The sequence below is a fragment of the Hevea brasiliensis genome, chromosome 2 (genome assembly GCF_030052815.1).
Source record: "Hevea brasiliensis isolate MT/VB/25A 57/8 chromosome 2, ASM3005281v1, whole genome shotgun sequence".
Taxonomy (NCBI): Eukaryota; Viridiplantae; Streptophyta; class Magnoliopsida; order Malpighiales; family Euphorbiaceae; genus Hevea; species Hevea brasiliensis.
Window position 1 is genome coordinate 114,474,704 of NC_079494.1, and position 60,948 is coordinate 114,535,651.

The 60,948-nt window shown below is 33.3% G+C and overlaps 7 protein-coding genes across 18 annotated transcripts; 2 read left to right on the forward strand and 5 right to left on the reverse strand.

Annotated features, from left to right (window-relative positions):
* The first annotated feature begins 12,215 nt into the window (after window positions 1–12,215).
* LOC110647305 (pentatricopeptide repeat-containing protein At4g01400, mitochondrial-like) lies at window positions 12,216–13,462 on the forward strand. Its single transcript, XM_058140096.1, has one exon. It carries the CDS (start codon window positions 12,403–12,405, stop codon window positions 13,372–13,374), a length of 972 nt encoding a protein of 323 aa, XP_057996079.1. The 5' UTR covers window positions 12,216–12,402; the 3' UTR covers window positions 13,375–13,462.
* Window positions 13,463–14,284: 822 nt separating this feature from the next.
* On the reverse strand, window positions 14,285–15,605 carry LOC110647302 (2-hydroxyisoflavanone dehydratase). Its single transcript, XM_021801066.2, has one exon. The coding sequence runs from the start codon at window positions 15,253–15,255 to the stop codon at window positions 14,347–14,349; it is 909 nt and encodes a 302-aa protein (XP_021656758.2). The 5' UTR covers window positions 15,256–15,605; the 3' UTR covers window positions 14,285–14,346.
* A 514-nt stretch (window positions 15,606–16,119) lies between these two features.
* On the reverse strand, window positions 16,120–19,310 carry LOC110647308 (WAT1-related protein At5g40240). Its single transcript, XM_058143174.1, has 9 exons — window positions 19,198–19,310; window positions 19,045–19,107; window positions 18,793–18,906; window positions 18,243–18,381; window positions 18,138–18,200; window positions 17,874–18,032; window positions 17,439–17,590; window positions 16,683–16,824; window positions 16,120–16,218 (listed from the first exon to the last, which is right to left on the reverse strand). The coding sequence occupies exons 1-9, from the start codon at window positions 19,308–19,310 to the stop codon at window positions 16,120–16,122; spliced, it is 1,044 nt and encodes a 347-aa protein (XP_057999157.1).
* LOC110647310 (WAT1-related protein At3g28050) lies at window positions 16,374–23,482 on the reverse strand. Of its 11 annotated transcripts, none has more exons than XM_058140140.1 (14): window positions 23,209–23,481; window positions 23,075–23,140; window positions 22,879–22,992; window positions 22,743–22,778; window positions 22,184–22,421; window positions 21,916–22,074; window positions 21,665–21,816; window positions 20,329–21,564; window positions 20,078–20,230; window positions 19,198–19,992; window positions 19,045–19,107; window positions 18,793–18,906; window positions 18,138–18,372; window positions 16,374–18,032 (listed from the first exon to the last, which is right to left on the reverse strand). In XM_058140140.1, the coding sequence occupies exons 1-8, from the start codon at window positions 23,379–23,381 to the stop codon at window positions 21,411–21,413; spliced, it is 1,092 nt and encodes a 363-aa protein (XP_057996123.1). In that variant the 5' UTR covers window positions 23,382–23,481; the 3' UTR covers window positions 16,374–18,032; window positions 18,138–18,372; window positions 18,793–18,906; window positions 19,045–19,107; window positions 19,198–19,992; window positions 20,078–20,230; window positions 20,329–21,410. The 11 variants fall into 11 exon arrangements, with proteins under 11 accessions (XP_057996123.1, XP_057996112.1, XP_057996102.1 ...); XM_058140129.1 differs by having other exon boundaries at window positions 18,138–18,436; XM_058140119.1 differs by having other exon boundaries at window positions 16,374–16,824; window positions 17,874–18,032; window positions 18,138–18,906.
* Window positions 23,483–24,081: 599 nt separating this feature from the next.
* LOC110647312 (WAT1-related protein At3g28050) lies at window positions 24,082–27,939 on the reverse strand. Of its 2 annotated transcripts, none has more exons than XM_021801077.2 (7): window positions 27,795–27,939; window positions 27,539–27,624; window positions 27,338–27,451; window positions 25,004–25,238; window positions 24,753–24,911; window positions 24,499–24,650; window positions 24,082–24,365 (listed from the first exon to the last, which is right to left on the reverse strand). In XM_021801077.2, exons 1-7 carry the CDS (start codon window positions 27,843–27,845, stop codon window positions 24,209–24,211), a joined length of 954 nt encoding a protein of 317 aa, XP_021656769.2. In that variant the 5' UTR covers window positions 27,846–27,939; the 3' UTR covers window positions 24,082–24,208. The 2 variants fall into 2 exon arrangements, with proteins under 2 accessions (XP_021656769.2, XP_021656768.2); XM_021801076.2 differs by having other exon boundaries at window positions 27,534–27,599; window positions 27,673–27,910.
* A 10,969-nt stretch (window positions 27,940–38,908) lies between these two features.
* LOC110647304 (protein RICE SALT SENSITIVE 3) lies at window positions 38,909–41,410 on the forward strand. Its single transcript, XM_021801070.2, has 7 exons — window positions 38,909–39,598; window positions 39,709–39,759; window positions 39,870–40,043; window positions 40,174–40,279; window positions 40,377–40,418; window positions 40,518–40,574; window positions 40,658–41,410. The coding sequence occupies exons 1-7, from the start codon at window positions 39,462–39,464 to the stop codon at window positions 41,183–41,185; spliced, it is 1,095 nt and encodes a 364-aa protein (XP_021656762.1). The 5' UTR covers window positions 38,909–39,461; the 3' UTR covers window positions 41,186–41,410.
* A 3,542-nt stretch (window positions 41,411–44,952) lies between these two features.
* Window positions 44,953–57,900, reverse strand: LOC110647307 (threonine--tRNA ligase, mitochondrial 1). The gene is made up of 20 exons (XM_021801073.2): window positions 57,647–57,900; window positions 57,326–57,563; window positions 56,920–56,979; window positions 55,945–56,034; window positions 55,278–55,352; window positions 55,019–55,147; window positions 54,840–54,929; window positions 53,940–54,028; window positions 53,755–53,851; window positions 53,591–53,677; window positions 53,137–53,221; window positions 51,817–51,911; window positions 49,616–49,648; window positions 49,440–49,526; window positions 48,973–49,065; window positions 48,545–48,637; window positions 48,240–48,461; window positions 47,101–47,172; window positions 46,197–46,268; window positions 44,953–45,321 (listed from the first exon to the last, which is right to left on the reverse strand). Exons 1-20 carry the CDS (start codon window positions 57,871–57,873, stop codon window positions 45,226–45,228), a joined length of 2,130 nt encoding a protein of 709 aa, XP_021656765.2. The 5' UTR covers window positions 57,874–57,900; the 3' UTR covers window positions 44,953–45,225.
* Between the last annotated feature and the right edge of the window lie 3,048 nt (window positions 57,901–60,948).

Consider the following 60,948-nt stretch of genomic DNA (forward strand, 5'->3'; position numbering starts at 1 on the left):
TTAATTGATGAGAAATTAATTAATAGAGATTAATTAATTAATTTATATTTGATATAAATTAATTAGAAGAAGAAAATAATTATTTTGGGTTAAGAACTCAAAATTAAGACACAGGGGCATTTTGGTCATTTCACAGTGTGACACGTGGCACCATGAGATGGTGACACATGGGATTACACATAAGCTTGCCAAATGTTTTTTAATCATGTAAGATGATTAAAATCAAGATTAAATATAGGTTTGACACTTGGCACAATGTGATTGGGTCACTTAAACCTAGAGCTAATCAAAAGGTGACATGTGGCTAGGGTTTAATGTGTTAACCTAGCTATTTAAGTGTGGTTATGAAAAGAAAAATAACCAGCAGTCTCTCCTCTCATTTGTCACGCCACTTTGAGCCTCTCCAGCTATTTCTCTTCATCTCTCATCAATTCAAAGAGATTAGCCATCAATCTCTTGAATTAAGAACACTAGAAATTGTTTCTAGTGTCCTGTTTACATCTCTAATCTCTTAAAAGGCAGAACTTGAATTTCTAATTAATAGAAAAAGCTTTAGAGGCTGTTCAAGGGCTGCCATAGGTGTTCTTGGTGTGGACAAGCTAGAGGGACAACATCTGGTGTCCTGAAGACGAATCTCAAAGGCGCACATTGCGGCGCATCAAGAGGTTTTTGTATTCGTTCTTGATTTAATCTAGGGTTCTAAAATTAATCTGATTAATTTTAAAATCTTAAATGGCAAATACAGATCCAAAAACATATTAAAAGAGTTTTAATATGTTGTTAATCATTGAAATCAAATACACAAAAATAAATCTTGCATGGTGCATGTGACCCTAGGTGAAAATTTTTGAATTCAATGGTATAATCTTGTGTTTTTCACGCTTCCGTTCCTTCAACCCAGATCGAAGATCAATCTTGGAAAAACACTTTACACCTTGAAGTTGGTCAAACAGGTCATCTATGGTGGAAGAGGATACTTATTATGCATAGTCACCTTATTCAATTGCCTATAATCAATGCACATTCTCAAAGACCCATCCTTCTTCCGCACAAATAACATAGGAGCACCCCATGGAGAAACACTAGGGCGAATAAACCCCTTATCTAGTAGGTCCTCTAACTACTCCTTCAACTCCTTAAGTTCTACAGGTGCCATACGATAAGGTGGCATAGATATGGGCTCAGTTCCAAGAACTAAGTTTATACTAAACTCTACCTCTCGCTCTAGGGATAAACCTGATAAATCTTCTGGAAACACATCAGAGAACCCCTTAACCATTGTAACATTCTCCAAACCTGCACCTTCTGCCTGAACGTCTCTAACATAAGCTAGATACCCCTTACACCTCTTTTGTAATAATCGGCTAGCACTCACTGTTGAGATAAGATTACTAGAGGCTATAATGCGATCTCCCTGAAATTGAAATTCTGCCTCCCCAGGAATTTTAAAGAATACAACTTTATTATAGCAATCCAATGAAACGTGATAAGTGGCTAACCAGTCCATGCCTAAAATCACATCAAACTCAAACATATCCAAAGAAACAAGATCTGCAGCTAATTCCCTATCTCCAATGTGAACTATACATCCCCTATACACCATCCTAGCACTACTGCAATCCATTGTGTCATAGCACCTCTCCATGTCATCTAGAAAATCTAAGGGATCAGCTAATGCATCCTCTCTAGTGAACTCCTTTGATTTTAGCTTGAGAAAGTCTATGGAGTCAAGAAATCGAGCCCTATCTTGAGCTGGTGCTGAAATGGGGCCAACCACTGGTTGCTATTGTTGAGTTATAAGGTACTCAGTTATAGTATTAATAGCACGATTCACTGTATGCAATCCAGCTGCTAGATCTACCACAGTAACCTGACTAGCTCTAGGTGCTTGAGCTGCAGTAGCTAATTTGAATAGTTGTGCCCCAGTCTTAGCCATAGGCATCTGTTCAGATATCTGATTAATAGTTTGAGGTAGTACCTCCCTTATTGGATCAAGGTTTGTACCATTAAGACCCTTGGCCCTAGTTCTCTTCTTACGTTTAATAGATCCAGACACTTATTTTAATAAATAAGCATTAAATCTGAAAATGTGAGCCAAATTAAGATAGATGAAAAAGTATGAAGGACGCAGATATCTAAAGCAATGATAAACGACGAATGATGATGGGGTTCCACTATCAGCGAAGGACTTCCTAGGTGTGTTGGGCCTTTGTAGAATGTCACGACCCAAAATTTTGTTTCACAACCAGCGCATAATTTAAGTATTCTTAAATTATGCAAGCCTTATCAGAATATTTTGAAAAAAATATATTATCACTTACTAACCCCAAAAATAGATAAAATCCAAATAAACAAAGCACTGAATAAACAACATAAATATCCCATAAGTAAACTGCGGAGTCTCTACAGATTTCAAATAAAAATTTAAATTGTTTAATAAACTAAACTAATTATTAGCCCTAGGAAACATGAATTCGGGCATACCATGAGAACAAATCAAAGATTGTCCCTCTCCAGAAAATGGACTGAATATTTGAATCAGCTGCAGAATTTTACTAATCTGAAACAGATAACAGACAGAGAAAATGTGGTTTGAACTAATACTCAGTGAATGATAATTATAGCACACAATAGAATAGGAACAGATAGACGCTTGATTAATTTCACAATAAATTTTCTATTCAATAAAATCATGCTCATGCTATCAAAATCATTAATATAATAATTTCATAAAACATATATATATATATATATATAAAGGAAATTCATTCAATAAAATTTTATGGTACAGTACACCAGAGTGATAATACCCCATATCACCAAAAGTCAGATGGTAAACGCACTACCATATATTAGATATCTTTCTCCTCCTTTACAGATATCAATGCATATGATACTAATGCAAACCATAAATTGCAATTATGCATGACTCAACAATGCAACCTAATATCGTGATAATTCACACGGTGAGGCCAGATAACAGATACAGATACTGGGCACAAGTACTAATTTAAAACAGAAAATCAATTTGTACAAATCAATCAAAATCAACAAAAAAATTTCAAATAGAAAATAATAACTGATAATGCAATTTCAACAGTTTATTTCAATAATTTCAAAGAGTCAATAAGATCAAATCAATCTCAAATTAATTCAGTGTAACACATCGATAAAATTTATAGTCAAATATCAATCAATATAAAGACATTAAAGGCTTGTTCCTGAAATCCTAATGGCTCTAATGCAGAGATAATTGATAAAATCAATTATTTAATCAAAATCAGAATAAAATTCAATAATAAAATAAAACTCTAGAAAATCACATATAAAATAATTATTAAAATATTGATTTAAATTTTTATTTAATAACAAATTTAATGCTAAGAAATTTTAAAAGGGACTAAAAAGGTGTTATGTGCTATAATTACCACTCACTTGAAACTTCCAAAATAATAGCTAGATTCAATAAAAGAGAGACAATTTAAACTGATAGATTGAATATTCGAATCTCATACACACCCAAAATATAAAAGAAAAATATTAAATAATAATAAAATAAAATAACTTTAGTGTGTGTGTGTGTGTGTATATTGGTGGACGAACAGGGACGCATGGAATGACTGATGGTGGGACGCATGGCATGTACTGATAGTCTGTGGGACAACGAAGCCAACTCTTTTATATATATATATATATATATATATATTAAATGTGATATAAAAATAAGCTATTGTCCAACAGTAATCATGATCAACCCAATTCATATCAATGGTCAAAGAAAAGAAAAAAAATAAATTTCTATAGTATAGTTGTAACAATTCAAGGAAGGAAAATAAAATCAAATTCACCCATTATTGAATAAAAAAAGGAAATTTTTATCTTGAAAATAGAATCCAAGGTGATGAATAGAAAAGTAAGAATTTATGCATTCTCTGCGCACATCAGATTATAAATCGTAAATTTTTATATATTTATATATATATATACACATATAACAATAAATAAAAGATGATAAAAATACATGTTGAGAGTATTTGGTAGAAAAAGGAGGTGATAAACAGGCTTTAAGAGCAAAGTTTAGCAGAAAGAGATGATTAGGGTATATATATTTCAAGAGTTCTATTAGGTATAGAATGGGATAAGAGTTATTATTGAACTGGGTTGTTCAGATTACAGATATATATTTAATTTCAAAAATAATATATATATATAAATAAGCAGGCCATCCAATAAAATATTCATTTTTTTAGATAAATATATTAAATTATTGTTAGCTAATTAAAATAAATAAATAAAATATTGGATTTTCACATACTTTCCCTCTCAAAAGAAATTCGATTCCCGAATTTAAACAGATAAAATTTTTACCTGAAGAATCAAATAAGTGAGGATATTTGGCTCGCATTTCAGATTCTGCCTCCCATGTGGCCTCACTATTTGAGTGATTATGCCACAAGACTTTGATCAAAGCCACTTCCTTAGACTGGAGTTTCCTAATTTGTCGATCTAAAATCTTTACTGGTTGCTCCTCATATGACATATCATCCCTAAATTGTATGGTCTAAGATTGCAAAACATGAGATGGATCTGGTACATACTTCCTAAGAATAGAAATATGAAAAACTGGATGTATATGTATAAAACTAGGTGGAAGGGCTAAACGGTAAGCAATTGCTCCAATTCTCTTCAAAATTTTAAATGGACTAACAAAACGAGGACTAAGCTTCCTTTTTTTTCCCAAACCTCGTGATTCCTTTCATAGGTGAAACTCTCAGAAATACATGATCACTAACCATAAACTCTACATCTTTATGCTTAGGGTCAGCATAACTTCTCTGTCAACTTTGAGCAGTTAAAAGTCTATCACAAATTAGCCGAACCTTCTCTGAAGTTAATTGTATCAACTATGGTCTAGTAAGCCTTCTTTCTCCAACTTTATCCCAACAAATCGGTGACTTACACTTTCGACCATATAATGCCTCATATGGAGCCATCTCTATATTTGCCTGATAACTGTTATTATAAGCAAACTCCACTAAAGGCAGATGATGATCCCAACACCCACCAAAATCCATAATACATGCATGAAGCATGTCTTCTAACGTCTGTATGGTCCTTTCTGACTATCCATCTGTCTGAGGGTGAAAAGCAGTACTAAAGTCTACTAGTGTTCCCAAAGTTTCTTGGAATTTCTTCCAAAATCGAGAAGTAAACTGAGTTCCATGATCAGAGACAATGGAAACTGGAACAACATGAAGACTAACAATCTTATCTATATATAACTGTGCAAGTTTAGCATAGTCATATGTAGTCTTCATAGGAAGGAAATGAGCAGATTTTGTCAATCTATCCACTATCACCCAGATTACATTGTAACCACCTCCTGTACTAGGTAAACCCACAACAAAGTCCATGGCAATGTGCTCCCACTTCCACTCGGGAATAGGCAATAGCTGAAGTAACCCAGATGGTCTCTAATGTTTTGCTTTAACCTGTTGACAAGTTAAACACTTAGCAACAAAGTCTGCAACATCCCTCCTCATGCCACCCCACCAATAATGTTCTCTTAAATCATGGTACATCTTGGTTAAACCTGGGTGTACTGTGTAAGTAGAATGGTGTGCCTCTACCATGATTTCTCTTCTCAACTCATCAACACTGGGGACACAAAGTCTAGTGTCATAACGAAGAACTCCATCATCATCTAACATGAACCCTTGAGCTAGGCCTTGATGAATACTATCTATAATCTTACACAACTGAGAATCCCTCTTCTGAGTAGCCTTAGTTCGATCAATCAAGATAGACCTAACTCGAAAATGTGCTAAGAATGATCCAGATACAATTTCAAACTCTACTCCCTGATCTAGTAACTCATGTAATTCACCAATTAGTGGCCTCTTATTGGTAGTTATATGGGCTAAACTACCAAAAGACTTCCTGCTTAGGGCATTAGCTACCACATTAGCTTTTCCAGGGTGGTACTGTATGGTGCAATCATAATCCTTCAGCAATTCTACCCATCTCTTTTGCCTAAGATTAAGATCACGTTGATCAAAGATGTATTTGAGGTTTTTGTGGTAAGTGAAGATCTCACAAGTCTCACCATAGAGATAGTGCCTCCAGATTTTCAAAGCAAAAATTACTGCAGCCATTTTCAAATCATGAGTTGGATAATTCTACTCGCGTCTTTTCAACTGACGAGAAGCATATGCAATAACCTGCCCATGCTGCATCAAAACACATCCTAAACCAATCCTAGAAGCATCACAATACATTGCATAACCCCCTAATCCAGACGGAAGAGCTAACACTGGTGTTGTAGTCAAAGGAGTCTTAAGCTCTTGAAAACTTTTTTCACAAGCCTCAGACCATTGAAATTTTACATTCTTCTGTGTCAACTTAGTTAAAGGTGCTGCAATACGAGAGAAGTCTTGAACAAACCATCTATAATACCCTACTAAATCCAAGAAACTACGAATCTCTAACACAGTTGTTGGTCTAGGCCAATAAAGCAATGCCTCAATTTTCTTCTTATCAACACACACCCCATCCTTAAACACTGTATGGCCTAGGAAAGCCACACTATCTAACTAGAACTCACATTTTGAGAACTTGGCATATAGCTTGTGTTCCTGTAAGGTCTGAAGGACAATTCTCAAATGCTGCTCATACTCCTCTTTACTCGTTGAGTACACTAGAATGTCATTGATGAATACTATAACAAATTGATCTAAGAAAGGCTTGAAAACTCTATTCATGAGATCCATAAAAGCAGCTGGAGCATTGGTAAGATCAAAAGGCATTACAAGAAATTCATTGTGTCCATACCTAGTCCTAAAAGCAGTCTTGAGAATGTCTTTTTTCTTGACCCTCAATTGATGATACCCAGATCGAAGATCAATCTTGGAAAAACACTTTGCACCTTGAAGTTGATCAAATAGGTCATCTATGGTGGAAGAGGATACTTATTACGCATAGTCACCTTATTCAATTACCTATAATCAATGCACATTCTCAAAGACCCATCCTTCTTCCGCACAAATAACATAGGAGCACCCCATGGAGAAACACTAGGGTGAATAAACCCCTTATCTAGTAGGTCCTCTAACTACTCCTTCAACTCCTTAAGTTCTACAAGTGCCATACGATAAGGTGGCATAGATATGGGCTCAGTTCCAGGAACTAAGTCTATACTAAACTCTACCTCTCGCTTTGGGAGCAAACCTGATAAATCTTCTGGAAACACATCAGGGAACTCCTTAACCACTGTAACATTCTCCAAACCTGCACCTTCTGCCTGAACGTCTCTAATATAAGCTAGATACCCCTTACACCTCTTTCGCAATAATCAGCTAACACTCACTATTGAGATAAGATTACTAGAGGCTATACTGCGATCTCCCTGAAATTGAAATTCTGCCTCCCTAGGAATTTTAAAGAATACAACTTTATTATGGCAATCCAATGAAACATGATAAGTGGCTAACCAGTCCATGCCTAAAATCACATCAAACTCAAACATATCCAAAGAAACAAGATCTGCAGCTAATTCCCTATCTCCAATGTGAACTATACATCCCCTATACACCATCCTAGCACTACTGCAACCCATAGTGTCATAACACCTCTCCATGTCATCTAGAAAATCTAAGGGATCAGCTAATGCATCCTCTCTAGTGAACTCCTTTGATTTTAGCTTGAGAAAGTCTATGGAGTCAAGAAATCGAGCCCTATCTTGAGTTGGTGCTGAAATGGGGCCAACCACTGGTTGCTGTTGTTGAGTTGTAAGGTACTCAGTTATAGTATTAACAACACGATTCACTGCATGCAATCCAGCTGCCAGATCTACCACAGTAACCTGACTAGCTCTAGGTGCTTGAGCTGCAGTAGCTAATTTGAATAGTTGTGCCCCAGTCTTAGCCATAGGCATCTGTTCAGATGTCTGATTAATAGTTTGAGGTGGTAACTCCCCTATTGGATCAAGGTTTGCACCATTAAGACCCTTAACCCTAGTTCTCTTCTTACGTTTAATAGACCCAGACACCTATTTATTTTAATAAATAAGCATTAAATCTGAAAATGTGAGCCAAATTAAGATAGATGAAAAAGTACGAAAGACGCAGATATCTAAAGCAATGATAAACTGAAAAGACGTTAAGGATCCAATGCTCCGCAAGTTTACTAGACCTAAACCGGGCTCTGATACCAACTTTGTCACAACTCAAAATTTTGTTTCGCGATCAGCGTATAATTTAAGTATTCTTAAATCATGCAAGCCTTATCAGAGTATCTTGAAAAAAATATATTGTCACTTACTAACCCCAAAAATAGATAAAATCCAAATAAACAAAGCACTGAATAAATAACATAAATATCCCATAAGTAAATTGCGGAGTCTCTACAGATTTCAAATAAAAACTTAAACTGTTCAATAAACTAAACTAATTATTAATCCGAGGAAACATGAATTCGGGCATACCATGAGAACAAATCAAAGATTGTCCCTCTCCAGAAAATGGACTGAATATTTGAATTAGCTCTGCAATTCTCACGATGCATAGCAGATGTAATGCAGAGAAAACGTGGTTTGAGCTAATACTCAATGAATGATAATTATAGCACACAACGGAATAGGAACAGACAGACGCTTAATTAATTTCATAATAAATTTTCTATTCAATAAAATCATGCTCATGCTATCAAAATCATTAATAAAATAATTTCATAATATATATATATATATATATATATATATATATATATATATATATATAATTTATTCAATAAAATTTTATGGTACAGTACACCAGGGTGATGATACCCCACATCACCAAAGGTCAGATGGTAAGCGCGCTACAAGATATTAGATACCTTTCTCCTCCTTTACCAGATATCAATACATATGATACTAATGCAAACCACAAATTGCAATGATGCATGACTCAACAATGCAACCTAATACCGTGATAGCTCACAGGGTGGGGTCAGATAACAGATACAGATACTAGGCACAGGTACCAATTCAAAACAGAAAATTAATTTGTACAAATCAATCAAAATCAATAAAAAAATTTCAGATAACAAATAATAAATGATAGTGCAATTCCAACAGTTTATTTCAATAATTTTAGAGAGTCAATAAGATCAAATCAATCTCAAATCAATTCAGTGTAATACATCGGTAAAATTTATAGTCAGATATCAATCAATATAAAGACATTAAAGGCCTGTTCCCGGAATCCTAATGGCTCTAATGCAGAGATAATTGACAAAATCAATTATTTAATCAAAATCGAAATAAAATTCAATAATAAAATAAAATTTTAGAAAATCACATGTAAAATAATTGTTAAAATATTGATTTAAAATTTCATTTAATAACAAATTTAATGCTAAGAAATTTTAAAAGGGAATAAAACGGTACTATGTACTATAATTACCACTCACTTAAAACCTCCAAAACAATAGCTAGATTCAATAAAAGAAAGACAATTTCAATTGACAGATTGAATATTCGAATCTTCTACATACCCAAAATATAAAAGAAAAATATCAAATAATAATAAAATAAAATAACTTTTGTGTCTATATATATATATATATATATATATATATATATATATATATATATATATATATATATTAAAAGTGATATAAAAATAAGTTATTATCCAATAGTAATAATGATCAACCCAATTCATACCAATGTTCAAAGAAAAGAAAAAAAAAGAATTTCTATAATATAGTTGTAACAATTCAAGGAAGGAAAATAAAATCAAATTCACTCATTATTAAATAAAGAAAGAGAATTTTTACCTTGAAAATAAAATTCAAGGTGATGAATAGAGAAGTAAGAATTTATGAATTCTTTGCACACATCAGATTATAAGTCATAAATTTATATATATATAGATGAAAAATGAGGTGATAAACAGGTTTTAAGAGCAAAACTTAGCAGAAAGAGATGATTAGGGTATATATATTTCAAGAGTTCTAGCAGGTATAGAATGAGATAAGAGTTATTATTAAACTAGGTTATTCAGATTATAGATATATATTTAATTTCAAAAATAATGTATATATATAAATAAATAAATAGGTCATTCAATAAAATATTTTTTTTTAAATAAATATATTAAATTATTATTAGCTAATTAAAATAAATAAAATATTGGGTATCCGCATAGAATGTCACTACGAATGCCCCAGCAATTGATACTATGGCTCCTAAGGATTTAGTAATGCCACTTCTGCTTCTGAGATCCGGTTTTTCCAACCTAAACCCATTTCAAATGATGCAGGTTCTCAACAAAGTAAAATTATATTTATTCTAGTTGGCAATAAACTCATAATTTACTGCCAGCTGATAAACAGATTAATTCTTGGCTATGGTTTTAAGTGTGACAAGCTAGCATCCAATGCCATGTGCTCCTTCACAATCTTGAAAGTGATTGAATTATGGAGAATTTTCATATATATATATATTAATTATTATTAATAATAAAAATAACAAAAATGTTAAGTATCAGGAAACTATTAAGTCATATTAAATAATAGTAATAATAAAATAAGGATAAAATTGATAAATAAAAAAATAATAAAGTGCCAGCTTATCACTTTGAGATAAACATATTTTGAAAACCAACTTTATTATATTTTTATAGATAGATACATTCAATTAAAATAATTTTTATTTAAGCAGCAAACTCCAACAAGTTCTTCTCTCTTTAATGATTTGAAGAAATAACTTACTCTTACTTAGTTCTCAATTAAGGTTTTCTTCAAAAAAGCCGAAGTCGTCTTCGGTGGGTTTCCTTGCCCTTCAGGGTAGAGGGAAGCCTTCTTTGGTAGCCGTATAGGCTCGTCTGTCTCTGTATTCTCTTTATTCTCTAATTTGATTGTAGAGATCTTTTTAATTCGGGTGGTTTTGCAGATCATGTGCTTATTTGAGAGGGATTATGTTTCTTTGATTTGTGTTTGTTGTGATGTGATAGCTTTGGTGAAGGTTCTCAACTTTAGGGCAAATTCAAGAAAGACAACATTGAGGATTAAGAGCTAGTGTCCCGAAAAACTGCTCGCTAATGCTTCATGACTTGATGAGATTGAAAGGTCATGACCTCTGTTTTCTTCTCCCCCCAAGTTAAAGGTGAGAGAATTTCAGTGGCTCCTTCCAGAGATGAAGGTTATTGTTGGGTTTTTTAGGGTTTCTCCTCAGCCTGCTTGGTTTTCAAGCCTTGCATGGGTTGGCAACAACACCTTTTTTATAGTCTTCGATGGGTGGCTCTGGTTCTGTTGGGATCTTAATAAAGCAGCATTGAGCATGTTTCTTGACTTACTACTTGAGTGTAGAACTACTTTTATTGCTAGACCTGCACTTTGGTTTGAGTATTCTTATGTAAAACTATGCTTTGTGTTTTATATTTATACTGTGCCAATGGACTTTTATGCAATGACAAATACATTAAAAAAATAATAATAATAATTTTTATTTTAATTAATTAAATAAGCTAAAAGTTGAGTTTGACAGTGCTCCATAGCCAAATAATAGACAGGATTAAACTTAATCACATCTTCACATGGTTTAAAAGTAAATTAAATTAAAAGTCCTTTTCAATGTAGGTTGTTACACCATTCTATAAAAAATTAAAAATTTAAATCTTAATTATAAATTAATAATAAAATAAAATAAAATAAATCAGCAAATATATCAAGCAAATTGTAATGCAATTGAATATAACATGTGTAGGATGTACTCTTTATATGTATAGGTGGGCTTTAGTTTATGTATACATATTTAAAGGGATTCATAGCTCTGTTTTTTATAGCTGGCAAATCACATTAGCGTAAGGAATCAGTGTCCTTGTTTTATTATTTCGATTTCTCCCGCATGTTTCATATTAGGTATCTGCCGAGCCATTTGTTTATTTTAATTTTCAAAATCTGTTTAAAATGTTGAATTTTATAAAATTTTGATTTAATTAATTTTTTTATTTGAAACGAAAGAATTTAATTTTATTTAATTTAAAAAATTTTCAATTAAAAAAAATAAACATATTTTTTTGGAATTTAATTGAATTTTTTATTATAAATAATTTATTAAAAAACCATTAAAAATTTTAAAAAAATTCCCAAAATTGGGATTTGTGCCCTCATTAATTAATTATATAAAATTATCTAAGCTTGTTTGGTGGGTGGTATGGTAGAGAGCTAAGTCTTGCTTCAAATGAGTAGGCAATAAGGAGACTTGGTCTTCTAAGCCTCTTTTTGCATCAGCCTCTGCATCAACTCCTTTGGATAGTCAACGATACTATATGGATGGTTTGAGAGGTTTCCGCTGACTGTGTATCAAGGGTGACAGCGATTTTGCTAAGACAGTATCACTGTGAACGGTTTTGTTGTATGCGGTTTTGGAAGGTAGAGGGCAGGTTTTTGTGGGTTGCTTTCCTAGTTTTAGCCTTTGGTCCTTACGCTACTTCGGAGCAGGTAGCCCGTTGGCTGTTACCGTCGCCTGTAGAGGCAAGAATGCATCAGTCATTTCTCCGTTCTTCCAAAACTGCAATAACTGTCACTCGCTTCGCTATCTCGCAAGAAGCACAATCACTCTTCTTCCACTCTTCTTCAGCCCATCACCGCCAGCAACAGCAGCAAGAACAAAAAGGTGAAAAACAAAAGCAACAGAAACTAAAACAAGAATCTTCTAATTCCATTGACATCTCCAAATCCCCAATTGGGTCGCCATCTCGAGTCCAGAAACTCATAGCTTCCCAATCAGATCCTTTCCTCGCCAAAGAAATCTTCGATTTCGCTTCTCGCCAACCTAATTTTCAACATTCTTACTCTTCGTATCTCGTCCTTATTCTCAAACTTGGCCGTTCCAAATACTTCTCTTTCATAGATGACCTTCTAGTTGACTTAAAATCCAAACATTATCCAGTTACTTCAACTCTTTTCTCTTACATAATCAAAATCTATGGCGAGGCCAACCTGCCAGATAAGGTTCTCAAAACTTTCTATAAAATGCTTGAATTTAACTTCAAGCCTTTGCCCAAACATCTCAATCGCATTCTTGAATTTCTTGTTTCTCACCGGAACTATATAAAAACTGCTTTGGATCTTTTCAATAATGCTCATAGATATGGTGTTTCGCCCAACACTAAATCATATAACATTTTGATGCGAGCTTTTTGTTTAAGTGGGGAACTTAGTATTGCATACAAGATGTTCAATCAAATGTTCAAAAGAGATGTTTTACCGGATGTTGAATCTTACCGAATTTTGATGCAGGGATTGTGTAGGAAAAGTCAGGTTAATGGAGCTGTTGATTTGTTGGAGGACATGTTGAATAAAGGGTTTGTGCCGGATACTTTATAAAGGGGTTGAGATGGGTCTCTTGTATGTTGCAACACTATGTATCTCTTGCCCAATAGGCTTGGCAATGCAAATATTGCATTTTAAAATATATATATATTATGACTTTATTCATTTTGTTTTTTTTTATCCAAGAACAACCACCTAAATAAGCAAGCTCAACAACTATTAGTTACCAATCTCCAAGCATGGAGAGGGGGAGTGAGGGTGGGAGGGAACAACTACCTAATTAAGCAGGCTCAACAACTTTTAGTTATCAATCTCCAAGCATGCATAGACCCTCCAAAAGACAATGGCCATGGACATCAATCGGTGGTTCTGCTCCAATAAATCTACAAATACTGCACAAACATAAGAAAAGCGCTCTCTTTCTCATGGACTCTAGATCTACAACAACACAATAAAAAGAAGCATATTTACTCCCAAACTCAGCGATGGAGAGCGCACACACATTAGGATGAGATAGAAAACGATGACTTCCCCTGTCCATAGTTTGGGGAAGCAACCAAAACCCAATGAGAAGTTCGTTTGGACCGAGATTAACATACCAAAAAGGAGAGAAAAAGTCTATCTTTATAACTTAGAAAAAAAGTCATTTCTCGAGTGCACTAATTTTAAGTGTAAGTAAATCTAACCATGAAAATAGCCATTTGCATATCGTAACGTGCTTTATCTATTTAAAACCAATAAATTTTTTATGCAATTTTTCATTTTCAAAAAATTAAAATCAATTACTTAAATTAGAAAAAAAATTATTTAAATTTAAATTTATAAATTTCAAAGTTAATTGCTATTTAAAATATATTATAACTTTTCATAGACCCGGTCCAATTCAGTCCTGATAATTGCAGATTATGAAAAGATTAGTTATGCAACTATTAGTAATCTACATTACGAACGGAAGCTCAATCAATTAATCATAAATCAAGCCTTGTTTTATTCAATGGAAGTTCATACATTACAAATGGAACCAAATTACTCTTGTTTAAGAAAGGAAACAAACTTTCTCATCAACTCCGATGCCTTGTCATGGTTGGGATAACGAATATGGAAGCAGTGTTCTTCCTTTTCGTTTTCAACAAGTTCAAAGCTTCCTTTCCATCCACTTTTCTTCAGCTTCTCATGGTAGTTTTTGCCCACAGGGTTCAAATGGTCTTTCTCAGCTACAAAAATCAACACTCTCTCACACCCAAGCCTCCCAATATCCTCCACAGGCGGGTTCATCCTTGGATCATCCAAACCTCTATTATCTGGACACATGTACAGCCACATTTCATCATCTTCAGTGCCACCAAAATATGGGTGCACCAAAATCAGCCCAACCACCTTTACTCCGGCGGGTAACCCGATTGTCCCGACCCGAAACGCCGAAGTATGCGATATGTTACCCCCTGCACTATCCCCACCAATAAAAACTTGCGCAAAATTAGCATGATCATTCAACCACTGCTCGGGTCCATTCCGATTCACATGAGACGCCACCCATTGAAGCGCTGCCCACGAATCTTCATAGCATGCGGGTATGGGTCGGGTTGGGAAGAGACCGTACTCTACGGAGACAACGAGGACGTTAGCCTCAGCAGCTAGAGCAGCACAGTAACTGTGGTAGGCTGGGGAAAAGGCAGACATCATGGAGAAACCACCTCCATGAATGTAAAATAAGAGAGGGAGTTTCTGATTAGGGTTTTGGAGTTTTGGTAAGAAAATACGGACAGATACAGAGGGTTGGGTTGAGATGGTCACATCTTTGGATTGGACTCCGCTGGCCGGGTCATCAAATGGTGGGATTGTTTCACAGGTTGGCATGAACATGTGGATGCGACCATCTTTGTACACCCTGAAGAATCTGAACTCGTGGGCAACTTCATTATCAGCTGATTCCATTGAAAAAATAAAGAAAAGGAAGGGTTATCAGAGGCAAGAACCGGAAATATAAGTTTGGGGAAGATAGATAGAGTTTTGGAATTGTTACGCGCTCTTGTTAGAGGCAAATGGAGGGTTTTATCGTAATTAAAAGCGATCTGGAAAGGAAAGGATCTTCTAGCTACCGTTCTCGAGTTGACTCATTGTTACTTAACGGTTAATACCACACTTAACGGTCCAGACGACTGAGAAAGACAAGTAGTTTTCGGACATAGAAACAAACAGAGGACCAGCCTTCCCCAGGCATCACTTGCATAAGCTGGATTGAAACACAATTGCAACAAACGCCGACAAGTTGTAAAATGAATATTTTTCCAGCCAGAGTTATATATAAATAAGGGAAGACAAAAACAATTCTCATTTTTCATTAGAAGCTTGAGGTTATATCTGCCTGATTTAACAGAGTATAAAATAGCAACTAACCCCACATCAGGCCGTGACAGTAATTGAGGAGGTCTTGAATAGTGATGGGCCCTTGTAACATGTCAGAACAAATGCTCCTGTGATTGATACTATGGTTCCCAAGGATTTTGTTAGGCTGATTGTGCTTCTCTAATCTAGTTTTTCCATCCTTAATCACGCATTCAAAAATATGTGAGCTCACACACTGGGAATATGGAGGATGTTAAAATTTCTAGCGATATTAATTGTTCTTTATCTGTTAATATTGCAGTACAGCAACCACCTGTTTCAAACTTTCTATTAACTTATGGTTTGGTTCAAATTTTTATTATTTTGTAAATTAGTATTTATATATTTTTATTTTTCTTTAAATTAAAAAATATATTTAATAAATATATAATCTTTTTTTAATAATTTTAATCATTATTCATTAACACCATCGTACTTATCAACAACCATTCCTTCATTACCACAACTAACATAATCATTTGGTGATGGTGGTGGTGGTGGTGGGCTGCCACCCTATACACCACCGTCACCGCTTAATATAAATAAAATATTAATAAAGCTATTACAAGTAAAAAAATCATATATTTATCAAATATGCTATTAAATAACTATTTTTAGTTTGAAGATATATAAAGATTTTTAAGATACAAAAATCAAAAACTAAAAAGTTGAACCGAACCGCACCTTATTGAATGGTAAAAACTGATTACAGTAACATTTAGCTTTTCTCTTATATCTCAGCTACTTTCAAGCTTTTCTTTACATTTCTCAAACTACCAACTAATTTTTAACTAACTACAGTAACTGATAACGGCAAAAGCATTTACTTAACTACCATCAGTCCTCAGAGAAACACGTTATATCATTGTGGCTTACAGGAAATAAGCAAAAGGGAGATTTATAGTTGTATTTATGTTTTTGTTTATCTTATGTACTGTACATATGAAATTCTCTACAAGCGACTATATTTCTTCAACTCTGGCTTGCAACAGTGGGACTTTTTCCTTGGATGATCTGAAACTCCCCACACCTGTCTCACTATTCATGTAGTCATCTTCTTTGGCCTTTCCCCACATCACAGCATAAAATCCAGTTACAGTAATGCTTGCTCCAATAAAACTGCAAGCAGTTTAACCATAAGATTATCAATTTTCTTTTTCTTTTTCAAGAAATAAAATTGAGAATTCAAAGAATAAGAAATGCCAGAACTCAATAAGATTAGTTGGTCTTGGCATGACTTTAATTGCAACTATTGCCTGTATTTGGATTGCTTTTCTCTACTTATGGTCTACTCTATGGGTATAAAAGCTGTACCAAGTTCAAGCACCCTGAATTCGATACATCCGAAGTCCATCATCACCACTTTCAATTCTTGATAGGTGACTGCCACTCCTGTGATCAATTTGATTCTCTGTGACTGTGCTTGCTTACTGGATCTTCCTAAGTAGTTTGTCCTGGTCTTATACCATCATCATCTTGTTAAATGTTTTTGGGTGACGTTGGACTTGCAGCAAACATAAATCAATTCAGGAATGCTGCCTAATTCAGTATCTAAAGAACTACAAGGGATTAGGAATGGAATTTGTTCTCCCAGTATGAGTTTCCCACTGTAAAAGACGTCCAAGAAGAGGGGAATACCATACCAGTTTGCACTACTTTAAAACTGATTGAATAAAAAAGAATGTTATTGAATTAATATAAGAAAGAGGTGAAAAATGGATTTGATCAGTTACATTCCGAGACGAAGCACTTCTCCTAAAAAGATGACATCCATTATTAAAGCAAAGATAATCCCCAAGGACTTGAACACAGAAACATAGACAGGTCCCGTTTTCGACAGACACCATGCACACAAACTGCTACGAAATACAATTGAAACAACTGCCTACATGTTCAAATGATAATAAAGTCACATAGAGGTAAATTGGGGAAAAAAATTCTTATTTTTCATTTGAAGCTAGAAGTTATATTTGCCCAATTTAACCTCTTTTTCCAAGGACTAGTTCTTGCCATAGTGCACGTACATGATTATTCTGTAGGCATTTCTGGAATAATTTATCAGCAGTTAGAGGTAATACATGAACTTCATTATCTTAAAATTTCCATTTTAATTGGTTTATATTTCAGTCTTGAAATTAGAAGAGAATTTAGGTTTGCTATATGCTTACTGAGTATGATGTAGAAAACAACCCCATATCAAGCTTTAATTGCCATGCACCGGAATCTTCAACTACTATCAGTGAGTACAAGGCAGACAGCATGGTACCAAAGAAGCAGAGGTAAAACATTATGGTAAGCACTGCTGTGAACTTCTTAAGGATTAATGCCTGTCAAAACTCCACAAGATATAAAATCAGCATAATAACTGAATTACCTTTTTTCTCCCTCCCCTTTTTAATTAAGTTTTTTTCTAACGAAGTGGGGAATCAAACCTGCAATATATACCATGCTGAACTCAAAAGTGCTTCAGCTGCAAATAGAAGTCCACCGAGAATCTAGATTGATTTTGATGCAAGAAATTGTTGCGGGGGTAAAACAGTAACTGAAGACGTCTTCATGATTGGTGGGCCTTTGTAAAATGTCATGATAAATGCTCCAGTGAGTGAAACAATCGCCCCCAAGGATTTAGCTAGGCTTGTTGTGCTTCTCCAATCTAGCTTTTCCATCCTAAAGCACCTCCCATTCAGCAAAACAACGCAGGCTTGCAATATAGCAGCATAATGAATATGCTCTGAAAATCACAACCATTTTATCATGTATAATTTGACCATATTATCAGTATCCAACTGAAATCAAGTTGAAAGAATATGGTCAACTTATACTTGTTTTGGGTTCTGTCCAAAGCTTTATTGCAGCGAAAAAAGCCTGATGGAAGGCGACCAATTTATGTATCAAAGCTTAATTATTATTCCCATTTAACAAGTGGCTTCTAACGCCAAAAATTTCATGCTTAGATGGGTGGAAAAACTGTTTTGCCCATAATTGGTTTGAAACAGAGATGGTGTAGATATTTTCACCAGTGACCTTATTTATCCGTAACAGCACAGAATTCTGATACTAAATAACCAGAATCGAGGAGAAAACGACCTGAAAATTATGGCAAGTATAAAAGTAAAAGCTGGAATAAGGTTGAGCATGGCTGAGCCAAGCATAGGAGATCCGCACTCTAAACCAGCATATGTACAAGTCAGTGAAACGAATCTGCATGTATAAGAAGAAAATGAAAATCAAACAACACCCCTAACTTGAATAAATCCAGAGGAAAAAAGTAATTCTATAGAATCAATTTGATCTTCTAGGACGCAGGAAGTAAATAATTAAGGACAAATAGATACAAACCCAAACAGGGCAAGTAAGAAGATTTTACTGAGCGTGGAGAAGGTGAATGAATCCCTGTTTGATCTACCAAGAAAAAGTAGTTTCAATTGCAACTTCTTGAGTAACTATTTAAGGAGAAACATGGAGCTAATTTGGAGTGAAAAATATCCAAACCTGTCCAATATTAAGGCACAAGGAAGGAGCAGAAGGGTGGAAAGGGCAAAGGAGTAGAAAACAAGGACATTCTTGTTCATCCCTCTGGAGATGGCTACTTTGGCTACTACCATGTTTGTAATATGAGCCAGAATCACACTTACCATTCCTATGAAAGGCAGCAAGGTCCTCTTATTACAAAGCCCTACACCCATCTCTCTGTTGCAGCAACAGAATTTTCTTTGTGGGTCATGCCAAATAATTGCAAGACTTTCAGCAATTTGCAGTGGAAAATGGCGAGAAATTATTCAGATACTTCCAGTAGCAGAATTGTAGCATGAAATGATGTTTTTATTGATATTTTTGCTGATGCAACCAAATGTAATGTGATCGGTTACAAAGTAATGGCTGTCCATGTATTAAGCTGCAAATCCAAGAAGTTTGTCTTGCACTACTAGTTTGTCTTCAACCGTTTGACTGGGAAGCCTAATCCACCCTGAAATCATCTAATTAACTTAACAAATTCTTATATTAGAAGATCAGGAGGTAAGTCCTGTTGTGGAAATTCTTGCGAGCCATCAATGAAGTGCTTTTTAGATTTGTTGTTCTCTTTATCGAGTATTAGGCTGTAGAAAGAGGCCTAATAACAGTATCAACGCATACATATATATACAAATATATATGTTTCTCTATCTAGTATCATACGTGCTGAATCTTGTATTGCAACAGAGGAACCTTATGTGCTGAATCTTGGATCCATTGCCCTTATTTCCCGCTTGCCCTTTGGTTTTTCCCCACATAACAGCATAAAACCAGCTGCAATAGCATGAAAAATTGCAGCTATTGATCAAAAAAGAAGAAGAGGAGGAACCCTTGCAGGGAAAATAAAAAGAGTGTTTACCATCCAATATAAAGAGCATCTGCCAGAAAGATGATACCCATGAGTGCAGCAGCAATTATCCCTAAAGGCTTGAACGTAGAAACAAAGAAAGGTCCACTCGTTCTCACACATAATTTAGTCATGTCAGCCGAATTGTACAGTCCCAACTTCTGCCTACATGTTTGAAACCCAAAATCTTTTTAACCGAGACTACAACAACTGATATGTAGAGGGAAAAATCTAAGCACGAGCATAATATATATCATAATCACCTGGGAAACTTTCGCATCCTCATATCAATCCATTTTGTCCTGCAGCTGGCTCTATAAATCACCGTGGCCACTTTATTCTTGATCACTTTATGGCGATTTTTTTTTCTAATCAAACGCAAAACATTCATTGATGAAAACAAAAGATTACAACCTATCTTCAGATGGCAATTCACATAACTTATCCGGAGGATTTGAGCACCACCCTGGAAACAGGTCCCCGGATCTAACAGAACTGCAAACCATGGAATCGAGCCATGCATAGCTAAAATCGTTTGAGATCAGATTCAATACAGCAATCAGATTGGCGATGCAATTCCAATATTATTAATTCAAAACTTAATAATAACTTAACAAACTGCTTGATGGTTATAATTTCTGTTAATTGTTTCAATATGAATGGCACCTAAATTAGAGCTATAAAAGCATCCAGGTGGGAAAGAGTGAAGGGACAGCAACCCAGCTAAAAGATAACTTATAGAATATTTTTAAGGCGTTGATTTCTGTGGGGTACGTTGAAGGAAACTAGCATCAAAATACTAGAAACGTGACCTGAAAGAGGTAAACTGAAAAATAGAAAAACAAAAAAAAATCAAGATTCAAGCACTTATTTCTAGATGACATAAATTCAAAAAGCCGCTGACGGCACAGGCCATCCACAAATCTGAAAATAGCAGTCATGTGATGTCCTCCAGCATTTTTGCTTATTCTTCTCAGCAATCCCAAATGTATTGTTGTTAATGATGACTACCGATCATGATTAGATTTCAATAACGGGAACAATGATTAGGTTTGATAAGATAAAATATATTATCATTTGGTGAAAGCTTGGTATTTGATAAGATAATTAAGCTTTTAATTATTAGGATTTTATCATTTATTGCTTATATTTTTCCTTAAATTTTTAATAAATTATGTGCCCAACAAATGGGCATGATCTGTATATACTCAAGTTTCATTTAGACATGCATAGTCTGGGCTTGGTCTCTTAGATTTGAATCCCACTCCATCAAGGCTCAATCCTCTACTAATTATATATATATATGTGTGTGTGTGTGTGTGAGCGCATTTCATGCAAAAATTCTCTATATATTTGTGCATTTGTTCTGCAGAAGAGGGACTTTCGGGGAAGATGACTCCAAGCAACACTTCTCTTTGTCTTCAACCATCCTTTCTTCTTGGCTTTTGCCCCATACCACAGCATAAAACCCCAAGGCAATAATAACAGCTCCTATCATACTGTGAAGTAGAAAAAAAAAATGAAAGATTGAACCCAGAGAGAGAGAGAGAGAGAGAGAGAGAGAGAGAGAGAAGGTATTTCAAATACTTGAAATGATACCTTCCAAGATAGAGAGTATCCCCCAGAAAAGACACCCCCATGAGTACTGCGATAACCATCCCAATTGGTTTAAACATGGAAGTGTAGACAGGCCCTTTCTTGTGGCATGCCCATGTATGAACAATGCTTCGAAGTGATACTGCAAAAGCTGCCTGAAATTAAGCAACAAAATCAATTCATTATAAAATTTAAGGAGGAATTAATAGTGACTAAAAATTCTTAGAAATGAGTAATTGGATCTCTATGCTTACCGAGTACCCAATAGCTACCAACTCAATATTGGGCCTTATTCGCCAGGCATTTGGATCTTCCTCTGCGATCAGAGAGACAGTGGCTGATAGGATGGTCACAAAGATACAGCTAATGAGTGTAATGAGAATCTCCGATGGGTAGTCCCTGATTATCCATGTCTGGAAATTTCAAAAGTTTCAGGGGAAAAAACAAAGATCAATTCTTCTAGTAAAATTTTCGGGAATATTGCTTAAAGGGGAAAAATTAACCTAGATTCTGAATGTCTACCTGGAAAATAAAAATTAGCGCCAGGAAGAAACTATGAGCTGCAAGAAAAAAACCTCCAATGGCCCAATTTGATGAAGGCAAAAGAAGCAGCTCATTCTGCAATTTATTACCTGATGATGGAGAGCCTGTAATTGGCAGACCTTTGTATAAAGTCAGGACTAATCCCCCTGTGATCAATACCATGGTGCCAATAGATTTGGCCTGACTGCTTTTGCTTCGCAAGTCCAGCCTTTCCATCCTAAAACCAAATTTGAACCAAGCCTCATTAGTCCTTTCTTAAAAGAGGAAAAAGAAATTTGAGTGCACATGTAACTTCATTTGTTGTTGAACAGAAATATTATAGTAATGGTATTGTTCTGGTATTCTTAGGGAGTAAACCAGGATCTCCAGTCTCCAGAGTGTCCTTAGATTGGAGGTCCATTTGAGAATTGTTTAGCCTCATGATTCAATACTAAAAATCAAGCAAACTAGCCAATTCATCAGGTTCCCTTTTCATGCAATTTGCTGAACTGATTTCATGCCAAGTATTAATTTCATATGCCCGGTGTTGATCAAAGACCTCCACATGTCAAGGCAACATCCATACAGTGCAGAGCTGTAAATTGCATCGAATGAGAACCTGATTGATTAACTTAAATCTAGATCCTATATAGCTTAATCTCGTCTAACTCTATAAGCTTAGAGCCAGTACTAACCTGGAGACGAGTCCAAGTATGAAAGTAAAAGCTGGAGTTAAATCAGTCATCGCCGAGGCCAGAGTTGGGGAGCTGTATCCTAACCCAATGTAGGTAAACACCTGACCGGCGAAGCTAAACCAATGCAAACACATCCAACAATTAATGACATCTCTTATATCTAATTAAAGTTTAATAAATGCCGGAAAAGTAGTACCAGAGCAGACCAAGAACAAAAATTCTTCCCGTTATGAACCATGTAAGCGGTGGAGCGATTCTTTTTCTGCTGAATGAAAGGAAAAAGTAAGAAGAGCAACAAAGAAATGGAAAAGATCTGCCGATTATACTTGCCTGTAGAAGATGAAGGAAGATGAAAGAAGCAAGAGTACCCCAATCATATTAGAATACACCACAAGTATAAATTGACTCATGCCTTTACCCAGGGCTGCTTTGTTTACAGTGTTCATGGCTACCTCCAAGAACTCCATTGTGAGCATTACTGCTGTTACTCCTAAACCCCACATACTTCCTCTGTCTCTCTCTGTATGCCAATCCACAAGGCGATCCTCCCAACGAGGGAGACTTAATGGGCTCTTGATAGGGTTCAATTTTTGTGATATATATATATATAAATATATATGCTCACTCTTTATTTTTATAGAGAAGGATGATTTTTTTTAATTAATAAATACTCATTTATTTCATATTTAATATGACTAAATTATTTTTCGTGTAAATGAGGATTTTTACCTAATCTTACTAAAAGATTACAATCACGTCTTAAGTAAAAATCTCAACAACTTCCAATAATATATATATATATATATATATATATATATATATATATATATATATATATATATATATATATATTCTGTTTTAATAATGAAAAATTAGTTCTCTCCCATCTTTAGTTTCTCTTTTGTTGTGTTTTGTGTCCTACTTCTTTTGTCTATTTTGAGGTTCATGATCCGTCAAAGAAATTCCAACATATATATAAATGTATGGGTTCAAGGAAATTGCATCCAATTGATTCAAATAATTCACTCTATTTGGTGAAGATGATTTATATAAAGTCGTTGAATCCATTAATGGGTTGGGAACTTGGCATTATATGTTATGACAAAGTCATGTTATAACAACATTCGATGTCCTGTCCCTGTTGCATGACCAAGTTTCCTTCGGTTCTTTTTCCAGGACAAGACCCCGTCATTGCTCAATACATTGTCAAACTAGGTCCACCTCTGATATTTTTTATTTTACCGAAACTGTGGTTAAGAATACATAAATCTGCATACTCTGCGAGTTATCAAATATCTACTCAATATTGTTTATGTACAACGCAAGAATGCTACACATCCACACTTCTGTTTTCCAGGAGAGGGACTTTATGAGAGTTTGACTCAAATTTGGAAATTCCTTTCTCTTCACCCATCCTTTCTTCTTCTTGGGCTTTTCCCCATATCACCGTGTAAAATCCAAGAGCAATAACAATCCCTCCAATTACACTGCAATTAGAACAAGTTATTTCCTTCATAAGAAAAATATATATATATACTTGAATAACTTGACAAAATTTTTTCTAATTCTCTCCTCTTTCTTACTCTTTCTTCCTCGTCTAATTTGTGCAGAGAATTATACCTTCCAAGATAAAGAGTATCCCCAAGAAAAGAGATCCCCAAGAAAATTGCAATGATCATCCCAAGTGGTTTAAACATGGCCGTGTAGAGAGGCCCTTTCTCGCCACAAGCCCACGTATGAACTACATTGCGAAGTGATACTGAAAAAACTGCCTACAGAATTTAGCAGAACTTCAAGTTACTAGGAAATTTAACAAAGAATGAGCATTAACTGTAACAGATACTAGAAATAAACAGGTCTTTTTATATGCTTACTGAAGAGCCAATAGCTATCAACTCAATATCAGGCTTTAGTATCCAAGCATTTGGGTCTCTCTCTGCAAATAGAGAGACTGAAGCAGATAACACGGTCATAAAGATGCAACATATGAGTGTTATCATCAACTCTGAAGGGTAGTCCTTAAGAATCCAAGTCTGGATTATATATTCAAACAAGAGTTTATCAATGTTAGGTTAAGTTTAATGTAGGTATTAATAGCATAAAAGCTGCTGCATTGGTCAGTTACCTGGACAATGAATAATAGAGCTAAGCACAATGTTCCAGCTGCACAGAGAATTCCTCCAAAAACCCAGTTCGATGGGAACAGTTGCAGGGACTCATGAATTAGGTTATTTTGTGATGGAACACCTGTCAGTGGCTGGCCTTTGTACAAAGTCACAATTAAGGCTCCTGCAACTGATAAAATCGTGCCAATAGACTTGGCCTGGCTCCCTTGTAACCTGAAGTCTAGCTTTTCCATACTAAAACCACCATGCATGCGATCCAGTCATAATTAAGCATTTTTAATGTAAATTGAAAAACATGTATTTATTTTTTTTTAGAAAATTTAAACGCTGCTTAATTTAATTTTCGAAAGCAAGAATGCAATTTGCTTCAAACGACTAAGGCATGCAAGGATTTTTTTTTTTTCCTAAGAAATCATCCGGTATCTAAAATTCACTGGCTCGTTTAATTCGGATTCACGCTGGGTAGACCCACAAAAGCAAGCAAAGTGCTCCCTCCCAAAAGGCACGCAAAGGCTCGCTTAATTTAATTTTCGAAAGCAAGAATGCAATTTACTTCAAACGACTAAGGCATGCAATCGTAAGATTCCCAATAAATTGAAAAGAAAATTTTACCGCACAGCCATACGACCGGCTATATTATATGGTAGTGAGTGTTGGGCACTGAAAGAGTCGTATGCATCTAAGATAAGAGTTGCAGAAATGAGAATATTAAGGTGGATGAGTGGCCATACTAGATTAGATAAAGTCTATAATGAGAGTATTAGAGAAAAGGTAGGAGTGGTGCCAATTGAAGATAAGTTGAGAGAAGGGAGATTGAGGTGGTTTGGTCATGTGAAGCGTAGACATACGGAGACTCCAGTTAGACAAGTAGAGCACATTAGGTTAGAAGATAGAAAGAAAAAAAGGGATAGACCTAAATTAACTTGGAGGAGAGTAGTACAACATGACCTAGAAGCATTACACATTTCTGAGGATTTAATCCAAAATCGTTCAACAATCCATATAACCGACCCCAAATTTTTGGGATAAAGGCTTAGTTGAGTTGAGTTGACTAAGGCATGCAAGGATTTTTTTTTTTTTTTTAGAAATATTCAGTATCCAAAATTTACTGGCTCATTTAATTCAGATTCCCGCTGAGCAGACCCACAAAAGCAAGCAAAGTGCTCCCTCCCAAGTTCCAAAGAGTTCGGACTAAGACCACTGATTAAAGGAGAAGGAACTCTTATCATCCCAAGCATGCAAGAATTTTAATATATTTGATTAAATATCTTAAATTTAGGGTTAAAATATTATTATTATTATTATTATTATTATTATTATTTCATTTTGTAATACTATTAGTTACAATATTTTGGTTTTCATATTTTTTTTCCCTCATTTATATTTTTGAATTATTAAAAATATCCTCTAAAATGTAAATTGAAACAATTGAAAAATGAATAGGCATGCGCGGCCTAGCAATGGTAGATGGGCCCCATCCCCACGGCCCTGTGACTCAGCCCTATATATGTCGTCCATCTTCTCTCGCGTAACGTTGTCACATAATTTATTAAAGGACAAAAGGTTAATTTGTCCACTTATATTATTAATAAATTTCATAAATATATTCCTTCCTTTTAGAAAAATATACTTAAATATAAAAATTGAGTCTAAATCAGTGTTAAATCTTTTTTTTATTTGTTAGTCATTTCTTTATTAATTCGAGATATGCCTCTACTAGAATTGGTTTTGTTCTCGATCTGATGGGTTTTAGACTAATTTTTAAATCAGCTAAGTTTAGGATTCATGTTTATATCATACAACACTATTAGAATATATTAGATGCTGATGATGCATGGTGGACAGTAAAGAGGAGTTTCGTTGTCTTTGGTCCCTTTATTTTCTTCCTCAACCTCTGCATCATACCCGTTTGGGTGGCCGGCGATGTCGCTGTTGGACAATTTTGCTTTCTGTATGCCAAAGGTAAGCACTTTGCCAGTGGATTTTGCTGTAAGTGGTTTACAGGGTTATGGGTTTGGTTTCTGTGGGCTGGCTTCCTAGTAATAGGGCTCTGAGTTTGGAATTTTTTAGGGATTGATTTGGGCCAATTTGTCCATGTAATCCTATCTTATTGGGTCTTGCAAATCTTGCATTTTAAAAAGAAAAAATAAAAAAACTTCCCTAATGCTTAAATTTCAATAATGACAACACGACAAAACAGGAAAACAGTACTGTCGGCCAAAGGTTCCATTATTAGTTTCTACCAGAACAACATTTCTTCTCAATCTTCTGAATTTTAAATTTATCTTTCGCTGGAAAGTGGAAACAGAAGAACAAAGAGATCGAAGGCGCACCTGGAGATTATGGCTAACAAAAAAGTGAAAGCAGGTGTGAGATCATTCATCGCTGTGGAAAGAACTGGAGAGCTATACCTCATCCCAGTGAACATAAACAACTGAACAGCACAACTACACAGTACACCAGATTCTTAATTATCAGAATCATATGCTGTTTAATTGAAAACTAAACCAATAAATTATAAAACAACACCTCACAAGAGCCAGAAGGAAGATTCTGAAGAGGATGGACACAGTAAGTTGGGGGAGAGGTCTTTTCCTGAAACAATATTTATATATAATACCTGTAATTAATAAGAGAAAAAAAGAATGAATAGTTAGCGTTTGATTACCTGTACAAGATGAAGGAAGAGGGAAGAAGGATAGGGATGGCTAAGGCATTTGAGTAAACTATATAGACAAATTGACTCAAGCCTCTGGTCATGGCTGCTTTCAAGATAATGCTTATGCCTACCTCGGTGAACTCTGTGATCACCATAGCTGCTGTTACTCCGATTCCCCACATTCTCTTCTCTCAAGAATTAGAAAGGGAAGCTTTTGGCTCTTTAATTTAACGAGTGGGAAAGTCTTTATTGCCGGTGCTTTCTAACCTGCAAATAGGATCGATGGATGTTTCGAATCAAAACTCAATTTTGCCCTTGTCTATAGTTAAATAATTTATTTTTAAATTTTTTTTTGTCTCATTTAATTTTAATAATAAAATATGAATATATTTTTATTAAAAATTATTATTAGTATAAAAATTAATTAAAATTTATTTCTTTAATTTTTTTTTAACAAAAAGTAGATCTATGTAAACTTAAACAAAAAAATTATAAATTAATTTAAAATAAATTTATATTAAAAATATAGGGGCAAAATTGAATTTTCACTTGCTGGCAAAAGGAGTAATTCCCCTGAAAGAGATGCTTAATCTTTGACTTATTGGCCTTACTGATGTCGTTTTCAATACTAACTATGTGCGTAGAGGGCTCATGAGTATTGACTTGTTGCACAAAAGGATGCAAGGAACTTTCTCAACATTATCAAAGGCTCAACAAAAATATCTACCCATTTGAATTGAAAGGAAAGAGTTGTCCCAAGCCCATATAAATTTTTTTTACTATTTTCAATTTAAAATAATTATATTTTTCATTCATTTATTAAAAAAATAATTTAATTATTCAAATTTATTACAATTTATAATTTATTATAAATTAAATTATCATAATAACTTTAATCATATATTTTTTTTAATTTAAAATAACTATATGTTATAAATTTTATTTTGTGAATAAAATAATCTTTCCATCTAAATTTATTTATATATATAGATAAATGGTTGTAAATTTAATATAAAGAAAAATTTTTTTGACACATTACAACAGAAGAAAAAAAAAATTAACATGATTGATAAGTATACTTACTGTTAATGCAACGATGTCTCTTCTAACTGTAAATGAAACTGGACTCAAACCATTAATGCTATGAGTTCTGGTATTTTTGAGCCTGTTGCTGGGCCATGGCTTAAAAACTTTCCCCATCAAAATTTTTCAATATTATGTATTTAATTACATATTTATTATTAAAAATAATTTTATAAATTCAAATTTTATATATAACGATCGTTATCATAACATCTTATCTAGAAAAAGTTTTGTTCATATTTATAATTTGAATGGCAAAAAAAAAAAATTTATAAAAGGTTGGGGAGCAGAGACTTGAACTTGAGATCTGCTAGGTAAATTATATGTTTTCAACTACCAAACCAAATTAGATTGAACATATAAAATGAAAATTTAACATTGTGTGAAAATTTAATTCTTAAGATCATATTTGATTTAATTTTATAATAAAATTTATTTTATTTGTAAATGAATTTTATGATAGAATTCATTTATAAATAAATTTTTTTATTTGATATATTTTATATTAAATATAAAATTTATTTTAAATGAAATAAATTTTATACTTGAAATAAAAAAATAAAATAAAATAATATATAATAACAGGATAATTTTGTCACTTGAAATATAAATATGATTTTAAGTTTAGAATTCATTTATAAATTCTATCAATTTTGATAAAATTTGATTTATTGATAATAAATTTCATAAAATTTTATTAAATTCATTTATACCAAATGCTCCTAAGTTATATATATATATATATATATATATATATATATATATATATATATATATATATATATATATATGAATTCCTCACAAATTTAATACATTTGTCGTTTAATAATTTTGTTATTACATTAAAATTATTGAAGAAATATTATATCAATTCATAATTAAAATTTTTTTTGTAAACTTTTCACTATTTTTTAATTTATATTTAGTTTCATTTTAATTAAGACCGTGTTTTTTTTTTAATTGATATATATGTTCCACCGATGGAGTTTAATATGAGAGAATTACTTTTTTCATGGGGAAATTGAATAAAACTGTAAATAAATTATTATAATTTTATTTAAGTTAAATTAAATTAATGGTGATTATTAATATAAATAATTAATATAATTTTATTGAAAAATTTTTTTAATTAATAAAAAAAGGCATGTGCTACTTCCTATTAGTAATAACAAATAATGGCAATAAAAAATAATAGTGAATGATAACACGAAAAAAAACATACAAATCTCCAAAGAAGCCATTAATTACTGATTTGAGCACCTGTAAGCTGAAGGCATTGCATTCATGAATTATATATTTCATTGATAGAATTATATATATATATATATATATATATATTAAATGTGTTTAATTGTTTAATAAATGCACAGACCAATAGTGTATTCGGATTTACTATTAGCTCTATAACTGGCTTGTGTGATTGAAATTGCTTGCCTTGAAAAAGGAAGCCCATGAGTGCAATATTCTTGACGGAGTTTCTTGGTTTATTATGAACTATTTCAACTAGCATGTATCTGATAGGAAATAAAAAACATTTGCAAGAACTTAAAGAACACATGCATGTAGCTATATATGAGTATTATATATAGGAAAACTAAGCAGAGAACTAAGTTTGAAGCTGAAGACAACTAACCTGCGGCCACAAACTTTGCATATGACCCTGAAAAAATATTCATGTTAATAGGTTAGTTTCTTATGTTCTGGATAATTATATATTATTGAGCAGATTAGACTAATTTGTATATATGTATCGGGACCAAAAGCTATAGGCCCTGGAATCCTTGTTGCTTGTAGCATAGAATCAAAACTTGTTATGAATTTTCAGTAATTTAGAATGTAACTGCTTATAATAAGAAGAATTTAACCCAGATCCCTAGGAAATGTTACGGATCAAATGATTAAATTTTGTGGTTATGTTCAAATTATAGGAGTATATTAGGTTAATGGGTGTGATACTACTCGCTCAAAATCTAAGACAAATTATTGAAATTCTACGTGAATATTCAATGTGACAATGAGAAAAGTCAAACACTATTTTAGATGGTTAAAAGGTCAAATGAACCGAACAAAACACAAGAGACTAAAATAAGACCGAATAAAATACCTTCGTTCGCCTAACAAGGCGAACAAAAGATATACCGAACAATAATCATGCCAATAGTCAAGTAAAGTCCGGATCTCATGTACCGAGTAATAATCATGCCAGCAAACAGGTAAGAGTGGATTTCATGAAAATAATCTCAGCGGATCAACCAAGATCATCTCCAAAAATAAAACAACAACTATTTTCTCAAAAAGTCTATAAATACCAACCAATAACCAGAAACATGTTTGCATATTCTCATTCTTAAATTCTCATTACAGTCATTTCAATATTCTCATATTAGTTCTCTAACACCTCACCCTTTTCTTTTACTGTAGAATTACGTGATATTGGGATCAGGACCTCTGGTAGCCTCAGGGTGGAGTGGGTTTAATAATGTGTTTGTATGATTCAATAATAGTAGAATATGATATCCTAAATCTATTGAAAGAGAGAATCATACAAAATATTATTTACATTGTCTTTTTTTTAAGTTTAATTAGCACTTTCACAATCGCGTCAATGTAGATTTTGTAACCAATTGTTTGAGCTTTTCAGTTTCAGATTCAGTGTTGTTAGCCTTCAATATTCAATATTTGCCTTGTGCTAATCCTCCCACGTTTGCTTCTCTGTACTCCTCCATGTTGAAGCCTAATCCATATTGATGATGTGAGGTCCTTTGGCAAACAGAGAAGTGGATGCAGGCGATCGTACTCCATATCCTGCCAAATAACAGCCTAAAAATACAACGAAATTGCAGACATATATCATATATATATCATTAGCATTTAGCAGCCCTCTATTCGTGATAATGATACGCACAAATATAATATAATACATCTATCTAGGCCTTGGTGTTGAGCAGTGTCCCTTTCGTATTACTGTTTTTAGACCACGATTCAACTGTGTCATCACTTTATGCGTCTGTTTTGAGGGTGGTCCAAAGGAATCAATCACTCGACTCGATCCATAGCCTTCCACTAGGCACCATGCATGCATATTTATCATATATAGTTGCCGCTATTTCATGGCCAACTTCTTTATTGTATAGGACTACTGTAATGATATCATTTGTCTAGATCGGTGCATGTGCGTATATTGTGTGGGACTTACTCATTATGTGTCTTAATTGCTATATACATTGATCACATCCATTTTATGTGGAAAAGAACAATTAGAAAAATAATAATAATAATATTTTTATCTCAAATTGCTCGGCCTTCTCCATATCCATTCTAGCTAGAAGCAGCTTCTTTGGAGGTTTGGCCAAACACACATATGAGAACCCAGAGAATAGTCGACTCTTGTCGCGATGAGAATGAGAGAAAAGGTTGAAGTGGCACGTGGCAAAGAAGGTAGGAAAACACGTGGAAGTCACATGAGGGATTGAAGTGGAGAAGTACAAGGGAAATGGTTGGGTAAATTGAATCAAGTCTCCAAGTGACGTAGAAAAGAGAGGACAGAGACTACTCGCTTGCAAACCCATGGCTAGTACCAAGTACTTTTCTATCTTTTCATGCTTCGAATCGTTCGTTCCTTGGCTTCACTATTTTGTCTTGTAGGTCATGCTCTCTTTTTTCAGTGGCCTAACTGTATCCCAATTCTTCATGTGCCTCTTTTCCCTTCATTTCATTATGGCCTAATTCTATTATCCAGCCCATGATTTTTAAATCTTAACTAAGAAAACAGCCCGCGCCTCTCTGAAGCCTAACAGGACAACCCTATCTTTTGATTTATTCTTCATGAATTTGAATAATATATCATTCTCAAAACTAAAAATATTAATGAAATTTCAGAAAATTTCTATTAAAAGACAAAAAAGAAGTGGGTTTTCAAAATTAAAGGAAAATATTATGATTTTGAGGGATTTTAATCCACCTAAATAAAAGCTTTCAATTTCCAATTGAGGCTATTTTCATAAATGCCATGTTATGCATATATAATCAAAGGCAACAAAGATTTGTGTATAGACTAAAAATAAATAAATTTCCCAGACAAAATCATGTCATAATTTCGTTTTGGGCAGAGCAAAAACAAAGAAAAAGAAAAATCTTTTTTAGAAGTGAGAACAAAGAGCATCTCACCTACTCTTTGGCCATGCTCCCATGTGCAATCCCTTCTGTAAAGAGACGAAAAAAAATGGCAAAGTACTAGTGCTGTTGCTTGACATTGAAATGACATTGGTTGGGGACACATCTTAACACTGAAAATTTTTTAATAATAAATTAAATTAAATACTGAATAATTTTTAGACATACTATGGTTGGGTAGTTAGGGGGAAGATGTATGAAATTGTCATAGCTTTGCCTAGCCCCTTTTGAGGTCTCCCAAACGGACTCTCTCTCTCTCTCACACACACACACAGAGGGATATTATTATTTAGTAGGGCCTTTGTTGTGTGTGGTGATTCAGTAGTAAAAGAGGAAGGGGGGCCACTTTCTTGGTGATTGATCAAATGTCCCTATCTATAATGCCCCACATATCTCAGTCATGTTGTCCTCAACCAGAAAGCTTTAGATGCCTATTCCATCTCTTTATGATTGTGAGTCAATTTTCACTTCTCTGTTTGCTAAAGGACCTCGCATCATCAAAACTCAAAAGCTCACTCCACACCCTTCCCCACCTCCAACTGTGCTGCAATCATACCTTCCTACCTCACTTTTTAAGATTCATATATACACTTATTTTATATATTTCATCATTACTATAAGCTTCCAATGATTTTGGCTAATCTAATTTCTCTTTAAGATTCCATCTTTTGCATGTCTCCTCTCTCTTGGGATTTAATAATTAATCACTTTGGTTTTTGACTTAATTTTGGTCTCCAAATCTCTATCCATTTTTATATGGTCTTGTTTGTTGGTGCTTGTCACCTGAAATCAAGAACTAATGAAGATTTGCTGGACTAGGAACAACATATATTACATGAAAAACTTATTTTAAGTCATTATAATAATTTTATGTTTAACTACTTGATTATTTCATATATAGTGTGGGCCGTTAATCATTTTCTTGGTTGCCCACATGCTTCCGCCTTTATTTTATAATGTTGATGGATGATTGATGATGATTGTGATGTGTAAAAATATGTCTCAATGATTATCATGCTTTTTAAATCAGATCGGGCTACTCGGTTCAATTTAAATTGAAAAATCAAACTAATTAATGGTTTGATCCGAGTCTTGGTAACATATTGATTAGGTTTCCAAAAACTGGATCGAATAGGCAGGACCTAAAAAGTCAGGTTTGATGAAAATAATTAAGGTGGTTTTGACAGGTTTGGATGTAAAGAAATTTTTTTTTTAATTATATTTACTACTAATATAATTTCATTAATTATCCATCCTGAAATTAAATTAATATGCTTCCTTATTAGCACCATAATATTTTACGAGTTTATATGTAGGCCTTATTCAGTAATAACTTTAAAAATGTCGTTTGGTTATTTGATTAGAGTCAAAACACTACCTCTATTATTTATGTTCTTCGGTGGTATTATATTAGTTTTTAAAGGTTGGAAAAATATTTTAACTAGAGTCAACAAGATGATAATTATTTTTACCGAACATTTCTACTTTAAATCACTAGATAAGTAATTAATTACTAATAGCTAATATCTAACGGTTAACAACTAATAAAATAACTAAAAACTATTAAAATAGTTAATTGCTATTAAAATTAATGTTATTGAACATGACCGTAATGAAGATTTTTAAAAAAATAAATAAATATATATATTACATTAGTTATTGCTGCCATAGTTATAATTAATTAAATATTTTCCTTATTTTCTTTTCCCAAATACCTAAGACTTGAATAATATTTATGGGAAGTTGGGTAGGTTTTCAATTTCAATCAGCGTTAAAGGAATTTCATATTATATATTTAGAAAATTAAATTTATATTTTTAAAATTTAGTAATTATTAATTAAACATACGGATCAAATCGATTGAATTGGAAACTGTCATATAAATCAGTACAATATATAGCTCCATTTTTAAAAACATTGTTGTTTATTATGACTTAGGAGCCATAATGGGTGAGTTTTGAGATTAGCATATGTATCTACAATGGTGGGAAAGTGTACACTATTATCTAGCTTGATTGTCCATTAGATTGACAGTTGATATGGGTGACTAGGGCCGCGTAAAAAATTAACTAAATTAATTTTATTTAATTAATCAAAATTAAAAATTATTGTTTTGATATTTAATATGGTCAAAATGGATTTTTTATTTGATTAATTTTGATGTTAAGATATGAAAAAATAATTAAAATTAAATTAAATCAAAAATATATTAATGTTACATTATTTTAAATTATATGTAAATATATTTTTTTTATTAATTTACTTTTCTTTTATTCGATGTAAAATTTTCATATAAATAAAATGAAATGTAATATATTTTAATCCTTTATAAATAGAATCAACGTATATGTGTTCATGTTATTATATTTTAATATTATATTATTTGAATGTTTTATTTAAAAAAAATTATTTTATTAAATTACTTTATAATATAAACCAATCAAATTGAGCATTCAAATCAAATTTAAATGGTTTAATTAGTTTGGATTTTTTTTAATTTTATACGGTGATTATGATTTTAATCATTAATAACCGACTTTATGAATTTAATTCAAAATATTTATCTTAAAATCGATGAAATTGAACTATAAGCACTCAATGACTTCAAATTAAATTATTTTTTTATTTTAATTAGTATTACCAAAAATTGTAACATCTTCAATTTCTCCTAGTTAAATTTGGAATCAGAGAATAATTAGATCACATGAGCAAGAAGTATCCATTTACTTGTCTAGCGATGGATTCAATGAGCCATTTGGATATGGCATAGAGTGAAAGGGCATGCAGCTTCCCATTTGTGATGAATGAGGATTACTGGGATATCTCGAGCCCTTTGTTTGCTTGGTTGATGACATGGAAAAGTTTTGTGGAGAGTTCCTGAAAGAAGAATAGTTTTACAGTAATGAAAGGCCAAGGGAAAAAGGTCACCAAAAATTTAATTTCTTTCTTTCCCTTTTTTTTATGGGTTTTCGAGCTTTATTAGGCCTAGATTGTGACCACAATGCCTCCACGTGATGTCTTGGATGTTTTGTCTGTGTAGGAAAGTTGGAGTTGCAGTGCTTTTGAAGCATATATTTGACCAAATTTCTCTCACCCACCTTAAATTTTTAGGCCACTTTCTCTCTCTCTTTATGTATTTTCGTCACCCACAATCAATAGATCATAAACGAGCTGTAGCTGTAGGGCATTTTTTAGTTAAATATTCAATATCACTATCATCATTTTCCTTTCTTATTCCTTACCCTGCACTTTGTTATTGATGAGGGCCTAAGGTTTATGCTATCCAGCTCCAGTCTGCGTATTTTCCCATCTACAATTTTTATATTTATTATAAACATTAAAGGAACTGATATCTAATTTTTGACCACTACCAATACTACATGACATCCCTTTCGCAATTAATATTATGTTTTTTGGATTTAATTCTTCTTCTTTTTCTGGAAATTAATCAACAATCCTCGCTCAATTTATATAGTGTTTCTTATCTTTTTCAAAATTTTGCTTTGCATTCATAAACTTGTTTAACATATTCAGAAATTTTTTTGGCTCATGTAATTAAAGTCCATGCACATACATTGTCATCACCAACAATAACATTTTTTAAAATGAGTGAATTTTATTAAGAAATTGAAAAAGAGAAAAATTTATCTAAGCAAGTAGTTCAATTTTATTTCAGGCAAAAAAAACCTGGAAAAAGAAAAAACAAAACAAAAGAAGAAGAAAACAGCGTAAAGCCATATATAGCCAACAAGAAGTCAAGAACAAGGATTGCATGCACTGTATGTTCTTGCAAAGCAGTAGATTGATGCATCCAACCTCTTCCTTTTACGTTTCGTTATCCTTCTTTCTCTTAGAAAAACAAAAACGAAAAATTAATGGATCCAAAGAGCTACAGTACAGAAATTAACAGCCTTGTTGGGAAGTGTAGATTCCATAAAATTTATCAATGTAAAAGGTAGAAAACAAAGTGCTTAATTTGTTTAGAGGATAAGATATTTCATCACTTCAAGAAACACTGAAGTTTAGGTTTTTGGAAATCTCCTATAAATAATCATCACCAACCCTTCCTAGTTTATAATGTTTGTGTTTTCTTGTTTCTTTAAGACCAAAAAAAGGCAATCTAGCTAAACCTACAACCCTATTCTTGCTTTTTAATATAACTATAATATAATAAACATTCCTAAACAATATCAAATCCTCCCATTCTTCAATCCCATGCCAACCTTTTTATCATTAAAATTAAATAAAATAATAAAACATAAGTGAGATAAATATTTTTGCCTGCTTTTTAGTATGCATTATTAGATATTGTCTGGTAATCCGTCTTATACATAATATAAAAATCATTTGCATACCCTAAAAAGGCAATTATTTTGGTCCTTTGTTAGATTGAAGGGATTATTTTAATGTGAAAAGGGATTGAAGAAGATGGGAAAAGCAGAGATTCCACATCCTTAAATGGAAGACAGGGATGGGGCATGCAGCATCTATTATATATCTTGACCAAGACTCTTGTGCCATTCTTTTCTCCCATACCAACCAACTTCTCTCCAATTCTTTGCTGCCATATGAAATTCTTGGAACTGTTATTAAAAAAAGAACAAAGAATCTATATAAAATATACGAATAATGTGGCCACTAGAGCCATCACCATTCACCACCATGTCCGTAAATTCCAAACCTTCATTTACTTGTACCCCCCAACAAACTCCTTTTGCTTGCATCACCCACATCAGACGCTGTCCCAACTCTACCATTTTACACTCATTGTTACATTCATGCACTACACAATTTTTAATCTACCACATCACTACCCCATTTATAGACCAAAAATGGGTTTGCCTTCAAAAGAAGAAGACTAAGGAAAATTTATGTAGATAGCAATGTCTGTCGCTATCAAATAAATTAATAATAAAGTTTGTAATTGATGGGTTATGGAGATAATTATGGATTAATCACGTATAGACAAGAAGTTAATTAATGAAGGGGTGTACAGTTTCTTTTAACAGCAGCAGGTCAAAAAAGAAAGTTTAATGACCTGTCAAAACTTTCTTGGTGTCAGCGAGAGGAAATGAAAAGCACTGAAAGCTTTTTTTAGTCATCATTTTGGTGTAACTTGCACAAACACACACAAACTCGCACTAACCCCCGCTCTCTCTCTCTCTCTCTCTCTCTCTCTCTGAGTGCGTGTGTGTATGAGGAGAAAAGAAAAAAGAGAGAGACAGAAACAAGGTAAAACAAGGTCTTCTGCACTAGCTAGCTCTGTATATACATTCATTTGTTCCCTTGAATCCATTGCCTTCTAAGCTCTATCAATTGATTATTTTTCTCTGAATTTGCTTAATCAAATGACCTCTCTTGAGTGCCCACATGCATCTCAAGTAGCTAGGAAAAGTTGGATCAGTCAACAAAGAATCATGTGAATTTTGTGCTCTAGCTCTTCCCATGTTGGGGTCATTTTTTATCAGCAGACTCGTAACATGTATGTGTGTGTGTGCGTGTGTGTGTGTGTGTGTCTATATATATATATATACATTTCAAAAAAAAGGAATAATAATGTTGCTGTGGGCGATAATTTTTGTATCCTGGGCATGCACCAGGTAGGAGACTTCTACCAAGGCAGCAATTTGCACTGATTCATAATGAAACATGTGCACGTTATGCCAAAATGCCTGCAGAAGAACATTTTGCTAGTGTCAGGAAATTCGTATATGCAAGTGCCAACAACACCAAGTCATTACCATTTATTATATATGTCTATCAAAAGCAAAATTTGGACTACTCAAATAAACAAAACGTCTATATTTGATATTGTCATCAAAGAAGAAAAACTATCTTATTGCAAGGTGCGACAAGGCCTCATTTGTGGCAACATGAAAACCACTAATATCTAACCCTATTGCAAGAATTTTTTTTTTTTTTTTTTGGAGGGGGGTTGCTAGAAATCAATAAGAGGTGCTGCAGGTTGTTCTTTTCATTTGACCTAATAAATGAAGATGGTTTAATCTGGGACTGAAATGAGTGGTAATTGTGTCAGAATGGTAAGAAAAGAAAGAAAATGAAACAGATATTAGGGTTTGAACAGAAAGGTACGGGTCCTAAAGAGAAATGGAGCTACCAGTCATGCATGATGCGGTGTAAGAAACAAGAATAATAAGGTTAGGTCTTGCTGATATTTCCTAGATCATAATTGAAAAACGGGTAGAGAGCGGAAAAGTACTGCTTTGAGTGTAGTTTTGAATGGAGGATTGATAAAGACTAGAGGACCCAATGGGACCAGAAAGGCAAAAGGGTGGGCCTCAGAAAATCATTTTGGTAAAATTTAAAGCATGATTAATTACAGTACCAGAGACAGACAGAGAGAGAGAGAGGTATATATGAATGTAAGCAAAGAAGGGTAGAGTGGGGAACGATATATAAAGAAGGGTAGGCTTATATAAAGAAGGATAGGATGTTGGGGTCTGCCTTCTTATAGAGCTGGGAAAGAGAGAGAAAAAGGAGAAAGTTTTAAGTCTGTAACTGCAATTGGTGAGTAGTTGATAATGGAAGAACATCTCAGCCCATTAGCTGTGACTCATCTCCTTCAACACACCCTGCGAAGCTTGTGTATTCATGAAAACTCTCAATGGCTTTATGCTGTCTTTTGGAGGATCTTGCCAAGGAATTACCCACCACCCAAGTAAGGGGCAAGATGTGTTATTAGCCTTTCAGATAAGGAAACATATTTTCGTTCTTTTTCTTGATCCCATGTGTAAGATTTGATTTGATATTATGTTTTAATTTGTTTAGATGGGATGGTCAAGGAGCTTACGACAGGTCAAGAGGAAACAGAAGAAACTGGTAATTGTTTTTCGGTTTTGATTGTGAAATTAATATTTTGCAACTCATTTTGCTTCTCGGATTTGATACTATATATCAGAATCTTATGCATACAAATAAATAAATGCCAGGATATTGGTTTGGGAAGATGGTTTCTGCAACTTTTCTGCATCGGCTGCAGAGATCAACTCTAGTGATTGTCCAAGTTCATCTGTTTATGGAAACTGCGAATTTCAACCCTATCGAGGGCTTCAACCAGAGCTCTTCTTCAAGATGTCCCATGAAATCTACAATTACGGAGAAGGGTAAGCAATTAAACACTAAGAACCATACATTTGAATTCATTTTAAATATGGTTTGATCTTGATTGTCCCTGCATAATATTTTGAGTGAGTACTTAAGTTTATGTATCTAGTTTTATGTATATATGAACAGATTGATTGGTAAAGTAGCTGCTGATCATAGTCACAAGTGGATACACAAAGAACCTAATGATCAAGAAATCAACTTCTTGTCATCCTGGCACAACTCAGCTGATTCGGTAAGCAGATCTCTTCTACTTCTACATGTTTAGAACCTTTTTTTCCTGCAAGAAAAATGTGTTCATTAATTTTCTCATTATATGTTGTTTTACACAGCATCCTAGGACATGGGAAGCCCAGTTCCAATCTGGTATAAAGGTACAACTACTTTTAGTACTTACAGAAGCACCAAAAAAAGAAACAATTTCAAATATATATCTACTTCCCGTGGCTTGATTATCTAAGTAATCTTTGCAGACCATAGCCCTGATTGCTGTTAGGGAAGGTGTTGTCCAACTAGGAGCTGTCCACAAGGTTCTCTCTCTCTCTGTCAATTTTTTTTTTTTTAAATTGTCCATTAGTTTGTTTCTGTTGCTCATTTGAATTTGGCATTAAAGGTTATTGAAGACCTGAGCTATGTAGTTCTACTAAGAAAGAAACTCAGCTACATAGAAAGCATTCCTGGAGTTCTCTTGCCACACCCTTCATCATCTGCATTCCCTTACAAGGTGAATGGATATGGCACACCAGAAACATGGCACTATCAGGGCATTATTGCACCACCAACAGAGTTCTGTGACCACTTCAACCAAGTCCCGTTCAAGATAACACCCTCCATGAGCAGCCTTGAAGCCCTACTCTCCAAGCTCCCATCAGTGGTGCCACCTCAACAGCCAGGTCCAGGCTACTGTACTGAGTCGCAGCCACAGTCAGAGTCGCCGTACCTCTCCATCCAAAGAGATGCAGAGTACATGGGCATGGAGAAGGTGGCTAAGGAGGAGATTGATGAAGATTATAGAGGGGAACATGACACAGGGGAGAGTAGCAGTTCAATGTCAGCTTATCATAGACAGCAATTTCAACACCAGCACCACCAAGATTTGAATGTTAGTAGTAGCAGACCCAACAACGCGTACTTTGAGTGAAGGCGATTTGGGTATGTACGTAGGAATGAGAATTGATTTCTAGGGTCTAGCGTTGTAAGGTATTTAGTTTCAGTTTCATTTGATGTTTCAACTGAGGTTTTAGGTAACTTAGCTTTGGTTGTGGAAGCTATGCTAGTCGTAGATTTTTTCTGGATTAATTCCTAGTATATATGAATATGATACATTACGGATATGCCCAATTGCACAAGTATTTGATATAATTAATGTGCCTAGTGTTTCTTAATTGCTATCCATGCTATGCTCTGCTGACTTGCTATATTCATGCTCGTTTGGTGCTATGCCCTGAGCACACTTTCAGATTTCAAATGGAAGATAATTACTTTGATTTAATTCGGTGTATATTTTCACTTTATTAATTAGGATTTTAATTTTTCAGACAATAATGGTGTTTTTTTTTCTTTTTCTTGTGTGAATCTTTATTAATTTTTTTATAAATAATTAATTTCGATATAAATATTAATGTGTAATCGAATGAAAAAAATAAATTTAATATAATATGTAAATTAAAATTAATATGTAATATTAAGTGTAAATTAATAAAAAAAAATGTATGGTATTAGAATTGGCGTATATTGAAATGTGGAAAAAACAATTTTTTTTATTGGATAATATGTCTTTCATCATCATTAAAATCATATTAAACTATATAGCTTAAATATATTAATAAAAAATAATCTGATTAGTCTTTTTTATTTTAAAATATAAAAAATAGAGAGATTTAGTCTTTTTAATTATTTATTCTAATATAATTTGCCTTTGCGTGAAAACAAAGAAATAATTACATTTCATGGTTAAAAAAAATTTAATTTGAGTAATAATTATCGTTAATAAAAAATAAATATTTGTTTTTAATAACTCCTTAATTTTCTTTAAAAAATTAAAAAAATGAGAACTTAAGGTTCTTACGTGGGTTGCTAATCAATTTGCTGTGGACTAGCAGGATAATTTTAATGGCATGTTTAAACTTAGATGATCAAATTCACGTAATAGGGTGCCAAAATCGCAGTGGAGAGGAGAGGAGTAAACAGAAAAGTTAGAGTCTTACCTAAATCCGTACAGGTACAGCAATGACGAGACATTTCAAAAGGATGGGTCAAGGTTCGTTAACTTGAAAATTTGTGAAATTTCTGTAAAACCATTGGATACCTTACCTTGCCTATAATATCCCCTTGAAATAATTTCCCATCAACGATTTCCTGCAGATTTGTAAAATCCCCATGTACGGTTCTTCCATCAGTACTTGTTCCCTTCCAACATATGCACTATTGGAGCTAATTTAACCTCATTATGATAAAGTATTAATTTAATTAATTAATTAATTAATGACATTTATCAATTTCTTTAAAAAAAAAAAAAAGCATGGTTGAATTCTTTTAGTTAGAAAAAACTATTCTTTTACCTCTCTTTTGTTATCGTTTTTCTCTCAAAATCGCCGAACTCTGTTTTTCTTGAGAACTTTCTCTACCCTTTGAGGTAGAGGAAGAAACTGACCGTCTTTGCTTGATTGTCAAGTAACCCTCCATCAACAGGGTTGAGAGTAGATAGTGTTTTGGTTATGTTTTCTTGCAGGTTGGAGCGACATGGTAAGGGTTACTCAAAGGAGACTTGCCTGTCTGTTCTGGGTTGGTTGTGCTGTGTTGGCCGTTTATAGGTTGGAGGCTATTGTTTCGTATGTTGTTGTTGGGTCTTCTGGTTGGCTCAAAGCATTGAGAGGGCATCCTTGCGTTGACTGTTTTCACATCTCTAGAAAGGTTTTCCTAATGGCTTTGAGTGTCAGAGAGCTCTGCGGCAACTCCCTATTGGCGGTTGCAGAGTAATGCTTTGTGTTCTGATGAGGAAGTTGGGAGGTTAACTTTGTTTTGTTGAGCGACTGCGTTTGGAAGGGCAATTGGTTGCTCCTTGTTTGCTGGTAGTGTGATGGCTTGTTCTTGGCAGTTGGCTCAACCTCTCTAGTGGTGGCAAGTTTTGTGAGTAACTGATGGCGAGATGTCGCTATGTAGAGTTCCTTTTATAAATTTAGATTTTCTAGGTTGTAGGTGGGAATTAGGATAAAGTATAAGAAAAAGTTGATTTTAAAATCAGTAAATTTGTGATTATTCAAATGCAAATGCATTCTCTCTTTATTGGAATGAAGTAAAATTGTTTTAGGGGTTTTCCACATTTTAAATTCTTAAGCAATGTTGTGTTGACTGCACATCCTGAATTCAAAGAGAGCAATGATACTTCATTGATCTACCTTTTGTCAGCTATTTTTCTCTATCTCTTGCAAGCTGTTCCACAGAACCAAAATCTCTCTCTCTCTCTCTCTCTCTCTCTCTCTCTCTCTCTCTCTATATATATATATATATATATATATTCAATGTTTTTTAAAAATAATGAACTTTAACTTTTATATTATAAAATAAGATAAATTACTATTTAATTTTATGTATTATAACAAAATTAATAATTTAATTCTTATATTTTAAAAAATATATTAATTATTTTTTAATATTTGATTTCATTAACTATTTAATTTTTTTCATTCACCTTAAAGAGTATTTAGATCAAATCTACTTATAAATAAAAAATTATAAGTAAATTATTATTTAATTTGACTTATATAAATTTAAAAATTACTTAAAATAAATCAAAAATTATACATTACTTATAATTTATTTACTTATTTTAAAATTATATTTCAACTAAATAAAAAATTATATTACCCTAATAACTTTAATAACTTTTAAAAATATCAATATTATCCTCATTTTAACAACTATAACACTTAATTATAAATTTTTTTTTATCATTTCAAAAAATATACTTCAACTAAATACTTAAAATATTTAAAATCAATTAACTAAACAGTTAAATTTTTTAAAATTAACTTTTGAATAATTTGACTAAACAATGAACTATTTATTTTTAAATCGACATATAAATTAAAAATTAATTTTTAAATCAAAAGTTAAAAGTAAAAAATCAAATTAAACACTCTCTTAATTATTAGTAAAGTATTAAAAATTAAATACAAAAATTAAATAATTAAATTCACTTTAATACAAAAATTAAATAGTAATAAAAATAACTTTTTTTAATCTTCTTTGAATACTTTAAAATGCCATTGGTTGACAGAAAAATTGATTTAAACTGAAATAAATAGTTAATGAAATTAGACACCAATGACTAACTAACTAACGTGCATTTCAAAATCTGAAGATCAAATTACTAATTTTATTAAAATATAAAAATTAAATAGTAATTTTCTCCCCAAAATAAACACTTAATCACCATAGTACTAACCAAATTGCAATGAATATGTAAAATATTTTTCAGATATTTACAAGATGCTTTTACCGTTTTCTTCAGGGAAAACTCAACCTTTGATGTGTATAAATGGTGATTTTTGCAGCTGTTTTCAGAATTTAACAAAACTGTCAATTACATGCAACTCTATGGAGAAGGTGCAGATCATGCGGGGAACAGTGGAAATTGACTAAACTTTGGGCTTGTATGCCAATGCCATCCTCACTTTCCTGTCCTTAATTTTATGCCGTCAGAATAATAACAATAAGATTACAAGTAAACATTTTCATTTCCATGCATTTGCATATTAATTTATAGTTCTAACTTTTGAGATTTTTATTTACTCTTTTAAATTCCGTTAAGATGTTGATTATATTGGGAATAATTTTCTCAAACTCACTTCATCAATTTCAATTTTCAACTGTAATGCTCCGGAAGAGGGATAATAATCACAATCATAAAAGAACCTTACTGTTTTATTAACTGTTTTCTAACAATTAGACTTTTGATTAAAATTTAAATATGGGAAAAACGAATAAGTACAAATACACGGGTAACTAAGGCCAGGATGAAGCAAAATGTAAGTGTCAAATACCTAATAACAAGGGATATGGGTGTGACCAATACAAAGAGATCAAGCATTGTCCATTAGCATAGCATTCATCCAAATAAGATTTCAAATGACAATTTCTAATATTTGAGGAACAGTATCACTTCAATGTTTACCAGCGCTAATGAAATGCTGCTGCTTCATCCTTGAAGTGTTTCAGTAGGCTCTCAGCACTCATCACTGAGTGGTCTGACTTGTCTCTCACTCGCACACTTACCTGAGAACAACAATGGATGTTATACTCAACTTCCCTCAGGACAATAAAAAGAAACAAATACAAAAAGGAAATCAAAACTCATTAATTCTAACATTTATCAAATGGAATATTCATCATAATTTTACTGAATCATTTGAAGCAAAAGTTCCAGAGCAAGAACTCCTGCTTTTCATAATATTCGGTGGTCCCACTCCACTGCAGAAAAGTTAATTTTAAATTTTACAAATCAATATTTGTTCTATCTAACTTGCAGACAGCCAAAGCCCAAAAGATAGTGTCTTTTCAGATATTCCAACACAAATTGTTTATAACCCTGCCTGCTAGTAGAGGTTGGCTCCTCTATAAAGAGGGTGATTAACCCTCTCATTAGCATTGAACTTTGAAGGTCTCATAGGTAGTAAACAAATAACCTACCATTAGGAAGTTCTTACTACAACTGAAAATCAATTGTGGTTACTCATTATCAAAAAGAAGACTAGATTTTAGTAACCTAAAACTTAATGATAATAAACTTAATCAACACTTATCTACAAGAATAGCAAGAAACAATCATAAGTAATGGTTCTTCATTATTTTTATTTTTATCAACAATAGTTCTTCATTATTACTATTTTTAAAGCGATTAAATGAAGAAATTTAAGGATCCATATTGGAATATGAATCTTATTCAAGTACAAAAGCTACAGGGATAAAAATTACAATTTTAAAACTTGTTTAAAATGTAATAAACATATTATTAGAAATATTTAGGTTGATGCTCTCAAGGCACTGGATTTTATGCTACTTTTAAAAGACAATGATTTCTTGCTGCCGTGCCCACTCTTATTGGATTTACTAGTATGGAACTCGATTACTTGAATAGTATTGGAAAGTACCTGTCCAGTTTTGGCTTCCTCTTCACCTACCACCAATATATAGTTGTACTGTGCCAGCTGAGCTTCTCGTACCTGCATGAAAGCATAGGTATCTGTGTTGAACTACAGTGTATTCCCATAATCCTAAATAGTTTGTCCTTTGATAAAATGCTTTCTACACGGACAGCAACTTATGTGCTCAACTGCTGTTTACATGGATGCAGCTATGTAACCAAAGCTTCAAGAGCTTGATTTGGAATGTAAAGGAAACAAATCCTATATTCCAATGACAAGCAGACAGATCAAGTGATGATGGAAAATCCTCATGGGATAGATGAAAACAGGAAGGAGTATAAATGCCTTTTTTGTGGAATATAAAAAATTCATACCAGCATAAAAAAATGAAATATTAATATGACTTTCTCTTCACAAATCAGGGAACTCCTGAAGCTGCTTCTTTTTGAGATTTCATAAGATTTAAAACCTAATTTAGTCCCATTCCATCCTAGGGTGTTAATACTTGGTTGCAGCAATTTTCAACCACGAGTATCATCCAGAATCTTAGCTATTCAGTGAAAGAAAGCAAAATGATGATTACTATATGTGCTTTATCAAAAACTCTAAATGAATGCTACAACGGTTTAATTCCCAAAGCTGTATGAACAACATGCACTGTTATTACATACACCTTCATCCTACATTTTTCTTATACGTGTCACCATGAGAAATCCTGAAGTTGGCTTCAGCATTTCACATTAAACACAGCCAGGTTTCAACATAATGAACTACAGTTACCAGCATCGTGTAGGATATTAGCGATGAACAATTCAACCATTGAATGGAAAAGAAAACTAAATATCAAATATATTCAAGAAAAATAAAAGAAACTGCAGGATGCTAATTAGATGAAGTTGGAAGCAAGTACCTTTTTCTGAATCTTTCGGTCAGTTGTATCAACATCAACATAATAACCAGCATCATGTATCAGAGCCCGCACCTGTGGAAAACATGACAAAATAACCAATTTCTTTGTCTTCCCATCTGGGTGAAGTTAAACTATCTCAAAATTACATGCCAATTTTATGTATAGCTACACCTTATGCCTCACTTCCTATTACGGCCTCAAGCATGATGTTAATTCACAAATCACAACTCCACAATTAACACAACAATCAAATTAGAATTTTCATCTTAAAGGCATGAGCAATTCAAACCACAGAAATACACATTGCACAAGCGCTGTTCAGGTTGTTTTGTAACCTCTTGTTGAAATTGCTCACTTGGCTCAGAAGACAAATTCCCTCTTTTCAAAATCACTTGCTCTGCCATGGCACAAAATTATATTCAAGGATTTTTTTTATGCTATTTTTACCGAAAAATCATGTTGGACTTTCTGTTGCTTTTCTTCAAGTTGGTGGGTTCTCAATGACAAAGGAAATCAAGAATTTTGAAAAATGATTTGGGTCAAAATAGTTGATAAGGGGTTTGAACCAAAAGCCAGCCTAAATTATTAAACTTCTTATTTAAGGCAGGAGACCATCATTGCATGCATGAAATGATTGCAATGTAAAATTGGGCTTCCAAATATCAGTCCACAATGTATTAGCAAGGCCCATATATGAACCTCTCCAGTCTTAAGGTTCTGTTTCTTCAAATTAAAATACGTTACAAACATTGTAACTAACACAGCCATCCATTCCAATGCTATTTCACTTAATAGTTTCTGCTGAAGTTGCCAAATCCGGATTTTTTTTATTGGCTCAGTTTAAATTCAAAAAAAGATAACTTGAAACCAACCCAATCTATATAGTTTGTGCAGTAAATAACTCACTACCTACCAACTTAGCTATATTTCACAAGTGCACATTAAATCGGCATGGCAAAATCACCAGATTATGGCGTTGTACCACAATAAAAAAATACCACAGATACAAGGTAAAAAAAAAATTGAAGAATTGCAAACCTGAAGAAATGAACACACATTTATTACAGAACATCTACAACTGAATTGTGTAAATATGAAACATCAGAAAGCTCATCCAGTTAAAAGAGTATAAAGCTAACCTCTTCTGCATAAGGTTGGGATTTCTCAGACACAGGGCAGACAATCGCTTGACGAGGACTAAGCCAGAAAGGCCATTTCCCCTTGTAATGCTCCAATAGTATGGCAAACATACGCTCAACAGACCCTAGAATGGCCCGGTGTATCATAACAGGTCTTTCCCTCTTGGCTTCGTCCTCTGCTGAGTAATCCAACTCAAATCGATCTGGAAGCTGGAAGTCAAGCTGCAACCACAATCTTTATTAAGTAAATTCTGCAACACCACCATAGAAGAAATGGAAAGACTATAAACCCCAAGAATCTCAACCTGCAAAGTGGCACACTGAAGTTTCCTATTCAATGCATCAGATACACTTATATCTATTTTTGGTCCATAGAAAGCTCCATCACCTTCATTAATCTGTACAACATAACCCAAAACATAAGCATCCAGAAGCCATGGAACAGACAAGGTTCCATACACTAGGGAAACCAATCAGGCATCCCAAGGATCCTGCAGCATATTAACTACGTAAGAGAATATTTAATTGGCTGAGCTTTCAACAGCAAACAGCTTTTTCTTATCTATTTGACCAAAACTTGGCCTGCAAGAACATGTCGAGAGGTTAAAACATTTCAAATCAATAGTGGCAATTGCAGTTTGTCAGAGAAGTGGTTCCCCTGATAACTTCAACAAGGAAATATCACTACAACTTCAAAAGTAGAGAGAAAGAAAGTAAATAAGGATAATAATACCTGCCAAGGCTTCCCAAACTCCTCCAATGCTGCTTTAAGAGCATCCTCGGCTTTCCCCCATGTTTCCAAGTTCCCTAGATATTTCTCTGGCCTCTAAAATATTTATGTCAAAGAACACATCGTAAGATCTGAGTTTCATTTCCTATTAAGCAATATAAAACCCTCTTTTCCTTTGAAAAATAGTTGTGCATAGTAGAACACCATACATGAAGGAAGAACATGGTTATTCACCAAAATTAATCACTAAGGTCATCCAGGATTTTTTTTTTTTTTCCTGGCAGAATAATGTCAATACTAAGGTATTTGAGTTTCATTACAAGTATATACAAAATCTTGCTTTCTTGACAGGGTTTGATATATTGAGTATTATACCAAGTTCCCAAAATTGTTTCACATCTGCACAAAGTACATGGTATGGTAATAATAGAACAAAAAGTTAGTTCAGGAAAATTTAAAGATTGTCGTACCGTTGATAGCTTCAGCTCATAAGTGAATCCAAATATCTTATAGGCATAATCAATGAATTCTAAGACACCCATCGCTTCATCTTTTATCTGAAAAACAGAGCCCACAACTTACAAGTGCGTAAGGCAACAAAAAGACATTTAACAATTTTTTCACTTATCAGTTTAATTTCATTCACCTGTTTCTCCATGCAGAATATATGAGCATCATCCTGTATCAAAAATGAAAAATAAATTTAAGAGAGAGAGAGAGAGAGAGAGAGAGAAGACAAACTGACTACCAAACCAAGTAATAGAAAATTAGATAACCAACTATTAAAAACTGAATTGCCATTGTCATTTAAAATAAATTATTAAAACAATAAAAATAAATAAAAAAAAAACAAACTCATGCCAAAAAAAAATAATAATACATATAGGTAGACCAGGCCACAGTCAGGGTTGGGGCCAGGACCCACGCAGTCAAAACCAAGATAGGTGTGAACTCTGACATCACCATAGACCACTTGGTTCTATCACCCCTTGCTCACAGAGCAGCATAACCGAAAAAAATAAAGAAAAAGCCCATCCCACAACCCTTTTAGAAAGAGGTGTTAACTGGGGCGACAAAATATCGATAGAAGCTTCTTTTTCTATTTTGGGCAACGAAATCGAGAAGATTGTGTTCAATATCATGTTTCACCATACAGTTTATTGAGCTACCATCCTTAGGGTTGCCAGCCAGATAAAAGATGCACGCTTTTTCTCGAATTTATCAGGATCAAAGCACAAACCTGCCTCTGCCACACGAACCATTTATGATGGCACCATCTAGGTGGATTGTGGTCCTACCATTCCTTTAGGATACCTTTTGCCTTCAGTAAAAACTCTTGCCCCTTTTTTGTAATAGATATTGAGTCTGTACAGTGACTCACTCAACTTTGAGTATGAAATTGACTTTGTTGGTTGAGTAGAGTTATGGTAGTTCAATCTATAAAGAAAGGATAATAGATCGCACTTGGCGCAGAACCACCTAAAGGTGGCTCTTTACTCCTTCAAGACTTGCTTCTTCTTTTCTTTCACCCTTTATCCCCTTTTATATCAGTAGGGAGCCAAGAGCAAGGCAGCTCTCCTCCAGAAAGAAAAGAAGCCAGCAGCTCCCTTTCCGCTTGATCACTAACTCATGGGCAAAGCCATCTTTTTCTGCCCATCATGGAGCATATGAGTGGGTCTTCAATAAAACCAACTCTATTGGCAAATGGATGTCCTCACTCTCCGATGAGAACAAAGAAAACCACACTATCTCCTTGCAGCTTTGCTCAGTAGTATAGAAAACAATACTGGAAATTGCCTCCACCCAACCACAAGAAATGTCACGGAGTGCACTCAGCATGCAACATGTGGTGCACCCAAAGCAAGCAAGCAATGTGCACCCACCACCACAACCCCCCACCCACCCCCCCAAAAAAAAACAAAATGCCTCCCACCCTTGGTTATTGTTGAGCACAGCAACGATCAAACAATTGATCATTATTGTGATTTTGTTTCAATTCTTTTTTTTTTTTAAATTGCAATGGTCATTTTACACCTTATAACAGCCATTTACCAGCAATATTTTGAGGGTCTTTTGGAAAAGTAAAAAATAATAATAATAAAATTTGAGATTTGACTATAAATACCAAATAAATTTTCATTTCCAAACCTACCAAAATTCTCTCAACTCCCTTAATTTTCAATTTACCACTATAAATCTCTTCATATTTCATTTTATTTTTTTCAAAAACAATGTCAGGTGAAGGTTTTTCAAAGCATCCAAAAAATTACATGTCTCTTTCTAAACAAAACACAAATGTACAATAATTTCAATGCTTAATAATAAATATCCTTCAATGTTTTTCCTTTCATTAGCAAATTCATGTATTTTTTCAGTCATTGTAATTAAATCATACATGTACAAGAATTTCTATAATTAATAATATAAAATTCTTTGTTTTTTTTTTTTCTATCATTTACAAAAACTTGTAAAATTTTTCCTATCTTTGCAACAAAAAAAAATACACAATGAATTTGGTTAGGGGGAAAAAAAAAAGTTTCAGCCTGTTTGGATCTAGACCAAACCACTATCAAACCGAAACTAGAACAACCAGGACCGGAACCGTTGAGAACTGGCCCTAGGCAGTTCAGCTCTAGTTCCCAGGGGGCTACATATCATCAATATACATAAAACCTTGAAGCAGACAGATTTGCAAGCCCATAAATCAAGTGAAAGTAACAACTGGTCAAAATAGCATGATGATTAAGTGGAGAAACTAAATCTAACAGCTAATGTTCAACTAAACAAAAGATGGAGTGAAGGCTATAGGTTAAATAGCGACCAGATACAACTTTTTTTATAGGATACCTGCTGAAATCTTCGAACACGTGTTAACCCAGTGAGTGCTCCACTGGCCTCATTGCGATGCAAGGCTCCAAAATCAGCCAGCCGAAGAGGAAGCTCTGGAAAACACACCAAACAATCACGATGATGATGCATGACCAAACTATACAAGCACAGCAATTAAAGCAGTACATATCACAAAAGTAAGTTATAAACTACAATTCCCAGAATCAGCATGCCCATAGTGTTTGATGGAAATTGAAAGCCAAGATAAAATGCTCCTATATTTGATTTTATTTTTGGTCCCTCCATTAAAGCACCATCAAAGCAATAATCAATTTTCAATCCATTAGATCAGCTTATTTTTCTTTTCTTTTTGTCATACAATAACAGAAGGCAATAAGAGAAAACAACTTTAACAAGTTAATCATACAAAATCTTAGTGCTATTTACATGAAAAACACATCAGGATAAATAAAAATCCAGCTGATTGGTTATTATAAGTTTCAACTTGTATAATAATGCAAAAAATTACAATGATTCCACTATCATGCATAATATGCACAAAAACAGTAATCTCAGGATTAGAATTCTACTCTTAATCTCACCAAACTAGGCACATTGCAACAAGACATAAAATTCACTGTCCACAAGTTGAACAACATTCAGATGACCTAGAATGCAAAATTATAGTGGATGTAAAAGGTATGATTTTTCACCAGCCAATTTTTTTAAAAATTAAATTAAAAAAAAAGGTTTTCATCATCTGTGCTTTATCCAAATTTTTTTTTATTGAAGCATGCAGCCAGCACATACCAGCTGATAAATTACAAAGAATAACAGAAGGGTCCTGCATGCACTAAAACAAATATGCTTGCAGGAAAGGGGAGAGATAAGAAGACATGTTAAGAACTAAAGAACTAGAGGCCCAATGAGTTGATCATAGGCAATGAACCAAGGACTACACTTGCAAGGAGCAAAATGACACAAGACCAATGCAATAAGGAAAGAGGTGGATTCAAATACTATAAAACTTGAGAAATCTGTCTCTATATAAAACAGACTGATAAACCTAGATTTACTAGTTGACAGAAATCCTAAACAATCTACTTGCCAAAACATTGTAGCGGGGAGCATATTTACATAGCAAGAAACTTGAAAAATAATTCCTAAACATTATCCTGGCATTAATTAAGTTCAATGCCTAAAGAAGTTCTCTGGGTCAGTCCAAGAGAGACCACTTCAGAGTGTAACCAAGAAAGCAGTTATACCATTCTAATGCTCAAAATGCAAATGGGTGAAAAGACACAACGTGGTATAAAATTTAGATGGAAACAAACTTACCTCTATATGAACGGACTCTGTGTTGAAATATCAAACAATGCCCAGGGCAATTCATTGGTTTCAGGCCAAACTCTTGCTTCTCAATCTGCTTCCAGAAAATTTACCATTATAATAGTTTTGCAATTCCAAGAGATGTGCATGAGAATGTTCTAATCACCCACATTTAAAAAAATACACTATTCAACAAAAAGCAAAAAATACAGTTCTGTGAAAAGAAGCCATGAGTCCATTTACCAGCCCAAAACTTCTCCATAAAGTATAACCCCAACCCTACCCCAATATATTTAATTTCAGTTGCATATTCATGAATCCATGTATTCTAATTGCAATAATAAATATTGCTTCCTCTGGCATACTCTATATCCTCCAACCACAGCTTGTAATTAGCATTAATATATGATTTAAAGGTGCTTTATATAGATACTCATATGAATAAATTTAAACACCACCTAACCTCGAGCAAAAACATATTCTCCTTATAATTTGCAGCATGGCCAGATGTCTCCCAAAGTTTCATGTTATAGATATTTGGAGATTTAACCTGCCACAACCCATCAAATTAGGCACCGAAATTGTATGGATTATATCGGTATTTAACAACCAACATTGACCCCTAACCTCTTCATAGCCTCTGTCTCTATATTGAGCACGTATAAATTCCATTAATTTATTGTAAATTCGAGTTCCATGTGGAAGGAAAAACCAACTTCCCGGACTGAATTCATAAAAGAAGCAAAAGATTAATATTTAAAGATCATTAATTGCTTTGACTTATCAACATGAACCAAATACCCATACACTACCTCAGTGGATGACAAAAGAAAAGCTCCTGTTTTGTTCCCAACAATCTGTGGTCATACTTCTTTGCTTCTTCCAACTGTTGAATGTACTCCTGAAAAAGAAAGAAACATTGAGAAAAAGGCAATGTCATTTAAACAAAGTGCATAACTCCGCTTCCACTTCCACATCATCCACCTCACTCTTTTACATCAACAAAACTATGAATTCTTGTAAGCAAATAACAGCTCTAAAGGAAAATAAATAAAGTTACCATATTTTGACAAACTTCTTTAGTTTACTCATGCAAAATTTTCCAGCCCCAACAAAACAAAACATCCATGAACTACTAACTAATAGTTGCTTATTATATCTGATTTGTCTCAGGAGATTTAAGGCTTTAAAAATATTTGTACTTCAAAACTTATGTCCTTGTTGGATCATTGAAGAACTTGCCCAATAATGACTCACAAATATGCCAAGTGCAATTTCATATAATATCTTTTTACTTCACAATAGACAGTACCTAATGATGTGGATTATTATAGTGTTTAGATGAACATTTATTCCACATTTTTTTCATTTGGAAAAAATATCATATTTTAACAAAAAAATTCTATTCTCTAATTTTCATATAAAAAATTCTAGAAAACTAGTCTAGTTAGTTTTCTATAAGTAAACATACCCTAAATTTCACCACAGTTATGACTCACAGTCTCATATTCATACAAGATGGGTGAATTTAAGTGGATAGGTGAATATGAGTAGAAATTGCCACACTTAACCATTACTATAGGTCTATAGCACAAAGTTCTGAATTTAAAAAGTTTTAGCAGATGGGAAGCAGAAACTAATGTGCTAATACAATTATACAAATAAGTGGACAGCAAACACAATTTTTCCAGGAGCCGAAAGTTGAAAATCACCTTCAATCGTTTTTGATCAGGATAGGATATCCCATAAACTCTTTGTAAACTTTCACGATCTTTGTTACCCCTCCAATAGGCTGATGAAGCCTGGAATTAATAAATTCACAAGTATAACAGACTAAATTTGTAATACAACTCAAACACTTACAAAATAAAGCATGTAATTTAAATGTTACCTTCAAACATGCGAATGCTTTCACGAAGGATGTATTAGGTATATGGGGTCCTCGACATAAATCTACCAATGGGCCACACCTGTATACAGTTATAGTCTTGTCTGCAGGAAGATCATTGATGATTTCAACCTGATCATAACATGTACATATACGTATATAGAAGGTGAGGGGGAAAAAAGCTGAGGAATAAAAATAAGAAAAACAGTCTAGAGATATCTGGTTTGCAGTTGCAGATACAAAAGTACTATATTAAACTTGCCTTGAAATTATTTTCTGAAAACATCTCAAGTGCTTGTTCCCTTGATAATTCAATGCGCTCAAAAGGTTGCTTTTCCTGAAACGTTAAAGAAAATCAAATTGGTTACTAACATTGAACGTCACCATCCTCAATGCTTGGAGTACATATGAAAGGCAGACTGTTGGCTACTGTATCTTTCTACTAAAAGAACAGTACTTATGTCCTTGCTTTTAAAAATCCCACCCATTGCAGTTGTTAGAAACTCTTATGCATGTTTGCATGTGACGCCATCCCTCCCAATACAACACCCACCCCACCAGCCTCCTTTGTGTTCATGATAACAAGCATGAGAGAGAGAGAGAGAGAGAGAGAGAGAGAGAGAGAGAGAGAGAGAGAGAGAGCATGCCATGCACACACATACAAGATTTCAAGCAAAACCAGGCCAAGAAACAATCCAAAAAAACCTATCCAACTAACAAGACAGGTACTTTCTTAGGCCAAAACAAAAATATGTAATCATATTTACACAATATTAAAAGTGTGATAGAAAATTGTGTTGAGATTAACAAGAGTAAAATGAGAACTTACTCTGCATACTAGCAAGTATGCAAATAACAGCTAACCACAACTACTGTTATGACAACTCCAGAAATATAAAGGGTTCTAACAGAAGAGAATGAAACAATACCGCAACAGCTTTCAGTGCCCCAGTTTCAATTTGCTTAAAATGATCATCGTTCAAGCCCAATTCACCATAGAATGCATCATAATAGAATCCCTGCAAAACTCATTTCACATTCCCACGCCAAGTCACTCCACTTGAAGTTATAGCTAAAGAATAAGTTACGCAAATAAAAATAATTTCAAAGAACAAAAGAAAGGAAAATGAAAGAAGGCCTAACCAAAAACTAAAATTAAAATATGTCCAAACCACAGGTATGAGATCATCTTTTTACACTAAAACTAGTGTCTACAGTTCCTAGTACTCGCCATTCATATTTGGCTCTCCATTGTTAGAATTTGCACATAAATGCAAATTTTTTAGAAGAAAAAAATGTGGTTAATTGTGGGCCAAGAATTTTACACATTACAAGTATATGCCACAATGTCAATGTCCCAAGCGAAAAAATCATCACCTAATTGGCATTACCAAAATTCATATCCAATTAACTAGTACATTTTTTGCCACCCTCTTGCCCTATATTTACATCTTAATTTCTTAACCCACCGAATGTAATAGTAGCAATAATAAAAAAAAAAAAAAATCAATGACATGTCACACTCATCCCAGAAATCACAACAATAGAGAATAGTACTAATTGCATCACCAATTCTTATACCTCTTTGTACCACCTGACCCAGAACACACTCCACCTAAAAGTTCACAGGCCAGTGAGGATTGTATCAAATAAAATGAAAGAGGAATAATTGAGGTGGTTTAAGAAAATTGTATAATAAGCATTTTCCAATAATATAATCTACTCCCATCTCATGGTACATTAAGTACGTTAAATTAATGAATAGTTCAGTTAGACCAACTACAAATTACAATACAGTTACTAAACTACAAGGTATCATACAGCTTACTTCCACTATAGCAAGTTTTTTGGCATGATAGGATAGTTAAGTAAACGAAGATGAACGGGTCAGTGAAAAAAAGTACCTCCCCTCTTGTTGTACAGGGTCCAATACAAAGCTTGCAACCATACTCCATCTCCAGTGACTGCACCAAACCATGATTAAGCACATTATAAGAAAACGAGAAAAAAAAAAAAAAACTCAATTGAAGCTTGTGTAAGAAACAGTAAGTAGAGTGATGTGACAGTTAAGCGATTGATCTTCCAATATGCTAGTTTTAACAACTCTCTGTCTTCACATTTCTCTATATCTGCTTGGCCTATAGTAGGTATTTGGTTCATTGCTTTAGGTATTAGCACTATGGCTTTCAACCTAAATGGTTTTGATTTCAACTAATCCGCATTTGATAACATTTTAAGTAGTTTCCCTCTGTGTATGTTCCAACTCGAATGTGTTTGAAATTAATAATTAGTAATGAAAATCAAAGACACCTGGCCAAGAATGTGAGCGCTTGAATGCCAAAAGGTATCGCGCCCTTCATCACTGTCAAATGTAAAAATCTTGAGCTCACAATCGCTCTCTAACGGCCTGTTCATGTCCCAAAGAGTCCCATCAACTTGAGCAATCAAGGCATTGGCCGCCAAACTCTTAGAAATCTCTCTGGCAATATCCATCGGAGACGATAACCATCTCTTGCCTTCCTTTACTTTCCCGTCTGCCAAAGTAATCCTACAGACCAAAAAATAAAATAAAATTCAGCATTATAAAAGATGACGCATTACTTCTAAGCTCTAAGGTTTTTGATGTTTCACTTGATGAGGTCGTGCTCGAGGGATTGAAGGTGGGTAAGCTGCTGTGACTTAATGGATTCGAAGAACTTGATGCGTTTTTCGATCACTGCTTTGAGATAGGCTTCGCCTTTGGGGTGAGAGACGGCCATAGTAGTAGCCAAGGAGGAGAATAGGCGCCTGCTAGGAGATTTAGAGAGGAGGAAATGAGAAGAATAAAGGCGAAGACGGAAAAGCAGCGCACATAGCATATGAAAGCAGGAAGAGAGCGCGTAGGTTTGCCGTTGAAGGGTTTTAACATTTTATATTTTGGTTTATGGATCTTGTAGCGTGGGACGGCCCATGACCTGAGGTCAAATATTTATATGGGCCGGATCATTATATAAATATTTATATGGGCCAGCCCATTAGATCCAAGGTTAACATCAGCACACCTTTTCCACAAGTAACGATGGGTGTGGCTCCATGTTCCAGCCTGGGGTCTTCGATTAAGTGGGCAAAGCTTTTTAAAAAAATAGCACCACCTAAATTCTAAAGCCCAAGCCCACCACGTTCTCAGCATAAAGTTTCAATATATATATATATATATATATATATATATATATATATATATATTTAATGTTTTTAATTAGTTAATAAATAATTAATATATTTGATAAAAAAAAGTATTTATAATCACTTTTGTTGTTAAAATTATTAAAAAGGATATTAATAATATATGTGATAACAAAAATTAAATAATAATTTAGCAAAAAAACACAAGGAAAACTTACCACAACAATGATGGGGATTCATGCTCCTACACCTCCCAAGTTCCATCTTCATATATACTAATTTAATTTCAATATTTAGGTTTTGTTTGGTTAAGTAAGAATGAATATGAATGATATGATTCTTTTTAAAAATATTTAAAAATTCATTATTTTCATTCTCATTTTTATAAATTAGGAAATTTGATTTCCACGACTAAAGAGAATTTGATTTCCACAACTACTGATATCTTTCTAATTCAAAGAATCAAAATACAGAAATGAGAATAATTGTTTTATTAAAAGTTGAATGCTCAATTTTAATAACGTGTTTTAGGATATTTTAGTTTTTATATTTCATATCATTAATTAAATAAAAATGTAAAAATAATATTTTTATATTTCACATGATTAATTAAATTAAAAATTGAAATTATAATTAATTAAAAATACTTCTTATTTTATTCAATTAATTAAATAAGAAATTATTAAAATTAAAATAATTATAATAATAAGAAACATAAAAATAATATTTTATATTGCATGTTATTAATTAAAATAACAAAATTAAAGTTAAAATAAAAATATTTTTTATATTTTCATATAAAAATATAAAAATAATATCATATAATTATTTAAATTAAAAAAATATTATTTTTATATTTAAATAAAATTATAAATTATAACTAAAATTATAATTAATTAGAAATAATTATAATTAAAAATTAAAAATATTACTTTTATATTTTCATATAATTAATAAAAATTAAAAAAATATATGTCATAAAATAAGAAAAGCAATTTTATGTTAATTTTCATACAAGTATAAAATAAGTTTAATTTTAATTCTGTAATTTATATATGCGAGCTAAACACCTTAAAAGATAATATGACTCTGCAATGAAATAAATATGAATAAAATTTTATTATTTTATTTTTAATTTTACTTAAACCTAATTTTAATATTAATTTCGATTTCAATATACAAACTAAATAGATCTGACTAAAATTTCAACGATAAAAAAATATAAATGCATCCTTCCAAACTTTCAATAATTAAAAAAATATATATTTTTTAAATAAATTCAAAAATTTTAACAATCAAGATGTCAATTTCATCTGAGAATAGAGATGGAATGGATTAATAAAGCCTGTTGGGAAAATCTCAAAAATCGACAAAAGGGAAATGACGAGGCTGTGATTTTATCAGAGACGGAGGGAGGAAGAGGCAGTGAACGGCAAAGGAAGATCGAGTAATAGCAGCAGCGACAACATGGACTAAAATGCAGCGCGGCAAGAGCAGAAACAAAGTGAATTACTTTTTAAGATTAAATTCAATGCAGTCTATTTTCTCTTCACCGTCTCCAAAGTTAGTTATGGTAACAACAATACAAGTATATATATATATATATATATAGCAGTGGAAAACAGCACAAATAAAGAGAGGCATGGTAGAGGGAGGCTGGCCACCAAATTTGGAAGGCCAAGAGATGGGAGGGTAGTTTGAAAATGTGAACATGTGCAAGCATGTGCGTTCCGCTCCCACCACTTGGTCCCGGTAAGAAAATACCCAAAGCCACCACCAACTGACACCCATTTTCACCGCATATCTCTCACAAGTATTGTTCATTTGTTCCCTAGGTCTAGGACCCTCTCATTTAACACCTTCCTAGCCAGACACTGCACAAAACCAAGCATTTCATATATGGTAATACAATATTATGCCTCTCCTAATAACACTGTAATCATCACCCGATTATACTTAGATGATTATTATTAAAGAGAAATTCTTTTCTTGTCTAAACATTGATCGTAAATCTAAAACACAAATATGTAAAGTTTATATATTAATAACCGAATTTCTTCACATATCTTGTATCTTCGGTTCACAGGAAATTAAATTTAGGTTAAAAAAATTCATTACTAAAATTTGATAAATGATTAACAGAAAGTGTTGAGTAACATTCCAAAATGCTCCTGTGTATAATATTTTACGTGGAATGAATAATAAGTAATTAATTACGAAATGAATGGTCATGATCAATGAGTTGGCACGCCACATGCACAGTATGGGTTGTAGGGTCTACGGACCGTTGTGGGTTGATGGACCTTAGGGCCCACATATGTAATCATGCTACGTGCCCCCAGGCCCCAACACGGCAAATCCATTGATCTGATTCTCAATACATAAATTTACTTCTGATATTTATTAAAATAATTTAGTAAATTCCTCAAATTTTAATTGTTTGGTTCTATCATATATCTTAACTTAACCTTCTTTTTTAAAGCATTATTAAACATCCTTCTTGAAAAAGAATCCAAGTGTGAAATATAACCTTCCAAGTTTCATTCACTCCAAGAATTATAAACATATGAGACAATAAAAATTATCTCAACAAATTATAAAAATTATCTCTATAGCTTATTGGAAACAATATTGCTTTCTCTATGTGTTATTACCCTAGTTTTGTTGGTTTTTTTTTTTTAATGGACGGAGAAAGTGGAGACTCGAACTCAAATTTGTTAAATGAGTAATATATTTTCAGCTATTGAACTAAGTTAAGCTAAATTATTATC

Coding starts and splice junctions, on each gene's coding strand:
- LOC110647305 (XM_058140096.1), top strand. CDS start 12,403: ATGCGGTTTTGGAAGGTAGAGGGCAGGTTTTTGTGGGTTGCTTTCCTA.
- LOC110647302 (XM_021801066.2), bottom strand. CDS start 15,255: ATGGAATCAGCTGATAATGAAGTTGCCCACGAGTTCAGATTCTTCAGG.
- LOC110647308 (XM_058143174.1), bottom strand. CDS start 19,310: ATGGTAGTAGCCAAAGTAGCCATCTCCAGAGGGATGAACAAGAATGTC. Junction 17,591..17,873: donor TGTTTTCTACATCATACTCA/GTAAGCATATAG, acceptor TTGAACATGTAG/GCAGTTGTTTCAATTGTATT. Junction 16,825..17,438: donor GAAGTGCTTCGTCTCGGAAT/GTAACTGATCAA, acceptor AACTGCTTGCAG/TTTTATTGGAGCAAGCATTA.
- LOC110647310 (XM_058140135.1), bottom strand. CDS start 23,381: ATGTGGGGTTTAGGAGTAACAGCAGTAATGCTCACAATGGAGTTCTTG. Junction 22,779..22,878: donor ATACTTGGACTCGTCTCCAG/GTTAGTACTGGC, acceptor TGCAATTTACAG/CTCTGCACTGTATGGATGTT. Junction 22,422..22,742: donor TGTTGCCTTGACATGTGGAG/GTCTTTGATCAA, acceptor ATTTGGTTTTAG/GATGGAAAGGCTGGACTTGC.
- LOC110647312 (XM_021801076.2), bottom strand. CDS start 27,845: ATGTGGGGAATCGGAGTAACAGCAGCTATGGTGATCACAGAGTTCACC. Junction 27,600..27,672: donor TCTTCCTTCATCTTGTACAG/GTAATCAAACGC, acceptor ATATTGTTTCAG/GAAAAGACCTCTCCCCCAAC. Junction 27,452..27,533: donor TTCCTTCTGGCTCTTGTGAG/GTGTTGTTTTAT, acceptor TGTACTGTGTAG/TTGTGCTGTTCAGTTGTTTA.
- LOC110647304 (XM_021801070.2), top strand. CDS start 39,462: ATGGAAGAACATCTCAGCCCATTAGCTGTGACTCATCTCCTTCAACAC. Junction 40,280..40,376: donor GGCACAACTCAGCTGATTCG/GTAAGCAGATCT, acceptor TGTTTTACACAG/CATCCTAGGACATGGGAAGC. Junction 40,575..40,657: donor AACTAGGAGCTGTCCACAAG/GTTCTCTCTCTC, acceptor TTGGCATTAAAG/GTTATTGAAGACCTGAGCTA.
- LOC110647307 (XM_021801073.2), bottom strand. CDS start 57,873: ATGCTATGTGCGCTGCTTTTCCGTCTTCGCCTTTATTCTTCTCATTTC. Junction 55,353..55,944: donor GGGCACTGAAAGCTGTTGCG/GTATTGTTTCAT, acceptor TTAACGTTTCAG/GAAAAGCAACCTTTTGAGCG. Junction 46,269..47,100: donor ACCGAAAGATTCAGAAAAAG/GTACTTGCTTCC, acceptor GCTTTCATGCAG/GTACGAGAAGCTCAGCTGGC.